Source organism: Hoplias malabaricus, chromosome 1 (assembly GCF_029633855.1).
Source record: "Hoplias malabaricus isolate fHopMal1 chromosome 1, fHopMal1.hap1, whole genome shotgun sequence".
Lineage (NCBI taxonomy): Eukaryota > Metazoa > Chordata > Actinopteri > Characiformes > Erythrinidae > Hoplias > Hoplias malabaricus.
The window spans coordinates 10,764,081-10,836,169 of NC_089800.1; the positions used below are offsets into that span (position 1 = coordinate 10,764,081).

The window sequence follows — 72,089 nt, forward strand, 5'->3', positions numbered from 1 at the left end:
ATACATATTAGCAATAGCTACACCTTCACCCTAACAAAATTTTAAATGTAATGCTTTATAAAATCCAAGTTATTGTCTTTGGGAAGTTAAAGTGGTCTGTGGACATGTTTAAACCTATGCAAAGTCCTGCAGAAATCCTTCTGATCCAATTCTGAATGGCTAGGCCTGGGGTCATTTGCGTCTGTACGCAAAATGTGCGCAAGGGAGGCCACATTAGGCTCTCCAGGTTTGACTATGCAAATACTGCACTCACTGAAACAATTACTGATAAAACTGAAGGTTGTCAAACCTGCAACCCGTCTCGGTGTTTCTCACTGTTTATCATGGGGAATGAATAAATACACGGTGACTTAATTCTAGTTTTTTGTTTGAGTTTGAAACAGATGGTCTCAACTCAACTCAAGCTGAGACAATTGTCTTAATTACTTACTAACCCCAGCTCAGAAAGATCACTGGCTAAGAATAAATCAAATTTAAATTAAATTGTTTTAGCTGCGTATTTTTGATTATCTGGTTTGTTGCTGATGGCACAGTGGTGCAGCAGGTAGTGTCGCAGTCACCTGGAGGTTGTGGGTTCGAGTCCTGCTCCGGGTGACTGTCTGTGAGGAGTGTGGTGTGTTCTCCCTGTGTCCGCGTGGGTTTCCTCCCACAGTCCAAAAACACAGGTTGGTAGGTGGATTGGCAACTCAAACGTGTGAGTGTGTGTGTGAAGGACTAGCGCCCTCTTCAGGGTGTGTTCCCGCCTTGTGCCCAGTAATTTCAGGTAGGAACTGGGTAAGCAGTTACAGATAATGAATGAATGGTTTGTTGCTAATTTGCTAAAATTTGAGTGCTAAGCAATAAAATCCCATAGAGCTGCAGTAAGTGGACTTTGGGAGGTGATTTGAAGGTCAAACTCACTGATGCCTAAACTCTAAAGATCATTTGATATATGGAAAATAGGAAGGACGATCACCTGTTAAACAGATCACCTTCTGGAAAAGCAAATCAGCATGTCATTAAAAAGAAGTCTTCCTTCTCTCTACCCCGCTTAACAAGCCTTATCTTTCACACATGTGTATATGCATATATTGCAGACCTCTAAACGCAAAAGCATATTTATATTGCACAACCTGAATGGCATCTTTAACATTTCTATTTGCCATTTATACATTTGCACCTATAATAGTCAGAGCCCTCCTAATCGAAATAAAAATTCCGTATACAAACGTTTATATATTTTTATATATAATTTCTTTGAAAAATTAAGTTATGTAAAAAATAAAGGTTCTGGTCATTTCTTCCTCCCCCTTCGCTGCAGTACCAGACTTTTCTGTGAAGTCTTGGTAAACTTGATATTGAAATATATATATATATATTTTTTTTTTTGAGGGAGGGTTTGATGTTATTCAGCCATAAGAACATTACTGAGGTCACAGAAACTACTCCAATTCAGAAATCAACTGTGGATGCAATATTCCCTTGACTTCATAATACCTGCAGAGACTAAATGAATTAAATAATGTTCTACTCTCCCATTTTTGATTCAAACGATGAGAAGTGCTGAGTAGTAAAACATCATATTATCACAATAACTGGACTTTGGGAGGTGATTTGGAGACTGAACTCTTTTCCAAACTCTTAAGATCATGGGGCATTGATAAGCACGGAAGAAAAAAAAAACCCTGCTGATATATCACGCCCTAATCATCACCTATTTACAGTTACCTTTTTGAAAACATCTTTAGGAAATTCTGCACTTTTATTTCTGTAACTGCATTTTATTTCTTTTCTTTTATTGTATCATTTTAAATTGTTTTAATCATTTTTAATCATTTAATCATTTTACTCCTTTTATGTAATTGTTTTATTGGACTATGATTTTATTCTGGCTTTTATTTTAATTTGTTTGTTTTTTTTCTTTAAAGCACTTTGAATTGCTTCTGTATGAAAAGTGCTCTATAAATAAACTTGCCTTGCCTTTGTGCTGCAGTAGCCTTATGCTTCTGTTAGGATTTCACACAATATATTGGAATATTTTTGTGAGGACTATCTGCATCAGGTAGTTTACTTCACTTATCCAGACATTCTTGTAATCTGCTTAAGAGAACAGATATAAAATAGCCAAAGGACTGTAGACATCATCAAACTCTTCTTCCGAAATAAAGGAGATTAAAAGGTTATTTTATTCATTTCATTCTTTCATTCATTCATTATCTATAACCCTTATGAAGTTCAGGGATAAGAGCCTACCTGGAACCACTGGGCACAAGGTTTCCGAAGCACCCGGAGGAAACCCACGTAGACACAGGGAGAACACACCACGCTCCTCACAGACAGTCACCCGGAGGAAACCCACACAAACACAGGGAGAACACACCACACTCCTCACACACAGTCACCCGGAGGAAACCCACACAAACACAGAGAGAACACACCACACTCCTCACTGACAGTCACCCGGAGGAAACCCACACACAGAGAGAACACACCACACTCCTCACAGACAGTCACCCGGAGCGGGAATCGAACCCACAACCTCCAGGTCCCTGGAGCGACACTACCTGCTGCGCCACTGTGCCGCCCTCAATCATTTCATTCATTCATGATCTGTAACCCCTTTTCTAATTCAGGGTCACGGTGGGTCCGGAGCCTTCCTAGATACACTGGGTGCAAGGCGGGAACACAACCAAGAGGGGGTGCCAGTCCTTTACAGGGCGACACACACTCACACATTCACTCACACCTACAGACACTTTGGAGATGCCAATCCACCTACCAATGTCTGTTTTTGGACCATGGGAGGAAACCAGAGCACCCGGAGGAAACCCACATGGACACAGGGAGAACACGGAGGAAACCCACATGGACACAGGGAGAACACACCAACTCCTCACAGTCACCCAGAGTGGGACTTGAACTCACAACCTGCGGTGTGACTGCGACACTACCTGCTCCACCACCGTGCCGCCCAGGTTATTTCATGCCTTTGCAGTAATGACAGCTTCTACTCTTTTGATAATAATAATAATAACAATAGTTTATATAGTGCCTTTCTATTACCCAAGATTGCTTTAAATTATATCAAATTTTAGGAAGATTTTACACTAGGCCTTATATGCCATATGAGGATAATTAATCTATATTCATATATTATTTCTATTAATTTGGTAAGTTTAACATATTAAAAAACATACAAGTTTCATAGATTTTGCATGACATGATTTATGCTTTGTTTTTTCATTATCTTAAATTAATTAACAGTAAGTGTATATAAAAAATGTGCATATTTTGTTAAAAATAAATATGCTTGAAGTCCTAATTAAATAATGAATCAATCAACTACTACTATGTATATATTTAATGTAGCTCTTAATGACACATGACAGTGGGAGCCTCTGCACTGTATATCACTGCTGATAAGGACAGAATTGGTGCAGGAACCCTTAACCCGAGCATTCACCCGTTCCTTATCGCTTTTCTTGGCACTTCTGCTTGCCTCTGGTCCAACCGGAAGGCGGCGGCAGTGTCGACCCACATCACCCCACTTCCTAGCATCACCCCACCGTCGAGCAGCCACTCACAGCTCCGCTGCCTGCTCCAGTGCCCGAGTTCTCAAACTCCGCCCTCACAAACAAGCCCCGCCCCTGACTCCGCCCGTTGTCACAGGCGCCGTTTGTGGCTCCGCCCTAGCGCCTGTTCAGCGCGGTGGAGGGGGCGGACATTCAAGGCGTAGATATACACACACACACATAGACAGGAGAGAGAGAGTTGTAAATATTAACAGATAAAGATAGATTTGATAACACATTTGTATTGAAAGTAAAATTAAAATATATACGGGATTTGATCATTTGAGTGATAAACTTCCATCGACAAAACCACTGCTATCTGAATTAAACAGAGCGATAAAACAACAACCAAGTTTATCATTCATCACCAAAGTGGTTTTGCATGTGGGTTAAAAAGCTTATGTTCATTCATCACCAAGGCGAAACGTGCCATAAAAAACAACACTAACCAAAATCTTGGGTATGTGTAAGGGAACACTTAGAAGGTGGTATGAAAATCACAATTTCCTTTTTTAAAAATAAAATCTCAGTATATTTCTTTGGAAATACTGTCAGTCCATTGCTATGACAACAGCTAAAATGTGTGATTGGTTAAGAATATTCGAATGGGACATAATCCTTGCAAAATAGTTTCCATTGGACACAAATTGCACATGTGATTCTGTGTTTTCTTGGTGAATGGATATTGTAGTGGATTTTATTGGTTTTAACATGTAGCCTGTAAATAATTCTATAAAAAATTGGAAGGGTACAGTGGTTTGTCTACCCAAAAAGAAGACCATAGTCTAAGAACACAGCGTGGAACATTTTTTAAACATGAGTAAATATGTGAAAGACTGATTAAATGAAAGTGTGTGAATCTGTGTTATGAAAAAAGTTTGAGTGATTAAGTGAGTAAACATGTGACTTAGGCGGACCTGTGCTTAGGCACGGTGGTGTAGTCACACAGCTCCAGGGACCTGGAGGTTGTGGGTTCGAGTCCCACTCCATGTGACTGTCTGTGAGGAGTACGGTGTGTTCTGCCTGTGTCTGCGTGGGTTTCCTCCGGGTGACTGTCTGTGAGGAGTGTGGTGTGTTCTGCCTGTGTCTGCGTGGGTTTCCTCCGGGTGACTGTCTGTGAGGAGTGTGGTGTGTTCTGCCTGTGTCTGCGTGGGTTTCCTCCGGGTGACTGTCTGTGAGGAGTGTGGTGTGTTCTGCCTGTGTCTGCGTGGGTTTCCTCCGGGTGACTGTCTGTGAGGAGATGGTGTGTTCTGCCTGTGTCTGCGTAGGTTTCCTCCGGGTGACTGTCTGTGAGGAGTGTGGTGTGTTCTCCCTGTGTCTGCGTGGGTTTCCTCCGGGTGACTGTCTGTGAGGAGTGTGGTGTGTTCTGCCTGTGTCTGCGTGGGTTTCCTCCGGGTGACAGTCTGTGAGGAGTGTGGTGTGTTCTGCCTGTGTCTGCGTGGGTTTCCTCCGGGTGACTGTCTGTGAGGAGATGGTGTGTTCTGCCTGTGTCTGCGTAGGTTTCCTCCGGGTGACTGTCTGTGAGGAGTGTGGTGTGTTCTGCCTGTGTCTGCGTGGGTTTCCTCCGGGTGACTGTCTGTGAGGAGTGTGGTGTGTTCTGCCTGTGTCTGCGTGGGTTTCCTCCGGGTGACTGTCTGTGAGGAGATGGTGTGTTCTGCCTGTGTCTGCGTAGGTTTCCTCCGGGTGACTGTCTGTGAGGAGTGTGGTGTGTTCTGCCTGTGTCTGCGTGGGTTTCCTCCGGGTGACTGTCTGTGAGGAGTGTGGTGTGTTCTGCCTGTGTCTGCGTGGGTTTCCTCCGGGTGACTGTCTGTGAGGAGATGGTGTGTTCTGCCTGTGTCTGCGTAGGTTTCCTCCGGGTGACTGTCTGTGAGGAGTGTGGTGTGTTCTGCCTGTGTCTGCGTGGGTTTCCTCCGGGTGACTGTCTGTGAGGAGTGTGGTGTGTTCTGCCTGTGTCTGCGTGGGTTTACTCCGGGTGACTGTCTGTGAGGAGATGGTGTGTTCTCCCTGTGTCTGCATGGGTTCCCTCTGGGTGCTCCGGTTTCCTCCCACAGTCCCCACACCAGGGTGTGTTCCTGCCTTGTGCCCAGTGATTCCGGGTAGGCTCCGGATCCACCTCGACCCTGAATTGGATAAGTGGTTTCAGACAATGAATGAATGAATATGTGACTTAATTAATTGAGTTATTGAGTGAGTGATCAAATTAGTGAGTGTGTGAGAGATTGGAGTCTGTGTGTCCTGTTTTACCTTATTTCAAATCTCTGTTTGACTGAATGTGCAGGTCCTCATTGCTGCTGCTTGAAGAATAGCAGGATACTAACTTCACTGCTAGCTGCTGTTGATATCGACCATAGCAGCACATACTTCTGCTCTGTTATGTTAGTTGGTGCTGCCCCTCACAGCTGCTGGTGTCAGCTGAGGGAGCACATCCTTATTGCTGCTGGCTGGTGGTTAACTGCCTGCTCACTCTGCTGCTGATGTCAACCCAGCTGGTTCTTTGTACCATCTTTGTAAGCACTTAGGTTTTTGAAAAACACAATGTAACTACAATTACAGGGTCAGTCAAAAGTCACAGGGCATCCATTGGAAAAAAACTTGCCCTTGATCCAATATGGTGACTTTCAAGATGGCAGCCATGTTTTAGACATAGCCTATTTTTTTTTCTCTCTTGCTCTCGTGGGAGGTGGTTGCATTTTCTCCCTCTCCGCTCATCCTTCCTGCTTAGCTTCTCTGGTCTTGTCGTGTCTACCCTCGGAGTCTCTCTTAACACTGCTCTTCGAATTAAAAATTAAAAATGGAATTGATCAGCTGGTCTCTCAACGCCATTGACACCATCTTCTCAAGGAGAAGCTTGGGCACGGGGGGGCCCACCTGCCCTGATGGAACAACGCCGGCTGGATATGCCATGGATGGATGGGAGAGGTGGCGCATGGTGTGTCTAGTGCCTCTTTCCATTGAGGACATTGAAGATGTATACCTATTTGGATCGTGGGCTTTCTGCTGATTGGTTTAGGTGTTGCCCTGGTTTATTGGAAAATGAAAAGAGTTGAGTCAGTTGTAAACAGCCCAAGGAAACTGACCAACATGATTGATGGGATGGGCAGAGCCGTTGGCACACAGACTGTGACTGTGCGTAGAAGCTTGGATTTCATCAAGGAGCAACTAACGCCTTTGAGCTCCAAGATTGAACGTTTGGAAGACCAGTGCAGGTCTCTGATTCTAACAAGCTGAATTTTATCTGTTTTGGCTGCCCCAGCCAACTCCTCCGGAGGAACGGTCATCATGGAGATCTGCTGCACCCCTCCCCTGTCTGAACTGTGGGGCTCAAGGACACGTGACTGCTACTACATTTCTGGACATTTTTCACGAACTGAACCTGCCCCCCCCCCCACTTTCCCCCCTTGAATAGGCACCCTACTGCTTTTTGTCCACGTGAATTAAACTATCTGTGTGTATTGCTTGTGTGCTTCCCCAATGTAATCCAGCTGTTTCTTCTAACTGTATGTTGGTGCGGGCACCTGTTTACGTCGCGTCTGTTGCGCACACCTAACCCCTGTTATGTGAGTGGGCAGACAGAAAAATCATTTCACTGCAATGTTGTACTTGTATAACTTTGTATGTGACAATAAATTGAATGTAATCTAATCTAATCTAAAAGAGAGGCCTATACAATAATCATTTATTATTGAATGAGTCAACTCAGTTATGACCATAAAAGGCTAAAAAAGTGCAGTACACAGCTAAATTTAGAAATACACAGAGAAATGCTTTGAATGTTGCGTTTTTATAATGTATGTTTAGTACAGATATAAATGCTTGGTAACCTGACAAAATATGCAAACAAAAAAGGATGCTGAAAGCCCTGATTGCCATAATCAAGACAGGGGAATGATTGATTAAGATGAGGTTTTAGTGACAAACATGACTTCATATTTTGTGTAAAGTAAAAGAAACATGTATAAAGCAAAATTTAAGATAGTATAGTAATATTTGTTGTAACACCCAATGCTTTGGACTGACTGGATGAAATTGTACACAGGTTTATGAGTGACTCGCACCTGCTCTGCAATGGACTGGTAAACCTCTACACAAGATAGATGTTCAGATATGACTGTGATCGATGTAGAACATGTCAGTAAATTCAGTGCTAGATGCGATGTATCCTACAACTTGTAAACACAAAGCTAACGTTGGCTTTCTAGTAAGCCAAATTTCCACCTTATAAATATGCTGTCAGTTAATAAGAACAAGGAGCTTCATTGACATGTTGCCATGAAAGGGCACAGTGACCTGTCTGCGTGACAGATGCTGCTTATAGCGATGCCCGTTTTTTTGGACAAGCTTCACACACAGATTCATAAAAATCCTAGTTTCTGAATGAATCTGAAATGACTTCACTGCTGTACCCAAATATTGTCCTGGTAGTCCAATATGGGTTCAGACCTGCTTTGAATATTCGCCCGGTCAATCATTTGCTGTGAGTGTACTGAGGTAGCCTTTTGCATATTTTGGTCAGTATACCAAGGTTCACTTTGACGTTTGACCTGTTTATGGTCGGATGTTGCCTTCTAATAGATCAGTTACTCAATGCTGATCCTGGAGCAGTTCTTAACAGTACCTAGCATAGAAAACTTTCCTGCATTCATTTAAACTTTAAGAAAGACAAGTTAAATAGCCAATGAATACAATCAGATAAATTTGTGTGGTTCTTGAGATTCCAGGAACAGGATTGTAAAATATTGGTCTAAGATTTAATTACCTATTTTATTTTTTTCTTGCACAGCAGCACAGGCTTCCTGTAGACTGAGCCAGTCTTATGCTGTTGGTAAACTCAATTTCCCAACCAATCTGCACACCATGCTTCACCAATGAGTCCTTAGGCAAAAATGCTACACTTTCCTAACCATGTAACATCAATAAATAATAAAGTTCAAAGTGTAAATTCCTGTCGTTTTGTATGACATAAAAATGTCAGATTTAATTGTTATAAACCATGAACCTCAGAGAATGAATGTTTGGAACGGCATATTAGAACGGCTTTGGATGTAAATATATATATATAAACATTTATAAATATGTAATGGAATTGTCTACATTGCCATTGGCCTTGATTTAATATTAATTTCTTCTTCTTGTATTGATTTTTTGGTATGGCATTGGCAAATATGTACATGAAAAATACACATGAATAAATTTTCATACACAGAAATGCAGCTCACAGTATTTGCAAATAAATATGTGAATAAAACACGCATAAAATTGAAATACTAGCAATAAAATATGAACTAAATAAACATAAAATTGAGGTGAATATCAATTATAGTGATTAATATAACAGTAAATGTGCTTCATGAACAATAAAACTGGAGGGTGGGGGATACTATACACGTGCATGTATTTCCCGCCCGTTTTCCGACCAGCCCCGCCTCCAGCGTCAGGATTGGCCTATAAGGAGGTCGATCACTCGCCGGTAGCAAATCCTCAATCTTTCCTCGACGACTACACATTCAGGGCGGGCACCACCAGCCAATCATCTTGCAGGAAGACGGGCCTTGTCCGAAAACGGGTAAGAATTAAATAATAACCTGTTCGTTGTCCCCGCATCCTCGGCGAATAAAGCCTTTATCGCGTGGGTCCCTCAGAAAACACAGATAAAAGCGGCTCTTTAGGCGGGGCCGTGGGGCTCGGAGCTCCGCCCAGAAACACAAAAATCCCGCGGAGCCTGAGCGGTTATCGGTGGCGTGCAGCAGCAGCGCAGCGGGCGCATGACTCAGCGGCGGAGGCGCAGGGAGACGCGGAGAGAACGCAGCGGCCATCCGGTACAACGGAGCGTCTCTGAAAACACCGAGCAGCCTGAGTGTACAGCGGCACAACACACACAGCTCAGACATGGAGCTCACGGTGAGTAACTAACCACCATTTTGATGGCAGCGCACCACCCAGTTGCTGACACACAGTTAATATTGTCCAATAGAACGAGACGCACTGGAGCAGCTGCACATGAGCCTAAGTTCATCAAGCCCCATTCAAGACACTGTCTAGAGTGGGGGGGTATAAAGCTCCCATCAGGCTGTGTAACGTGGAACGGTATTTTCAGAAGTGATGGAGCTCCATTTAATAGGCATTTGTGATTTTAATCACATCATTAGTGTTCTCGTGGCTGAATGCAGTCTAATTCTCACAGCCATATTCCAACATCTGGTCTTGAGCATTCACAGAAGTGCAATGGATGTTATGACCCAAAGGCTTAGGATTTGCAATAGAAAATAAATAATAATGATGACTCACATTTTATGTGTCTCATTGTTTTACTTTTGATGCTAAAAAAGCCAAGGGTTTGATGCAGTTCTGATTATGAGAAGCAGAACTTGGAAAAGACCACTCTGCAGGGTTCAAGAAACTTCTGCACTTCAGCCAGCAGTTGTCCTTTTTTTTTTGTTGAAGGCAACTCAGTTAAACTGAAATGCGAAGTGAAAGAAGCTTGGAAATAGATCCCTAGGCACTGCCCAGTTGTTGGCCATGTATGGTCATAAGAGTACCCAGTGTCCACACATCCTTTGTGGATGAATGAAACCAGCTTAAGATGGAAATATCTGCAAAGCTCTCCTCTGGTTGTTGCTGTTGTCATAAAGATAGGTTTAGAAGAGTTGTGTGCCTGTGCTCAAATATCAAACATTTTTTGAGTGATATTTATTACGAAAATGTAGCTGTCCTTATATTTCAGTTGCGTAAGTGCACTTTTTATGTTTAATTGTTTAAGACTTTCTATTAGACCAGCTCTGAGTCATTAAATTTATACCTGAGGTTTAACGTCTTAATCAAGGCGTCTCGCATAGTGCACTAAAGAACACATTTCCAGCAGTGTGTCCCGCAATACCTGCTCAGTCAAGAGTGTTCATCGAAGCTCACAGATACTTCAGACGCACAACAAAGCCTTTTTTATTGTTGTGGCTTCACCAAGTGTGGATCAGGCCCAGAACCTGATGTGATTCTGGAGATGCTCATTAATATCAGAATCATATAGTTTTATATAAAAATATAATTTAACTAATATTTAGATTTGACTGTGCTTGAGGAGAAAAAATTGGACTGGTAATCAGTGGTGGTGGATACACACACACACACACACACAGAGAGAGAGAGAGAGAGGTGATGCCCAAGGTGCACTTAAGTTTGGACGTTAGGTGCATTGTGAGGGAGAAAAAAGCAGTGTTCCTTCAAAAAGAGAAAACATATATCAATATATATATGTAGAACTGTGTGACCTCTCACACAGATACAGGGACAGATGAGAGGAGAAAGTGAGTGAGTGAGAGAATGAGACTGAGACAGAGAAGAGACAGTGACCTGTAAAATGAGAAAGGACACATTGGTGTTTTCAATGCAGAGTGTTTGTCTTTCTTATCTTATTTTCTGCTGATCAAGGATATTGAAAACCATTTTGCCGAGTTCATTAGAAACATTACTCCAGTATTGAATGAAGGATAGGATACTATTGAATAAAGGTACTTATGGTAGTGATAATGGAAATTATGCCTTTGTGGATTAAATATTTAGGCCCATTTACATCATGCGGCAAAAAGAAAAAAAATGCATGTTGAAATTTTGCATTTGTAATATAAGATGTATGTAATACATTGTGATATATATCTTATACAACATATGGAAGTGTTATAGAGCAGTACTTGCACAGGATGAACCTGCTGAGTATTCCTTCTCCTGTAAATTTGCTATATTGGAGATACATTTTATTGGACTCAATTATTTCTCTCATTTTTCTGTGACCTAGAAAGACAAAGAGAATCAAGCCAGCGTTAGCCAATGTATTTAAAATATTTTCTATCTTGTCCTTTTCAGAATTATTACTATGCTGCTGACAAGTGGATAAACGCCGCAGTGGATAAGCTATTCGGAGAGAGAGGTTTGCGTCTTCAATATTCTTTCCACACTGCCATAAGGTGGGGTTCAGTATAGAATGTGTGAGTGTGCATCACCCTGCAAAGGGCTGGCACCTCCTCCAATATGTGTTCCTGCCTTACGTCCAGTGATTCTGGGTTGGTTCCAGACCTGGCGCGACCCGGAACTGTATAAGCATTAACAGACAATGAATGAATGAATGAATGAATGAATGAACGAATGAATGAATGAGTTCACTAGATTCATTCCCTGAAACAGTGGTCTTCACACTGGCCCTCAGGACCCACTAGATGGTGCAAACGTTTTTCTGCCACTTAACTACCCACAAATAACAGCAGAAATGTGGCAGTTTGAGAACCACAGCCCTAGAGACATTAGCAAGGTCCATGTGAACTCCATTAGACGTATAAAGATAAAAGACAAGCAGACTCCCTCAATGCAAATTAGGATTCAGTATAAAAGCTCTTTGTTAAGCCTGAATTGCTGTTAAGTCAAAGGCGGCACTGTAACGTAACTTTGTGCACCAGAGCTAAGTGTGTCAAAGTTTATCCGCAGTCAGCCGTAACCTGCTAACACTATTTAATCCGTACTAATAACGCAAATCCTTGTTGAATGCTACTTATGTGCTTTAGGTCCTAGCATTTTTAATAGGCACAGACATGAATTCATATATTTTCTCATGAATCTGTGCACAGGATTAAACATTTGAAAGATTTCTCCCCCTCCTTCTCCCCAGTCACAGCAGTACTGGCTTTGTGTTGTGTACAATGAGACAACATGGCTTCAGGAATACAAATGTCCCAGGGGTTACTCGAGGGTTTTCAGTTAACCATGAGTTTTCAGACTGGACCAGAAGTTGAAAGCTACCATGCACTTTACGAACAAGACTAGTTTAGCTAGACCACCAGTGTCTCTGAAGTGTCTCTGGCATTCCAACAATGGGAAGGTAGGTGCAGAATAAATTCTCTCCTACCCGAAATCACAGGGCACAAGGCGGGAACACACCTTGGAGGTGGCTATACAAACACACACACAATTAGTTCTTATGCACTAACAAAACAGTACTGCCACTTTTAAGAGCATTATTTTAATAATATGTATTTTCTGTTAGATCCAAGAGTGCGAGGATGGCTGCTCCTGGACTCCTGCACACCTACTCTGCTCCTTACCTTCCTCTACCTCTTCATAGTCTACGTGGGACCAAAGTATATGAAAAACAGGCCGGCCTATTCACTGAAGAACGTTCTGCTACTGTACAACTTCTCAGTCACAGTGCTGTCATTCTACATGCTGGTGGAGGTAGGACCAGGACCAAGTGGGTCTTTTCATCCTAGAGGATCTTAGTCCAGCCCACATTAGTTTCCTCACAACACTCTTCCACTTTTCTAGTGTATCTTCAGTGAATATTATTTATTATTTGAGCTAGTATCAATTATTTTCTAATTACTAATTGCTATTTAATAATTACTATGAACCATTGGACAAATAATGTAAAGTATTCAGTGACTACTATGATATAATACTATTCAGTATTTCTTGATTATTATATTATTAATATACATTATTCCTACTATGAATTACTTGGTAACTATTTCCTAGAGAAACAGAGTATGGAAATACAGAAAATGAAGGAGATAAATAGAAGGAATGGGATGTTGTGCATAAAACTATTGATGCCTGAAAGGTCAGACACTGGTCAGAGAGATAGACAGTGTGACAGTGGAGGTCACAGCATGACTTCTGTCCTGTGAGATGTGAGAGGATTAGAGAAGATGAAGAGAAACAGAGGTTGTGAAAGCAAAGAATGGGGAAAAACCACAGTGTATAGGACAAAAAGAAAAAAGAAGAGTGAGAAGAATTTCTATCTCCTGTCATTCTCTTTTACCAGTGAGAGAAGATCATAACAAAGAGAGCGATAGAGAGATAAAGTGAATGCCTGTCTTCTTAATGAATAATGTACTACACATAAAACTATAAGGACAGGAGACTGGGAGATTAGTGTCTGTGTGTGTATCTGTTTTAAAAAAAACTTCTACTTTTACCAGTTCGGTTACCTTTATGAGAGCTTGTCTCGTTGTTTTCCTTCCTCTGTGTGTGTGTGTGTGTGTGTGTGTGTGTGTTAAAGCTAATTTCATCAACATGGTCAGCGGGCTACCGCCTGAAATGTCAGAGCCTTTTTGAAGCAGGGGATGGTGATGTCAGGGTGAGTGAGAAACACTACACTTCCCATAATTCAGCAAGTTATGTACACTAAAGCTTTTTGACTAAAATGGATACCTACTCAGTTAGCTAAGCTATTGAACTTTAGTACACTAGAAACACTAAAGTAGGGTGACCAGACGTCCTCTTTTACCCGGACATGTCCTCTTTTTTAGACTTAAAAAAATGTCTGGGCGGAATTTCACAAACATCCGGTATTTTGTTTTTCTAGAGCTTACATAGAACTTCGAGAAGCATTTCGTTCACAAACTAGTCCCGCCCTCCCCTACTCCGATTGGTTCGCTTGAGTGAGAAGGGGGCATGGTGAAGTAGCCTAAAATCTTCTGATTGGACGGTCTGACTGTAAAGCTACCGTTATTGGTTGATAAACATTTAATTGGTCAGTCTGCACGTCAGTAGTCCTTGTTTACGTCAGGCAAAGCTCATGTACCTACCCTCATCTCGAGCAGCTATGCCGAAATGTAAATGTAAGTTCTCGGATGAATTAAAAAAGAAATCTCATGTTTTCCCATGTGTAGCAAATAAAGGTATAAAGCTCATCCAACCCCCCCCCCCCCCCCCCCGAAACGTGTCCTCTTTTTCATCATCTATCACCATTTATTTTTAAATCAATGAGGTGTTGTAGGACAGCTCAGTTTGAGTCTGTGTTGTCAGTACAGGAACTATTGCAGAAACCTCAACATAGTGTGGTCATATTTCATTAAGCTGAAGCCAAATAATATTCATGTTTTTCTTCAGCTCTGCAGATTAGCTTTATCTGTCTTAAAAACCAAAAACACACGTCTGCATAATGTGTGTTCCCCAGAAAGTCGGACAAATCCAGGCCACTAGGGGACCGTGTATTTTTAGCCGTTTCAAAACATGGAAAAAAAATGATTGAAAAAAATTGCTTAACGCTACCTTGGGTTATCCACTGAAAAATCCTTCAGTAGTTTTTGTTATATCTCAGTTTTTGAAAGTGATGTTTTTGTGTATTTGAGAGGGTTGAATAAGATGAAGCACTTGCTATTTCAGAGATCACCAATGGTAGCAGCTCAGTACAGTCTCAGGCAGTGAGTGGTATGTACTGAATGTGAATGTGATGATAAACAGTTTGAAAAGCTGCTTAATAATGCTTGGGCACCCTGTTATATTTATATATTTCAGTCAAAAATAAACATATTTCTACTACACTGTGTAATGCCAGGGTGCTCATACACCGGGCCTGAAGGGCCACAGGCTTGGTTTAGTGTTTCTCCAGCTTTGATTCACTCATTACCATGCATGCTAAAGCAGGAGGAAACACTAAACTGTGCCGTGCCGTGTTCCTCCTGGAAATAAGTTTGAGAGCCCTGCATGTGAGCATGGGGGACTCCAGCATGAGACATTTCATTGCTATGACTTATTTGTGCTTTGTGGTTCAGCTCCAGCATATCTTTTTAGCAATTAGCCTACATGACACTCAAGTGCATTTTCAGAAGAGTGTGTGCCATGCTATAGACCATTCACAAATAGTTTTTTAAATTATAATGTTTCCTGTTTTTATTAACTCTTAAAATGCATCACAGCTGTATGGGCTGACTTAAAACATAGTACGCACAACAATAGGGTATTTTACCCGGACATGTCCTCTATTTTAGACTTAAAAAATGTCCGGGCGGAATTTCACAAACGTCCGGGATTTTGTTTTTCTAGAGCTAACATAGAACTTCGAGAAGCGTTTCGTTCACAAACTAGTCCCGCCCTCCCCTACTCCGATTGGTTCGCTTGAGTGAGAAGGGGGCGTGGTGAAGTAGCCTAAATTCTTCTGATTGGACGGTCTGACTGTAGCGCTACAGTTATTGGTCGATAACCTTCTCTGTAAACATTTAATTGGTCAGTCTGCACGTCAGTAGTCCTTGTTTACGTCAGGCAAAGCTCGTGTACCTACCCTAAGCATACAACGGCAGTGAGGGGCAAGAGCTTGGCTTATTGTTTGCTTGAAAAATATGAGCCCATTTTTAATTAGATGCCAGCGACACATTCCAAAATGTTGGGTCTGGTAACAACAAAGTGGTGAATATGTGTAATGCTTAAAAACATTAATTGGCAACATGAATAGTTTTAAATAGAGCACCTCAGAGGTTTTAAGGTTTAAAGATGGGGAGCTTCCATGGTATTTGGGAGCAGAATACACACCAGAATGTACCTGGGTGAACCTGGGACTCAATTACGTAAGACGTTTTCCATATTAAAAGGTGCAACATTGAGAGAAAATGTACCATTTTGTTACGTTGCATATTGGAGGTCACATGCTCATTCATATATGTCCACTTTGTATATATCTCTTACTTGAGCAGGTGGCAAAAGTGTTGTGGTGGTACTACTTCTCCAAGCTCATCGAGTTTCTAGACACCATCTTCTTTGTTCTGAGGAAAAAGAACAATCAGATCACCTTCCTGCATGTGTATCATCATGCCTCCATGTTTAATATTTGGTGGTGCGTCCTTAACTGGATCCCATGCGGACAAAGTAAGTAACCTAAAAAGGAACATGGTAAATATTAGCATTCCCCTCCAGTCTTTAAATAACTCTCTATAATCCCATCGATTCTCACCAACATTATATATTTAGAAGATAATTCCAAGAATGAAATTACCTAATGCTTTACATGTGGCCCAGCTATGACTTCACACCCTAGCGTGTGTTCACACTAGCAGGCGACACAGCTACAAGTGACCAGTCTGAGAAGTATGAGATGAGTAGCTGCCACACGGCAATACAACGATAAGTGACAAATCCAGTTGAGAATTTCTTCACTTTATGCATACGATTTATGGCATGGTCAAGTGGCTCCAACAAGTTCTTCCCAGCTCCTGCTCTCTGAAATTTTTGTTCATTTCTGCATTTGGTTACTACTCTCCATAGTGTGGTGGTAAACATGGTTGAGAATCTCATAACCATTCTCTTATTTTCCCATTTTATATGATGCATCTTTGCACATATACAGTGACAGTTTGAAGAAAACTGGAAGCATGCAAGAAAGTAGCCAATATTGTTAGTCTCTGGTGAGCCTTGAGACTGGACATCGTACATACCCACACACGACACATTTATGTTCTTAGACATGTCGCCTTCTAGTGTGAAAGCTGGGTCAGCTTTCATTCAGGATTGTGCAGAAATATGGATATGGAGTCCCCACTTTTTTCCCCAGTTGCCTGCAGCTGGAAAGCCATTTCACTGCCTGTTGACAGGACTAGTCCTGTAGGGTTTATGGGAAAAATACTGCCAATCTGGATCTACAAAGCTGTCCTTCACATTGTGTGAACATTACATCATGATGAATGGACCAATAGAAATGCTGCAAAATTACTAGGAATTCAGTCTTTTTACATTGATTTCTGGTGAAAATTATTTTTTTCCCCTTCTCCTGCAAAGTTACTGTTTGTGGAGATACAGGTTTTTTATTGGAAAGTAAACACTATACAGCACTGAAATTGTAACAAGGTTTAAAAATTTAAATAAACCTTAATTTTCACTAGAAAAAATAAATAAAAAATCACATTATTGTGGCTGTTTTTGTGAGGAGCTGCAAACTGTTAATTGACTTTGGCTCTAACATATTCCCTTAGTCCATTTTTATATGTGAGACTTGCATTTTATAGGGCCATTATTTAGCATGTTTCTTGATTTCATAAATCTTTAAAGTACATCATCAGTCATAAGGCTACATGACACCCACACAATCATTTGATGACATTAAAATTACATAAACCTCAATAAACATCTATAAAAGCTTATTCCTAACATTGCGTGTTTCTCTGGTGAATCTGACTCTGGCAGTTTTATGGCAACTAATTCTTTTTGGCAGTAACTTCATGTCAGTTGTTATAAAAATCCTATATAGGTGTCATGTAGTTTTATGAAAGCTTACATTAGATTAATTCCCTTTAAATATTGTCCAGCACATGCATGTTACTGTGTGCATGTTGTGTTAATAAACACAAAGTATTTAATCACATTTTTCATATCTGCAGTGCATGGTCTGGGCAAATGTGAATTGTATGAAAATCTAATTTTAGAAAAATCAAAGGACATTTGGATCACAGGATTTTCTTTAACTGCAGCGTTGCACACTTTTCCCAGTTCATCCGACTCATCAGATATTTATTGAGCTGAATAAGAAGAGTCTGAGTACAGCTCACATTGAGCGGTGCGATGCTGTGGCCCTGTATAATGCTTAAAGGTGAGATGAGGTGACTGATGTACTGACTGATGTTTGTACAGGTTTCTTTGGGCCCATGTTGAACAGCTTCATCCATGTGCTGATGTATTCCTACTATGGCCTGTCCACAATCCCCTCCATGCACAAATACTTGTGGTGGAAACGCTACCTCACGCAAGCCCAGCTGGTCAGTAAGGAAATGATACCTACTCGTACTTAAATTTACTTAATTATTAACATTTTTTTCTCACTTTATCAGAGCAGGGGAAATGTTAAAATTTGTAAACTTAAGACTGTAGTGCAGTGATTGGACAATAATGGAAAAACGCAAACAAAATCCTTTGATTGCAGTGTGCTACCCGTATTTGATTGTGGGAAGACTCTGAAACGTTCTTATCCATTCAGTTGGATTTACTGGCAGTTATTTCTCTGCATCCCTGCTTGTCCAGTTGGTGTACTCTGCCATGAAATATTCACATTGTACAACAGACAGCTAGTTGTTTAAAAGGTGCAATCCCATGTATGTCATTTTCCATGAGCTGCTTCAGTTTTGAAAGGATTTGAGATTTCGTACCGACAGCGACGATAGAAGATATTTGACTGTGTTCTCTTGGTTCTTTCATTGCTTTCAGGTCCAGTTTATTTTAACAATCACTCACACCCTCAGTGCAGCTGTATTCCCCTGTGGATTCCCTCTGGGCTGCCTGATGTTTCAGTCTAGTTACATGGTTACACTTGTCCTCTTGTTTGTCAACTTCTATATGAAGGTAAGTAGCACCAGTCAGATAATAGTGGGTGTTGCATAAAGGTTGACATTACATTTATATCGCATTGCTTTCACACGTTGGTGATTAACACAGTATGCCAGAGAAGTATAGAACATCTCTAATTTACCAACAAAATTTCAACCTTAACTTTGTCTTACATTTGTTATTTAATGAATGCCCTTTTTTGCAGACATACACAAAAAAGCCAGTCAGGGAAGGCAAAGCTGGAGAGATGGAAAGAAACCACACAAACGGCATCTCAGCCAAACTCAACGGCGCCAAACATAAGCTACAGTAATGACAGGACAGGATGATTCAAGAGTCATTTTTTCAATCTGATTATGGTGAGACACTAATCTGATAGCAGGGATAATCCGCTGTAATTATACTGTAATTGTTTTTGTATAGAGTACTTTTTTTTTTTTTTTTAGTCTCCCTTTTTGTATCATGTTTTGTTTTTTTGTTCCGTACATCGATAGTAAATCAAGGTTCTGGACATTTAAATGCATCTTACTGAGAAATATATAGAACTATAGCTATAAATTATGTGAAAAATAGGCAACTTATCAACAATTACCATTCAAAAATACATGGTCCTACTTTATATTGTGTCTGTAATAACTATACATTACAATGAAGTCAACCGTGTTATAGCTGCAGATTTATTCACCATGTTAGTTACATAGTCATTAAAGACACAATAAAGTGAGGCTAAGATCTGTTTTCAAATTCAAAACAACTCAAAGTTTACCTCAATTTTCAGAATCATATTTGGAAAATAGTTTAGTAATCCCAGTTGTCATCACAGTAATCCCTGACTGACCACCACTGTAGTATTGAGAAAGTCAAATGCCTTAGAGCTGACTTCTTTCTGCAGCAAATATAAAAGTAATATGAATAAAGACGGACTGTTTGGTAAAACCAGACATTCATAAGCATGTCACAATGCAGTCATAAAAGCAGTGCCTTGCGGAAGTGTTCAGAAACTTTAGGTATTACTTTGTATTTCACCATGTTACAAGTGAAGTTTGATTTATTCCTTCTAACTGAACATGGACAGAAAGAAACAAGTCACTCAGAAACTGAAATTCATATTTTGTATCATTTCAGTTAACCTAAATATTCTGAAAATATTTCATATACAACGTATGCGAATTCAGTAGAGTGAATTGTTTATTCCTGGTGAGTGGTATTTTTATCACAAAGTTTTTCAGGTTATAAAGGTCTTAAACCTTTACTGACCACTCTAAGTACATTAGATATTATAGCACATTTTAGTGGCTACAGTAGCTTCAGTTCACACTTAATAACGATTAAATTCAACAAAGCCTCCATTTGATTTAGTTCCTAAGAAAGTGATTTTATCTATAGAATGTTTGTTGGAATACATTTTGTACATTTTTTTGCTTTTTAATCTTTCTAACTAAAATAACCTGGCTTTCACTAGCTGCAAGTTAAAGGATGATAAAGGCAGCAGAAAATAAAATAATATTCTTTAAGGTGAGCTGATGAGAATCACACAATTAAATGTATACCCAGGGACCTTGTGCACTGGCATTCACATTCAGGATTTAAAGGAATAACCTAGCATTTTTCAACTGCCCTTTTACTTCTGTTACCTGTGTTGAGGCAAAGGGCTATATGTTCTTTTTTTCTTTCCAAGTTTAAGTAAACACATCCAGAGTCTTTCCTATGCGAACTGACCCTATAACACAAAAGCAACAGAAAGCGATTGGGGTGAAAAATGCAAGAGAATTCCTTTAAAATCAAAATAGTATGCTAGTTTTTACAAACGAGGCCCTGCTGTTTGCTTATACCTCATGGCTGATTTCCTCCACCTTGTATAAGCTGTTAGAATGCTGTGCAAAATAAGATGGAGGAAAACAGGACAATCCACAGACGTCTGAATGACACTTAGAAATGTAGCGCTGATCCTGGATCACATTTCTTCTGAGCTTTTTTAAAAACATTTTTATATTTTTCATATTGTACCTGTACTTCTACACAGCATTTCACTTCAGTTGACATTTGCAATCAAACGTTTTCACAGTAACATCCGTCTTACTCTGTGTAGTCATCTTTCTACATAGATATTGCACAGCACAACAATATATTTTCAGCTCAGCTTGCACCCAGTGTCCACTTTTAAGTGGAGAATATGTGCTGCGCTTGTTCTATGCTACTTTGAAAGACAATTGCTAGAACTCTAGCTAACTCTAGACTACAGTCCAAACGTTTGTGGACACTCCCTGTAAATAGTCAAAACAGCTACTTTCGAGAGAGACTGCATATGTGTCCACAGTTTCAAGTGTGCAGACACCTCATTCATTTCTTCTGAAATCAACTATTTACCTTTTGTCAGGTTGCAGTAACAGCCCTCTGTAAAGGCTTAATGCTCAACATTTAAACATGGTTATGAAGAGTTGATGGCCTTTAGCCATGAGAGCATTATATTGTTGGATCATGAGTTCAATATCACAAATGCCACCCTAAATTTATCCTCAATGTTTTGGATGATACTGCTGCATCACTCAAAGGCTCTATACCCTTTTCTGCAATGATACTATGAGAATCCCATTTTATGGACAAAGCTTTTCTAACAAGAGCTCTGTGTGTAAACTTTTGGACATATAGAATACCATTTCAAATCACTAGAACCTGAGCTAAATGTATTTTATGACTCTGCCTTTAACCCGTGTCTGCCATTCCCCCTACATTTGAACACAGTCCTCACTCTGGCCTTCTCTTCTGTATCATTCAGGGCAAACGGGGCTCTAGTTTAGTGATTAGTTTCTAAATGGCTCATACATTAAAAGTTGTATGAAAGCCATCTTAATAGTTTTGCTCTACATTCGAAAAGACACAGACTTGAATCTGAAACTAATCGACCAGTACATGCCTGTGCTCGAGTTTGGCAATATTCTGTGGGAGATCCAGTTAGTGTTGCCTCATTGTATGAATTTGTTTTTATGTTCTTCCGGACAATAAACATCACCATTACTTGCAAAAGTATCACTTCCATGTGTGATGTTTACCTTATATACCTTCTTATGTGCCTAAAACTTGTGGACCACTGTTGCTGACAAATTCCAGCATCCTAGAGAAGCTATGCTCATGAAAAACGTCTTAATAAATCATTTTAACTGCCTTAACTCAAATTCATATTACTGGTTATTCCCTAAAGTGTAGTTACAAAGCAGCTTCATTGTAAGAGGAAGACCATGTAACGATTTTGTCTGCGTAAATTGCACGTTCTTAGTGGTTTGATATGAAACAAATCACCAAACAAATCATGCTTAATGGTAAAGTTTTGTTCAAGTGCAATAAAGTAATAACCTCCCCTCTGCAATGCTCAACATGCTTTTAATATAGCATTTCAAAGTAGGTCTCCCAATTTATGTTTAAAGCAAAGAAAACTGTGCAACATGCAAATAAGTATGTGCATAGTAAAAGTGCAGATTCTAGGTAGATTCTTCAGGTGCTGGAACCGTGCTTTGATTCCCTTCAGTCTTTGCAAGGGATGGTTGGGCATCTGAAAACTTAAAAATAAGAACACATTACACTTTAAACTGTGGCTAGCTGTTTAGTTCATGTTTTAAAAGGTAAAGTGAGAAAAGAAGCCATCTACAGATTTTAAAAAGAAATTCCAATTTCTCAAAAACATTTAAACTCCAGAACTGTTCAGTTCACCATATATAGATAAGATAAGGTTTTCTGATAAGGTTTTCTGAATACACAACCACCTTCAAAACTTAAATGGTCAAGGAAGAGGTTAGGGTTTATATCACCCTCCAAAGTTTCACCTTACACACATTGCATTATTTAATGCAGCTCAGTTCTAATAAATGTTACTGGTGCAGACAAATTAAGTCTTAGGAGTCTTGCCCAAGGAGTCTCCTGAGCAAGGAACTGAAACCCATTCTTCTGAGTAGAAGGCAACATTATTACTCAATACTCTAAATAAATAAAAGTTGGTTGATGTAAACTGCTCTAAATTTGTTTACATGTGTAAACTAAAATGTTTAGAGAGTTTCTAACAGCTGCTGAGACATTTACAGTGTACTCTACCTCTGTAGCTGCTACTTCAGTGCTTTTAACTTGGCTCTGTGGAGCCTGAATATTCTTTTTCAGAATATCTAGGGAATCCAACCTGGGAAAATAAAGAAATAAAACATTTAAAACTAAATTTGCATTACGGTAGCTGGAGGTTATAGTCACTCAATTCAACCATATCTGACTACAGGTGTGTAGTGTTGGCTACCTCATCTGCTGTTTATCACAGAAAGCTTTCACAGAATCACATTCAGATTGCCAGAATCTCTGAAATAAGTCGAGAAACAGAAAAACAAAAACAAGATTTTGGGAAAGTGTCATTTTGTCAGGTCTTTTTAATTTTAAATTATTCCATCAATCACAACAAATCAAAATTCAAAAATAAAAGTGGAGAATACTGTGTCTGAGACAAAACATACCACAGTTTCCTGCTCAATGTTTTTAAGGGAAAGGCAATTCTGCGCCAGCTGCTGCACTACAGTGTCCTGGAAGTTTTCCAAATGGACGAGCCTGCACGAAAGAAAACAAAGAATAAGTGATACAAAATATTCAGCAAGTCTCAGTGAACAACCAATTACATGCATTCAGAAACAGAATTGAAGTCTTAGAGAACCTGACAGACAAAGCCCACAATTCTGAATACTAGTAAACAAACAGAAAATAGTTATTTTGGATTTTTAGTTTCAAAATCACCCATTTTGTTTTAATTATTTAATCACTTGGGGGTGGATAATGGTAAATTTGGACACAGTACTAGGACATTAAAATTGTACTAACATGTAAGGTTTCGCATGCAATATTCTTTGATTTTAAAATGTTTCTATGAAGCAAATTCATGCAAAAAAGTATATATATATATATAAAAAATATGAGAAAGGAACTGTCATCTTCAGATTACCACAGACCAAACTGCCATAGGCTGTATATTTACATCATATAAGATTAAACAGATCCAAATAAACAATATATTTCAGTAAATACTTGATGGAATTAGGCAAGAAGTTAGTCCTGTTCAGTATGTGTCACTGATTTACAAAAAACTATATTATTGCATATTCAACACAGAACACCTTTGTCACCATCACCACATCCGCTGTCTCGGCAACAGGGCCAGCAAAGAAACCCAGGCCACCGCATCCTCCTGGGGCAAACTCACTCAAATATCAGTGCCATATTATGCAGTAGACAGGAAACTATATCCTTGGGGCTCTGATTTCTAGTATTTTACAGTCTTTAAACTAAAGTGCTATAAAGGTTTCTTTGAGCAAACGTTTGTTCAAGAGATGTGTGAATGGGAAGAACCTTTAAAAAAGGTTTAAAAACCTTCACTTGACGTAAAGGCTCTTTATCAATTTAAACATTTTTAGCAAAAAAATGGTTCTTTAAGGAACCAAAAGTGGTTCTTCTATGGCATTGGTCAAAGAACCACTTATAGCACCTTTAAGAGTGAAGGAGTACTGATTTAAGATGAAACAGCAGGTCACAGAACAGACAAACGGCATGTTTCTCTATACATTTTAAACACATTTTCACCTTTGATTGTGTGCATTTCTTAGCAGAGATGTCACGGTTTTCTGGCAGTCGGTTAAAGATCTTAGTGACTTAGCTTCAATCTTCTTATAGCTGGACTGGAAAGAGTAGTGAAGAGTGAATAGGTAAGTGTCATGTGGTAACATTTTATAAGTGTGCATGCATTTTTAGGATGTTTAATTACAGAGAAATGTTCTCGCAGCTGCGCTTTAAACATATTAAAGGCAGCAGTGACTCCAGACTCATTCTCAGATTCTTCATCCTCCATCAAGGCTTGGGACATTGATTCTACAGAGAGGAGGAAAGAGAAAAATTCTAATATACTCCAACCAATTGTGTTCACCGTTTTATTATACCACAGAACTGATTGGCTGTCGTACATTTAAATACAAGAGTTTTAAAAAAAAGGCACACAACATATTTGTACCTTAAAATTACAGCTTCAAAAGTCACTGATGCTCCACTGAGCTGTAACAGGGAGAATAGAGCCCCTGTGCTTGCTACTCTGGGTTCAACACTGCAGAAACAGAACTACGTAAATTTGAGAAGGGTAGGAAATCTAATCTCTTGCCGCTACTGAAAATGATGAACTGCACTAATGGTAGCCCAAAAAGCAAAAACCCAAATTTTACCAAGTGTTACTTTAAATTTACAAGTTTCTTTATAAACGTCTGGCTTTAATGTTTAATTCAAACACATGTACGTCTACAGACAAACTAGGATGCTTAGTCTTGTGCATAAGGCCTTGATATTTGCTGCACCTTAAATACATTAGTTTATACCTACACTAGATTTAGTAGGGAAACTATGCAGGTCTAGATTAGAAAGGTATAGTTTGTCTCCCTCTAGTGGATACTTGAGTTTCCAGTGTTGAGGACCACCACAGTGCAGATATCTGAATGACAGCTTCTCAGCCATGCAATGACACTGATGTGGTGGTGATGTGTTAGTATGCAGGCACATGGTGGAAACACTGCCCACTCCAATGCTAACTATTATATACCAAGCTTGGTCCGTCAGACACAGAGACGTATGTTCCTGCACAGATGTGTTAGTCATCCGCAAACTCTTGGTTGCTGACCATTCAGTACAGCAACGACATTCAGGAACTCCAGCAGTACTGCACTGTCTGTTACTCATTCCAGTGAAACACACCAGTACCATGTCGGTGTCACTGTAGTGCAAAGAAACAGCCGTCACTTGACTAAATGCTCACTGCGTAGTGGTTCTGATCTATTGAAAAATACAGTGAAAAGGGAATTGGGTAGGTAAATCTAAATTAGATACTGTCCAATTGTAGAAATACAATGATCATTGGAGCTAATCAATTGGTAGCAGTTGCAAATTAAGGTGGCTTTAATTTTATGGCTGATGTGTATATGCGTGCACACACCCGCTGGTAGCCATTTCCTTGGAGGTGGTGGAGGTCCGTCACCTGACTTATGTTCCACAAAAATAAATAAAAAATAATCAATAAATCATCCACGATCACTCATCTAGAAATCTGAATCTAATCAGCTATTAAAGTGATTATTTTTTATAGCTAGAGAGAATATTTCACTAACCCACCACGTTATATAAACCCCCATAGAGCTCAACATAAAATAAATAAATAAAATACCGCTATAAAAACAGCAGGTTCTTCGTCTAATAAAACTGGCTCCTCTAGGTCTGTTTTGCCCTGAAAACCTGCAAAGTGAAGAGTGGGTGATAAAGGGGAACAATATACACTTGTTATAACAGTTTGAATATGGTTCCCAGAGCTGACTAAATAAAATGGTTTGAAAACTATTTGAAACATTTAATAAAGACTGTCGAAATATTTTAGAAATCAGGAATAAGTTACACACCTCCTACCCCAATATGTCCACTGACCTGAATCCACAGTGATTCCTTCGGAGGGGTATGATGTGTCCAGTTCCTGCTCCATGACTTTGCTCTGAGGCAATGATGTACAATCAGTCTTATACTTTTCTAAAGTTCTGTGCTTGGGGGTCGATTCCTTGGGGGAATTATACAATAATAAATATTAACTAGAAGTGCCATGAACATGGTTTATCTTCCTTAACTTTATAGGCCACTGTACTTGCACATAGAAGAATTTGTTCTCCACATTTAACTCAATCCATGCAGTGAAACATTTACACACACTAGTGAACACTAGGGGGCAGTGAGCACACATGCCCGGAGCGGTAGGCAGCCCTAGCCACGGCACCCAGGGAGCAGTTGGGGGTTAGGTGCCTTGCTCAAGAGCACTTCAGTCATGACCTGCCAGCGTTTGACTGAATCGGCAACCTTCCGGTTACAAGCCCAGTTCCCTAACCACCAGGCCACGGCTGCACAAGACTGTACTGATTGACACGGTGTCTGGCCAATAAAAGCTTCCGCAATAAGTGGACCGTCAGTGATGCTTTAGTTACAAATGTTTTGCAGGCTGGCAAAACATTGCTTTATAGTATGTGCTACTAGTTGAGGAAAATGCCATAACCTACAACCAAGGCAAGAGAGTGATGGCGGGGCTTAGTGGTTTGCAATCAAAGATAACTCACTACCTTGAAGCACTCCTCTTCACTACTGGGTGATGAACATGGAAGAACTACGGAAAGAAGATATGAGGAAACTAGTCATTGTACAGAACAGTGATTAAACCTATCACACAAACCCAAGGAAACATATTTTGGTTCTAAAAATACAAATACGCACACACCCTTGAGTTTACTTTTCACTCTTGGTCTCTTCCTGGTGTAGTCATAGCGAGGTGTTTCTTTGGAGGAATGACTCTCACTAAATGGCACCTGACTGTCCCTCTCAGGGAGAAATGTCAGTTTCCTCTGTATTTTTTTAAATAATAAAAATAAATAAACAAATAAATAAAGCCCATGGTCAAGATACTTTGATACATTAGTCAATCTGCATTGCTTTTAAATAGGCAGATTAAAACTCACCTTTTGTATAGATTTCTTCTCGTGCTCAGTAGAAGGGAGGGACTTAGAGCTAGCAGAGCTGACAAAGAATTGTATTCCCAGAAAAGCAGATTAAAAATAAGAATTTCACAATAGTTCCTAAACCAAATTGGCCACAAGTCAGTCAATAGTTTGATGGAAACGTTTGTTCTAGAGATGTCCAGTTAAATGCATCTAAAGCAGTGGTCAATCCTGGTCCTGGTGGACCTCTGCACAGCAGGTTGAAGTTTTCTCCTCACGCCATCAGCCACTTCAACCCACTACGATCAGGACTGCACTGCACCTCAAGTTATGATTAAAATGGGGGGTGCGGGGGGGGGGGAGTAAGGGCTAAGACTATTCAGTTGTGCATATCTATACTGTCTGAAGATGCCAGTAATATCAAAAATGACTACATTTATTTTGGGATCTTATTTGTTTTACAAAAAGGTCAGCAATGTGTTTTCATTCGAGTCTCCTTACCCATTCGAAGAGAGAGTTACACCAAAGATAGTAGCTTTAGCCCGTGCTACCTGCAAAGGAAATCAATTACCAACTTTAACAGTGAAGATATACTCATGCAGCAAAGCAACATATGCAAATGTCCTTTGAGAAGACCTCAACTGAAAGGTGTGCAAGAGGAACAGTTAATACATACGCAGGTCCCCTCCCACCATAAAGCTGCTCCACTTCAAATTGGACTTGTGGTTTCTGACTGCACCGAGACACTAGAACAAGTGAGTTCAGGCACTGATGTTTGATGATTTGTTTTGGATTTTAAGCCACAATAACTTATCCCAAAAATATTGGATGGCACCCCAGAGAGTAGTTCTACTGTATCAAGTCGAAGTACTGTGGGCATTGGGCTTTATAACTTAAATTCGTCGGATCACTGTACTCGATACGGCATGACTTGTTTTCTTACAGACAGGAATTTACATGCTTTTGGTTTGCACATTACATGAATAGTCAGCCACAGTGTCCCAAAACACATTAATTTCACTAGGTGGAACTCCCCAATGAGTGTCCGGTAACCACAAACACACTTGAAGTAATGTGAAGGCATGTGCAAGGCACTTTCTACCAAAAATGGATGCCTGGAAATTATAGAAGTTTTCTGATTTGAAGAGAAAAGGCATGAAAATGTGTACAGTGTATTCCCCAGACTGTATTGGAGGTAAACATTTTTTCAGTGAAACCATCTGCTCAATAATCCTCCCTCATGTAGTGTGAACCTGCCATAAACCGCAACATCTCCCTATTCACTCAGAACAATGCACTCTCATCCTACCAGATTCAGCTTCCCAGTAGTGCTGTTCACATTGGTTAGAAAAGAAGCTGAAGTTGGCAGAAAGGCATACGTTTGCCTGGACCCTCCCAGAGTTTAGGCATTATGTGATAGAGAGAGTTTTAGCAGATGGGTGGACTGTTTTGAGGTCTTTCGCTTACTGAACCCTACTGACCTGGTTCCTCCATAAAGCAGTCATGAACGTAATAGTCTCTGGCTTCCTGCCATGCGACTTTCCTGACACTTCAGTGAGAAACGTGTGGTTCAGAATTTCTGACACGATCACCTGAAGCAGTCATATATACATCCACTCACATAACTGAAACACTGCTCTTCACAAAAGGACTAATTTCTCTGTCAAGTGTGTGTGCGCACAACTGAGATTAATAGCACAAGAATCTAAGTCACATCTACTCAGCTTGGTTAACAGGACTGGAAAAAAAAAAACAATATAAAGAGATGCCCCTTTTATATCCGTTAACATAGTTACCTGAGCATTTATTCTAGAATACACACTGAGGTACGTATGGGAATATGTGCTGGGATGTTCAAAATGTTTTACCCAATTTTCAGCTGAAGTCATTGGGGTTCTATATTTCTTTCCCAAAACACTGAACAGAATGACCACATGCATATTCAACTTACCTCAGTGTCAGACTCGTTTTTAAGACAAAAAGTGTCTTCTCTTTGAGTTACTCTTTGTCTGCACAAACCAAGATACAGCTTCATTGGTGATATTTTACAGAAGAGACACTGGGGGGTGTAATCTGGAGGACAGAAGCTTACATTGGTGATGGTAGCTTTCCTGGTCCACTTTCAAAGAAAAAGGAAACCTGGGGAAGAGAAGATTGAAAAGCAAAAAAAATAATAATAATCATCAAAAACTTAGCCCGTGTATATAACACAATTTTAAAATAATGTCACAAAATAATACCTTACATGAGGTTTCCTGCTAGTGTCTATGACAGGAGGACTGAGGGGGGAAAAGAAAGGGGGGGTTGTCAATCAAAGCTAATTGATTGGTGGTATACAAGTCCTAAAAATACAAATTACGTCAAAAATGAGATTTCTAAGGCTTTTAAACTGTTGTTTTGATAGGTAATGTAAAATAAATACCTGGAAAAAGTTTGCACATCATCAGCTAGATAAGTTGAAATTCCTAGGAGACCACAATCCACAAGAAATTTCATGCAATAATGTTTTTAAAAAATAATAAAAAAAAATAGTTTTTTGTATGACACTAGCAAGGCTCCACACACCTGAGTCTTCCTCAGCTGCTGCAGTCGGCTGCAAATGAAAACATTTCAGAAATAAATTCTCACTCCATTACATACTTTAAAAAGGTATATTCAGGTACATTATGCATTTGGCTTTAGCCTAATTCATAAAAATTAGGTGGGAAAATAGGAGGACATTAATAATTCCTTGTTGCATGCCAACAATCAAAGTCAATGGGGGAGAACAAAGTTTAAATAGCATGAGACAAGAGTTTAACCAAACGGATGGATTTCATTTAATATTTTGGTATCAGTCCTTTATAGTTACTGAGAGTTTACATGACACCAACTACATATTTACATTTTTACTTATCCAGACTCAAAGGCCATCAGGTGACATCATAATTTGAGAATTAAGCCTGTGGACGCAGATGTTCCACTGAACACACATGGCTTTTATCATTTCACTGCAAAATAAAATAATTTCTCCCCTCCTGCTATCAGTGATACGCCACTACTATGATACTATACTATGCACTCAGAACTTGACATGCTCCTATGACAATGTGATGTAAACACGTTGCAGAATCAATGTCCACATTTGTAAAGATGAAAGCAATCAAACCTTTGGGGCTGCTGGTAACTGCAGATCCTCTTTACCAAAGACTTTCTCTGCTACAGTCTGGATGTCATGTTTTGAGTCGAAAACAATCTGGACAAATTTGCCCATTATATTCCCATGAAAGACAGGAACTGACATATTAACAGTCAAAAGCTTCTGACCATCGTTTTCTAATGAGAGAAGGAAAAAAATGAGGATTAAAATTTAAATAAGATTTGCAGCAGTATGCGCTGATTTAAAATAAAAAACACACAAGTCATAAACATTACTACCACCTCCTTGACACTGACCATATAGTTGCACTTTGTAGTTCTATTTTGTTGACTGTAACCTAGCGTTTTCTCTGCATACTTTGTTTGCTCCCTTTCACCATGTGCCTTGGATGATCAAGACCACCACAGAGCAGGTTAATTGGGCAATATTGTGGTCTATCCAAAAAGAGAAAAAAAACAAACCCAAACCTGTGCCAAGTGTTTGTTTTGATCATATTGATCATTGAAGACCAGGGAGAGAGCAACAGATAGATTTAATACATACACACAGACAGTTGAAACTTACCCTGAAGACTGTATTTGGAGATGTATTCTTTAGGCAGATGAATAAGTTCCCATAGAGTTCCCTATAGAAAGAATAATAAAATAAAATTAAATAAATAACTATTACAATATTTATAAACATCCTTAATTTACAAGAACGAACAGGCAATGAACACTAATATTAACAAATGACTTTAAAACAAATTGTTACATACAAATAAGTTTTTGCTACTATGTGTAGGTGTCCCAATATAGCGTACATTATTTTTCACATTTGTTTCCTGTTTGCTGCAGTACCAGTTTATATTCTACTGGAAAAGTTCTAAAGTAGATGCTGTAGTGTGTGAGAATTTGACTGCTTTCAGCCAGGAGGGCTGAAGTATTGTGGTCTTCCATACCATCCATATAACGTGGGGATCGGACAATGATCTTCCAGTCCCAAGCCTGCTTCTGTAACTATTAGGAACACCCCCACCCACTCACCCTCAGAGGGGAACATACCTCAGGGTCATCCACAAACAAGCTGATGCATAACGTCCCTACATTGAAGTCCACCCAGAAGTCCATCAGGAGCTCATCTTGAGGTTTAAACAACTAAAACAATGTAAAATGCAAGTCTTAGCATATACAGTTATATAAATAATACATAACAGAACTTGTGATTTTATTATTTAGAATATGCATCTTGTGTATATATTGCAGGTGCTCAAGCTGTGAGTGACAAAGCAGACACTAAACTGACATTTGTTTTCTAATTCAGACTTACCTCAGTGAACTCCAGAAAAGCTCTGATGCAAGGAATTGAAAACACTCTGTTAAGAGGGGGGACAAAGTCAAAATCACCGTAGATGATATTTGATTATGTTGGGTAATGAACGCATGATTTTACCAAATTACCTTCTAGATACTCCAAAATAGCTGTTGAGCTCATTTAGAAATATCCTACAGTCCTTTATGTGACAAGGAAACAGCAGAAACATCAAGTCATTCAAACTGCATTTTAATAACATTCTGCTTTAGAGCTGCTCAAACCTACCGTTTCAAACTCCTTTACTCTTATTGTTTTGAAAGTTGATGCAAAGCTTCTGTGGCTAAACCACTTGCCAGCTAAATCCTCTCTCTGCTTCTTTGGAGTCATTCGACAGAGCGCCTCAGAAATGGCCACCTGCATTTCATAATCTAAGCCAAATCAGATTAAACAGTGTGCTGTGTTTTCATACTTGTGTTACACAACTGAAATAAGCTGTGACATTACAATTGCAATTAAAAATAGCGGGAACAAAAGTCATTTTATTGCCATTTTTACAGTATGCCATAAGCATCACAAGTAGTTCAAAGAGCAATTAATTGAAGTTACACAACTGACTTACCACCGACATCCACTATCACCTTAGCAAACTCCTCTCTGAAAGAATTCAGCAAGACAACAGTGTTACACAAAAGCCTTTAAGGCTTTAAAGCGCTTTATAGCGGACCCTATTCCACTAGGTGGCAGCATTTAGATTTTTTGTTCCTCTGTATTCAGGTCTTAAATTAAATGGACCTTTTCCTTTTGATGAAATAGAGCCCCATAATCAATTCAGCCACGTCAAATATCCATCAACCATTGGCAAAGAAGGTATAATAAAAGTATGCTATGCTTACTTTTCTCTAAAGTTACACCACATTTGTTCTCCATAACGAGTTTAAATAGCTTTGTGTCAGTACCCAAATATCTTTGCTTGTTCTTTAACCATGCAAGCACGTTCTTCTCATTCTATATTTAATTGTACATGTTGCACTGTGGAAGGAGTTGCTTTAATCTCATTGTACATGTGCATAGTGACAAAGGCATTCATTCATTCATGTTCAGTGGAAGCACCAGTTCTAACACATACTAAAGCACCTGTTAAACTTAACAATAACCAATATTACTGTTAATATGACCATACTCAACGCACATTGACAATCAAATAGACAATAGAATCAAATAAAATGACTTACAACAGAAAGTTATGATCATCGGATTGACAGATTTGTTTCCGAGACTCTTTGGGAGCTGTGTCCAACATTGAGTTGATGGTTTTAACTGCCTGTTAGAACAAGTGAGTACATTGTCACGGTAGTGTACAGGTGTGTGTTCTCTAAAAAGTACAGACAATGTAAGTGTATCCTCAGAAGCCCACTTGTGTCCCTTAAAACGTAATCTACGTATTCTTTTCCTGATTGAAATGTGAATATTTCTGAGTAACAAAACATTTGGTTAGGGTTAGTAATGTCAAAATTGGGTGCATAAATTTAGTGCAACATAATACACAGCTGGGATGTAATATGGTACAAACAGGTTTCCTATTTACAAAAGGTAATAAAAACTCCTAAGACCATGAGAGTGAGCGTGTAAAACAAAAGCTTTAATACATTTTAGAGAAATTAATCTACTAGAATGTTCTAGTCTCTCGTACCTCTAGACGCAGATCAAATTTCACTTCTTGGTCAATCACAACAGCTCCAAATCTCAGCACCAGCAGTTCCAAAATCTTACTGTTGCCTGACACATACACAGCATGTCAACACTACAGATATTTACTCCACAAAATACTGAAACTGAAATCTCAATATGTGTCCCACCTTCAATGTCACTCTTGCAAAGACTCTGAAAGAGAGAAGAAAAAAATAAAAATTCAGTAGCGGTGTGGGACGGAGCTTGTCTGGGAACAAGACGACTTGTGAAATGAAGTAGCGCAGAGGTATCTGGAATAACGGCAAAATAATTGAGAAATTATTTTTTATTCTACACCAAAACAGGGATTACTTTACCATGGATGCTTCATAGAAGGCTTCAATGAGCTGAACCGGTGCCTTGGATGGTTTCTGCTGCATCTTTATGTATTCTGAAACGTTTTCAAACCAATTCAGCATGTGTGATTCAAGAAAAGAAAAAGCCAGTTCATTTTAACAACTCAAATTTAGTGGGATTACAACACTCTGCACTTAACGGTTCCCCCTATACCATTACCTTAGTGTGAAATGAATCACTTAAATTGTATAACTATCCCAAGACATGGACAATATTACAGTAGTCTATTGTATTCTGAATTTAAAAAATTCAGGAATTTAAAGATTATTATTAAAGAGGGAGGTATGCCATCTGTGTACTTTAACACATCAGTTGTGCTCAATTCTAAGTACACAGTAATACAACCCAGAATCTTTATGGATTAGTCATTTTCTGACAACTCAGCACCAAAATGAAAACCAGTCTGGTTTTATGCAAAAGATAAAGGCGTTTAAAAAGGATAAAAGGCTTAGTCCAAAGTGCCATCAAGTATGAAAAGAATTATGAACACTGGATCCAGAGGTGAACTTTTAACCCCAGTGAGGCTGTCTAGACCTCAAAGCACAAACCTCTTGAACAAGACATGTAAAGCTTACAAAAATGTAGCCGAGATTTTCCAAAACTTATGCATATAAAATTACACACACAAAGTAAATATTAAATAGACATGACAACCTAAACAAACTGACTGAAAAGGTGTAGGCTGGTTACTCTTTTACAGTCCTTTAACTTTTGTTTTTAGACAAATATTTTGTGGTTGCAGTTTAAGAAAATAAAAATAGCGAAAAAAAATATATAGTATGGCAATAAATATTTAGCACTCTTAAACACTAATAACCTTGAAACATTCATGTTGGGAATCAGACTTAAAGAAAATGCCGAGGTAAATGGAAGCTGATCTCAAGAATGCTTGGCAATGGTTAGATGTAAAATCAGGGGGCTGATGACACTTATCTTTATCACAATGCCTTGATGGACAAGTTGGTTGATGCAGTCGTTGTCTTTGGAGGCAAGTTGTTCAATCGCCTGCAGTATGAGTGTAACATTTTTGAATTCATTTTTCTGCAGTTCCTGTGGAGGATAAACATGAGAATCTGTCCCAATGAGTCCTACAATGTGTAACAAAGTTTACAAAAATATAATAATAAAAAAAATCCTAATTTAGTTTATAGAAATTGTTCTGAAACAAAGACCTGTTTTTTCCCCTCCTGAGCTGAGCAGGGCAGCAACAAAGCTTAAATACACTATCAACTCCATCAGGGGGAGAGAGGAGAAAGCTGTAACATGCAGGACTTAACCCACCACTTGTTTAGCCAGGTAAATCAAGCCTCATAGCCCAGAGATATTCTTGGACAGCCCTCAATTCCTATCCTTTGCGGAATATATACCCCTAGCTGATGCCAGATTTTAGTAAATAGGTCACAAGTCGTCTGAGCAACATACAAAAATAAGCATTTATGATCTTTAATATAAGCTGGGGTTAGCCTAGCTCAATTTTAACCCGCTTTCCAGTCGGGCCGAGTCTGTGCTTGTTGACTCTTGGCTGCAGACTCTAGTGCAGTCGCCAGCCCGTGGAAAGTAGTGTAATGTGTGAGGTACTCCGATTTTTTTTGCCTCCAAATCACGGTTCAGACTAGTCGCAGCCTATCAAACGTCTGATCTTTTTCGACCCGACTTGATGTAGTCGTGTAACGTAAATTCTTCAACTCAAATTGGAACGCGCCTCGTCAACAGCCAATGAGAACAGAGCACAGAAAGTAACACAGGCGCGTGCAGTGGACCTCTTCAGTGGAAGACAGATTAAAGAGTAAAACGACAAGATATCACATAGTGCTGGATTCACATGTCCCCAAATAACGAATATTACCTGTGAGAGAAACCACCGTGAGCCACAAAACACGGCGTTATTTATTCCAACGTTCCAGTCTCCGTAAAAATGAAAAAAAAACCCAGTCTGTTTATAATCTGAAGTTGAAAGTTTAGGATATTTTTCAGAATGGGAGATGGAGACAGCGCCACTGTGGCAACGGATGGAATTAGTTTCTCTAGGATATTATTTGGTCGTCTCCAAAACCTTATTTTCCTTTGAAACACTTCTACACTCAATTTCATTCATATTGTAGTTAGCACACCAAAAAGCCGAATATGTTTTGTAATATATTCTGCTTTTTTTCCTACTAAAAGTGTCTGAGTTCTAGCCAGACTTCCTGAAGAGATGGGGCTAATTGGGAAAAGGGTGGGAACAAAATTAATTTAAACATTGCTTTTCCTGCAGACAGCAATTTTTATGTCGATATTATATTTGTTCCCCCTTTAAATATCTCATAGATGACCTGTGAAGTATTAATAATCTAAAGGCATTTGATGCTTTCCTAACGGGATCTAACAGGGTGCATCTGACCGACGATCGGGTTTAATTCCAATATTTGTGACGGACTCGTTTCAGCGGGGCCACGTTGTGTTTTCTCTCAGTATCTAAACAGAGCCCATATTTTCACTCAGATTCCTTAAGAACAGAAATATATAAGCATGCATTTATTGCTGGGCGCCTAATGTGACCAAATATATGAGATAAATGGCCTGGCAGCAAGACTCAGATAAAGCTCGGCGTCTGATCTGATATACCTTGCTCACGACTTCATCCAGGTGATCGACTAGAAATGCAGACTTCTCCTGAACAATCACCGTAACGACCCCGAGCACGTTATTACCCGAGAAGGCGTCCTCGAGTCCACGTGCAAACTGCGTAAACAAACAAGCGAGGTGAAATGAGTTTGACTCGAACTGAATGAGATCTTTAGCGTGTTAACCTAATTATCCTCGTCTCGTACGCTGACAAACGTAAACAGTTTCAGCCTGCTCGATTTGTTGTGACAACAAACTTACGTTCATAATTTCCTAGTAAATAAAATAAGGAAGTAAACGCTGAGGTGAAAAAGAGACACACACACACGGATCCTCACTCCACACTTTATACGCTTTCACCGTATAAAACTGTTCTGGTCCGTTTTGATTTGAACACCAGCTCGAGCTCCGCCTGCGCGCTTAACCAAGGCTGATGACTTTATAACGAACACCTGCTCGAGCCTCGCGCTGTGGAGTCTCCGAACCGTTGAAATCAAGCTAACGATTTCTTACACATCTTCGACTCTGTTTGACTCGTTTAAACGTTTTAGAATAATTAATAATAATAACAGTGTTACTAATATGTTTAAATTGACTATTATATTTAAGATTATTATCATATTTTTAATCACCATTATGTTTGTCCAACGAAAAGCACAATAGAGTATATAACCAAAGAAATAGATGAATAAACATTTAACGAAGGAACAAATCCGTTGACGAATAAACTAAAATTATAAATTAAATCTGATATTTTAATGTAGTTTTATGTTCAGTTATTGTCCTTCTCGTAATCGTGTACATCTCACGAGTGAAGAAACGTTCATGGAAAAATGTGAACATGAATTGACTGGGATTCACTGCGTTTTTATGGAAGAGATAACGACTCCGAGGATATTATGATCTTTATCAGAGGAGTCTGAAATAAACCAGCATTTCAGAGTACACCATCTTATACTTTCAGCTACTAACACCTAAACAACCCTCGTAGGACAAAGGGCCCTACATATACTTACCAAAAAAACCATCTCAATTTTTTACAGTAAAGAAAACTATAACGTTTCCCAGAAGATGCAAGAACTGTGTTTACCACGCGAAGAAACACTTAATCATGTACATGTTCACGACAGAATCACTAGCTAAAAAAGGCTCTAAAAAGACTGATTAAATAAGCAAACATTTATTTAGTCTATATTCTTAAGCATTATTATAAAACATTATATTCTTTAATTTGAAAATGGTGTATCAACTTCAGATAAAATCTAAAAAAAAAGCCATTTAAACCAGTTTAAAATCTCAAGATATTATACTACTCTAAAACTGGTTCTCAGGTAAAAGGCAGTAGCTATAGAATCAAGGACAAGATAGCATGTGAATGTTCATTCATTCATTGTCTGTAAGAGCTCATCCAGTTCAGGGTCGCGGTGGGGTCGGAGCCTACCCGGAATCACTGGCGCAAGGCGGGAACACAACCTGGAGGGGGCGCCAGTCCTTCGCAGGGTGCATGTGAATGTATTTATGGTAAATCAAAAGTGTTGTAATATTTCTGTATAGCACCAAAATATTTCCATTAAACCTATCAATCCTTTTCCACTACAACATAACAATTAAAAAATAAATAAAATAAACCTGTCTCTTGGAAACACTGGGTTGGCACCCTGAAGGTTTTGTAGATATCATACCAAACTCCACTGTTGAAACCCACTGCCATTGTCTTCACTCCAGGCTTTTTATTTCATTTTTCATTTTTCAATTTGTTAAAGGAAAGACACTGGGAAAGTGAACATTGTGGATCTTTCTATTTTAGTAATGGATATTAAGACCACTTTTTTAAAAACGGTGTATATTTTTGTTTAACAAAATGAATAATTGTAAAGTAATCTTAAATGTGTACACAGTTAAAAAAAAAAAAGTAAAACAATACAAATGCACCCTTAAAGTCGTCTTATGGCCCAACCTCTGTGTATCTTAAAGTTACACTACATTTAGTTTCTGAGTTGGAAAGCTGCATAAAAAGAGTCCTGTGTATGATGTCACATGTACAGTACCGTTCTTCTGACAATATAACATACGTTTCTGTTGAAATGTAAAAGTTTCCCTACAGGTGTGTTTTACTATATGGATAGAGAGCAGGTGATCTGAGAGAGAAGTGCTTGTGTTTACAGTGTGAGGTGTGTTATGTTTAGTGTCAGCACTGCTGAATGCTAAAAGGCATTGACTTTCCACTTCACAGCTGATGACCTCCACCAGACCCTTCTTCAGGTCTTTAGTGTGGACCACGTCAGCAACACTTTTAATTCATTTTTTTAAAACTACAACTAGCATTGCCTCAAAGCAGATTTATAGAAATACAGGAACAGTGTGGCAGAGGTGGGGTGAAAGACACTGAATTTTTAAATAATACTTGTCCCCTGACTACTGTATTAGACACACCTAGAGAATCTTCTAGTACCTTATAGATGCACCTGTTGCTGCACAGTGATTTTAGTCATTCTACGGTACTTTATTGCTGGTCACATGACACTGGATGCTTTTGGTTGGATATTTCGAATGGTGGACTCTTCTCTAATACACACTTCAGCATCACAATTACACATTAAACTCCACCAGCATGTCTGTGTCTGTGCAGTGCTGAGAATGATCCAACACCCGAATAACACTTGCCCTGTGTGTGACCATTGAAGAAAAGTGTGAAAAAGGGCTACCAAAGTATGCAGAGCAAAAGATGGCAGACAATCTTCGTTACAATGTGGCAAAAGGAATGGTTGCTTTTGGATAGAAGTGTGAAGATTACAAAAACAAAACCTGTGACTACTATTAGAAACCTCTCAGTGTTAGAAGTTGAGAATATGCTGAGAATAGCTTCTACACACAAGTCTTGCTGGGACTTTCTCACAAGTGTTTCTGCTGACACAAGTTTCTATCCCGGGATTCTCAACAGTCAGCTCTGATCTCGGTCAGTGATAGTATTTTCAAACTGCAAACATCAGGATAAATTCTTGGATTGGCTTGGATTAATGCTGATTCATTCATCAACTTTCAGTTAAAGATTAAATACAGGATGTGTTCACGTATTTCATGAAAAAAAACAACAACTGGAGCTTAATTTGTAGAAAATTATTATTTTCAAACCACAAAATCAATATTAATTCATTGTCTGTAACTGATTATCAAGTTCAATGTCACGGTGGATCCGGAGTCTACCCAGAATCACTGGAAGCAAGGCGGGAACTCACCCTGGAACCAGTCTATCGCAAGGCAACACACACACACACACAGAATACACCAAACTCACCACAGTCAAACAGAGCTCGAACTCACAACCCCAGGACCCTGGACCACACTGCAGTGACACTGAGGACTTTAAAAACTCTAGCAACACTGCTGTGTCTGATCCAATCTTACCAGCACACCACCACCACATCAGTGTCACTGCAGCACTGAGAATGGTCCACCACCACCATGTAGGGGTCTTGTCAGGGTCGTGACCATTGAAGAACAAGGTGAAAAGGAGCTGTAGAAAGAACGTATGTAGGGAAACAGATTTACTACAGACTGTAAATGTAGAACAAAGTGCTCCTGTATGGCCAATGGAGCTGAGAGAATGGACAATGGGTGTATACGAGGTATTCCTAATCCAGTGATCGTTTGGTATATATTGTGAAGACATTAAATTCTTTCTTTGTACTTTTGTCAGTTAAATAAATGTTTAAGAGAATCAACAAATCCTATTCTTGCTTTTGCTGTATAACCTTCATAAAAACTGGGTTTGTGTCTTTTTTCTTTAACTTACAAACTGTCATTTATGATTATGATTCAATGCTTATTATTGTTTTCCACTTATCATTTTTTCATGAATCTAATAATATGTGGCTTAATTGCCATTATCAAGACCCACAGTTTGTGTCTCAGTGGCAATCGAATCTTCCTTTGCGCCCCCCCCTCTCTCTCTCTCTCCCTCTCTCTCTCTCTCTCTCTCTCTCTCTCTCTTTCCTTGGTGTAGTCTACACCCACAGCAGCTCTTACCTGAGATCATTCAGACACCGCCCAGGTTTCAGAGCACACCTGAGTCACTCCGCACATCTCCACGCCATGCGTTTACGAGACTAGGAGACAGCGACAGGACAAAATTATGTGGACAGCTTTCTCTGAATCCATTTCTTATCGGTGCCTGTATCGTTTGATGACGACTATGTTTCGGAGCTGAAGCCGTTTGCGCTGGACTCGGACACGCGCTTCACGCGAATTCTGCTCAGTTCAAATTTTGCGCAAAATGTCCAAAGCGGCGGATCAGTTTGACAACGCGGACTGTGTGTGCTCGTTTGGAATGAAGCTCACGTGGGACATCAACGATCCCAAACTACCCCAGGTAAACAATCCGTTTCCTCGCATAGCCTACCTGCTGACAGCTATATTAAGTTAGTACGTGTTTACACGTGTTTACACGTACTCCCGCATACCGCGTCCACACAGTACACAAACAGCGTACATTTTAATGCGCAGTACTGTGTCTGCAGAGGACGTGTATTTATTTATGAAATGACTTTTACTAATAAAAAGTATAAGTCTAATAATACGCTTTTTTTCTGAATATTTAACAGCATATTCTATTCACACATTACACACCGTTCCTGACTCCATTTACCTCCTGCTATTGGAGTTTAATGCACATGCACGTCTTTCTAAATGATCCAAACAAAATGGAGTAACTCGATTAATATATTTAATAGGACGTTGAAAAAAATAATGGTTTATTGCCCTGTATTTCTTAGCACAAATAACTCAGATAACACGTCCAGTCCTACTGAATCTGTCCTACAGGGAGATGAAGTTTATAGGAAACATTAGTTTGATGTTTTGGATAAAAATAATAAACACCCAAAACATCATGTTGTGTTTGATCACATCCTTGGAGTTTTAACAATCAAAACAAAACAAAACAAGAACCAATAAACCAAACAAAAATAAGATACAACAAATAAAGGAAGCAGTTAATGTTGAATGATGCATACACAGCTGTAGTTTTAATATGAAACAAGTAGGTTCAGATGTAGCATTCAGAATGGAGATTTTCCACTGAAAGTGAAGTGTCTAGTCAAACTTGTCAGACCCTTAAACCCTGTTCGGATAGTGGCCCACAGTTTGAAAAACTCATCCATAGTATCAGGAAGTTAATTTCAAAATATGAATAAAAAACAACACAGTACATTACTTTTTAAAAACGTGGCCAATGAATATGTCTCCGATTACACGTCCAGATTTTGTATTAAAATCTCTGTTAAAAAATCTGTTAGAAGTCAAAGACAAGCTTGATACAAAAATCCTGTTAAATTTATTATAAACAAAAACAGTTTAGTAACTTAAACACTATTTACTGCCATATTAATAAACGACCAAATAGTGCTTAAACCAGTAAACAAGGAACGTCTCTGGACGTTCAAAATAGGTCTAAAAGTAGTCTGTCCGTCAAGGACATATTTTAAACGTCAATGGACGTCCAAATTCCATCTTAATAAGTTAGTTAAGTCGTGACCAATCGATAACGTCAGTGGACGTCCAAAATGCGTTTTATACAAGTAATTTATTTCGGGACCAATTAATAACGTCAATGGACGTACAAAATACGTCTAATAGTCGTCTTTTCAATGTCTGTGTTTGGACGTCTTTTCGACTTTCATTTTCAACCTTAAGAGAACGTTGATTAGACGGCAGTCATTACGTTATTTCAACGTTGAATCAACGGCTAAATGTTTACTGGGCAGGCCTCTGCTCTTAAAAATAAAGATTTCATAATAGCTATTTGGCATTTAGCTCTTAGAAGAAACTTTTTTAAGTTTAAAAGCATCAACTTCAAACTTCTACTGGAACCCTATAACTAATCTAGGAACCATTTTGGAAGATTTACAGCATTGTATACGCACCCACAATGTAGAATTTAAATCCAGAGTGCTCAAACATATTCCAGATTTATATAAACACACACTTTACTCAAACACTATACACAGTCAGAAAAAAGTATAGCCCACACTTTTGTGTCCCATGGTAAAAATATATATTAATAAAAAGGGTACTGTACAGATACATTGTTTTCATCCATGTACAAATATACAATTGCACCATCGAATGTAAAACTAAGATTGTATGGTCTACTTACAACTACAAGTTTCACTTTCACATCTCAAGCTGTACAGTTGTACCTGTTCATAACAACTATTTCAAATACATATAAAAGAAACAGCCATTGAAGACAATTATAGTGGTATATTGCAGAGTTAAGATCCCTAAGACATTCCCCTTAAGGATACCACCTTTAAATATCACCTTTTATTTCTGAATCTTGATGAGCTGAGAGAGCACAAGGCCTTGAGTGCAAATAGATGGACACAAACACCTGGAGTGGAAAGTGTTTTGGCAATACATAATTAAAAGTAGACATCTGAGCTTATTAAAACCATTTATTTTGCTTATTAACACATTTTTAAGTTGACCTGACATTTCATAAAAGAGTACAAAAATTTATTCAAATATGTATTTTCATAATCTCTCAGATACCCAAACAAAAGAAAGTTATTTCTTCTATTGTTATTATTATTTATTTATTTATTTATTATTTATTTTTTGAAGAGCACAGGTACCTCATAAACAATCAAACCAAAGGCCAGAGAATCAATAAACAAATAAATCATCCAAGATATAACAGACTATATCAAGGTTGCGCATGTTCGCTCAAGGAACCATCCTAAAGTGTTAAAACACGTGTAAAAAGGTGTTTGTACGCCTCTCTTCTCAGGACCTCAAGCAGTATGACGCTTTTCAGGAGTGGACGGACGGCTACGTGCGCTACATCTACAGCTCTGAGGATAAGAACGCGCAGCGGCACCTCAGCGGCTGGGCCATGCGCAACACCAACAACCACAACTGCCAGATCTTGAAGAAATCCTGCCTGGGCGTTGTATTGTGCGCCCGGGGCTGCACCCTCAGCGACGGAACAAAACTCCAGCTGCGCCCCGCCATCTGCGATAAAGCCCGCCAGAAACAGCAGAGTGAGTCCTGCACAACAGCTCCGGTACATTTATCCCTTCACCTGTGAGAAAGAAGCGGCAGGCATTCATCCCATTGACCAAACGTAAATAAAAAAATAAAAAAATACGCGATATGAAAGACACTGAGCCTTTGATATGTCTCAAATAAATAAAATCATGTCAGATATGAGAATAAGGCAAAAAAGAATGGAGCCGCGTTATTTCCAAAGCCTAATAATTATTAACAAATATTGAATATGGTAAAAAAAAAAAATTATAATAATAAATATAAAATAAACGTACTTAAATTATTTTACAAATATAATGTGCAATTGTCCTTCTTAAGGAGATGGCAATGGTCATTTTAACACACATATGACTAAGTATTTAAAAAAAAATAGCCACCAAAATGTACCCGGTGTAAAGAGACTGAGGTCGGAAGAGTTAACCATAAACTGACCTTGAGATTCACATCTAATGTGCAAATCTTCAGTTTTGTGTCGTGAATATCACATTCATATCTAAGTGTGAGTGAATTTAGGCGAGTCAATAAGAAAGGCATATTCCGAGAAAGGTATGAATTGTAAAAGAAAAAAAGATTTATTGTGATTTTACAAACTCTCACACGCAGGCTAATCTTAATGAGATGATATTCGGCACTGCTCTCAACACGCATTTAAAGTGAATAGATGATAGTGACAGATATGAAGGTGGTATAAACACGGGTCAGATTTTGCTAAACGCTTAGTAAACAAATCTTTTTCATTATCTGATAGTGGCCTGGAACTCTGCAGTTTGCATTGCCCTTTTAATACGCCTCACAAAATGGCGACCGGAATAAAGAACAGGGTTCGTTGTGTTTCTCCCACTGACGATATATAGATAAAAAAGAAAAAAAGATTTATTTAAAACATAAAACTGTTAAGTCTAATCGATTAAATAAATAAAAACAATTTAAGACTCTATTTTAGAGTTAAATATTAAACCCATCGATGCTCAGAAAACATCTTTGTTACAGTAAATTACTTACACCCAGGATCTACAGACAACAATTCTCCCTGTAAACCTTAGCTTAATCCATGGATCGGAATAAACATTGATGATTTACACTGAGAGTGAAGACTTTTATTCAAAACGCGCTGAAGATTTTTTTTAATCCCTCACAGAAAAGCTGTGTCCAAACTGCAGCTCAGCGCTGGAGCTCGTGCCGTGTCGAGGACACAGTGGATATCCGGTCACCAACTTCTGGAGAGTGGACGGAAAGGCCATCTTTTTCCAGGTGTGTGTCCATTTTTAAAACGATGTGCAGAAGAAGTGGTTTATAACGACGGATGCCATTTTTTATATGTATGTTTGAAAAATGTAAAATCAAACATATTTACCTCCATCACTAATCACAGCAGATTTTGCTACAAAACAACAACTCTAATAAGGCATGCTGGGGATTAATATTTTTCTTTATATTTATACGTTTATAATTAATAATAAATATTTTTTAAAGGGCATAACCGTTTATGATTGACCACGTGACCTCTTTGTCACGCGCACGTTTTCAGCGCGTGCACGCGTTCATGCCAATATGCTTTAATTGCTATAAACCTAATAAATGTCGACCAAACTGTTTCCCAACCTTCCAAATCTCACTTTAACTCCTGAGTGCATCACTTATAAATTGACTTAATGTATGTCTTTAAACTTATTTGCCCAGAGTGTGTAGTTAGTCAAGCTCTTTGAATGTATATTACTACATTGTTCAATAATGCATATACAACATAGCTGTATAAAAATGGATCATTAAGTGAATGTTGGATGTTTAATGCTGTGTAAACACATTTTTCAGGCTAAAGGAGTGCATGACCATCCCAGACCAGAAAGCAAGTCAGAGACAGAGGCGAGGAGGAGTGCAGTAAAGAGGCGGATGTCCTCCCCACACTTTACTCAGAAAAGAAGACTCATAGAGCAAGAGGTACACTCCTTTAATGCATTGCTTGTATAATGTCATGAACTAAAGCCAGTTTTGTTGGCATGAGGTCACCAAATAATTTGGTTAAAAGTTTAATATTAGAATCTCTCTCTCTCTCTCTCTCTCTCTCTCTCTCTCTCTCTCTCTCTCTCTCTCTCTCTCTCTATATATATATATATATATATATATATATATATATATATATACATACATACATACATACATACATACTGGAATAAGCCCTTGATTCAGAGAGCAGAGCTCAAACTGGAAAGTCTGGTCTGTTTCTTTATTCAATGTCAACCCGCCACCATCAACAAATGCATCACACAAATATTTACTGTAAACATGTTTTTGATGCTGACTGTGCTGTGACCAATTGCTTTACTTACATGAAGTAAAAATGCAAAACTGCAAACAACATCAGCACAGAAACAGCTTTAAATGATTAAACAATAAAATAATAAATTGGTTAATAATAAATATTTAGGGTCAGTTATTAAAGGAATGAATTAATGAACCATACATAGCCAATTGAATCCTTACACCAAATGTAGTTGATTAACATAGACACGTTAAGCTCTTGGAATATACACTCCTTTACTCCTCTGTTGCTAATATTCTATTTGATTTTAGATGACATAAACTTAATTACTTTATAATTACATTAGTTTCATGGCTTATAAAGATAATATTATTTGAAGAAAATATGTATTGGCAAATTGGCTTTGTTTTGAAGTAAAGATTTGATATTTTCAGACCATTAAACCTTTATGGACTTGTTGTCAGGTTGTTTGAAAATAATCCTCTACCTGTATCTCTTTCTGAAGAGCCGACATGACCTAATGAACCTTGTTCTGCTTCTCTTCAGCCCGGCCGCTACCATGACATGCCTTTTCCGAACATCCACCAGTTGACCATGGAGGCGCCAGACCGCTTCAGTATCATCGCCGAGTCTAACTTCCCCATCCAGACGCAGCACTACCCCCCATTCCAGAACCCAGAGAGTCCTTACAAGTTCCCCTATGATGCCCATGGTACTGCCACCATGACTGACTCTCCAAGTCCTTTGCAGAAACCAGCCAACCACCGTCTGTATGTGACCCGGCCACCATGCGGATACGATTTTGCTGTGCCAGGCTACCTGGGCTCCGGCCCTTACCCCCCAGCACTGTATAAGGACCCTGGCAGTCCTCAGAGTGAGGTTGATATCAACAAAAATAACCCTGGCCTAAGTGGGACACCTCAGCTTCCGCACCAAGACAGGTCCTATCCGGACGCTGGTGCCAAGCATCATAGCTGGAAGCAGATCCTGGGCAAAGGGCCATATGCGGAAAGAGCGGAATACCCACAGCTACCGGCCAACCCCAACCACTATTACAACAGTGAGTATCCATGCAGGTACACAGGACCTGCCCCTTCTACCCCGACAGCCCTCCAGACCATCATAACCACCACCACGAAAGTGTCCTATCAGCCCTGCCCCAAGCCCTCTGTGGTGAAATATGGGGAAAACATTTATGATGTGAAGGGTCTGTCTAACTGTAACTCTCTTCTTGAGGAGTCCTCCCCCACATCGTACTCTGACCTGAAGATTCCAGAGGATTCAGGAGTGATCAAAACAGCCCTGTCCTACCAGGACGCGCTCCCTGCCAAAATCGAAAGGGCAGAGAACTTCGAAGGCTATCGCTACAGCAGCTACAGCTCCAACAGCTATCCAGAGAGGGTGACGCATCCATACAGGTATGAGGGTGGAGAATATTGACTGTACTGAAAACTGTTAGCTCCAGACTAATCATCAAGAAAAAATTGGGGGACCACAGGATGGGAAAGTTTTATTGAAAGGAGCCAAAGCTTATTTTCCTGATCATATCTCAATGGGCCAAAGAACATCAATGGAATAAACAATAATTTGCTTATTTCCTTCAGTTCTGTAAATATGTGTAGTTATTTATAAGCAGTATTTGAGCTGTTGAATTGTTTTAGTAAAAAAAAAAATGTATATACATTACCGTAGACACCCGATCCGTATCTGATGAAACTGAACAAGACATTTCAGGACATTTCTGAATTTTGTGTTGTGTTAAAGCCAAAGCTCTTGTAATTGTTGCCTGTGTAAAAAATGCTTTTTATTTGTTTGTAAATTAAGAGTGAATGTCTGAATCATGAACCTGTTGATGTTTATTTTTAATGGTCTCTTCTAAACTAAACTGACAGCAAATGAAGTGTGACACAAGTCATTTAAAATGGATGCCCAGTATTTACATATTTGATCTGTAATAAAAGCCTTAATAATGTTACAAATAGTGGTTGTCTGGAGACTATGAGCCTCGAGTGTAATTAATAAATAGCATATAATCAAACATTGTGACATTATCAATACATGGTAAAGGAAGCATTAAAGAAAAAAAAAACTCTTAAGGGCTAGACGCCTTTTAGCTGCCAAAGTAGAGGAGCTCTCTGTTTATTCAGCACACGCCAGAGGGAAGTGAAAAGCAGATCACCTACAAGCATATAATGAAGGGTTTTGTGTTTGAGCGCTTTTAAGGCCTCAGAGAATTAGAGTGACACATTTCACTGGCATGAACAATCGAGTAGGGGATGTCCTTCTGTCAGGAGGGATCAAGGATAATCACAAACAATTAACCAGGCAGTTTGTCAACGGACTGCTTTTAATCTCCATCTTCAGAAGCGCCTCGAGCCATAGACCTCCGCTGCTCTGGCGTGTGCATGTGTGTGGGTGCACAAAAAGACAAATAGCAATATAGAGAGGAAAAAGGATAGGAAGGTCACAGAAAGGATGAAAGGATAATACATGTGTGTGCGTGGAGGGATAGAGAGGAAGAGAATGATAGAGATAGAGAGAGATGCCAGTAATACACGCTGCTGACAGTATCTCTTCACACAACCTTCAAACTGAGAATTGGAGACAAGGTGCCACGGCATCATGGAGCCACACAAACACGCAAAGGTACCCGTTTCTTTCATGTCCTCTGATAGAAATGTTTTCATGTATTGTCCAGAAAAAACAAATGTTCTAGAAACGTGTTATGAGCAAACCACAAAGTCCATCGTGTCTGAATATATGTCCTCGCCTCCATTACATGATGCATGAGGCTTGTTGTTTGTATAGATGTGATTTATTACTGTTAAACATTGCTTTTATCAGGAAAGAATAATACATTTGAAATGCAGCACATCAAACTTTCAGGGTTATTTTAAAACATATAATTTATTAAAGAAATAATACACTAGGAAAGAGTTGAGGACTACAACACACGTTAAGTGCTTCATTTGTTATTAGCTTTAATGAGTCTTTTAACTTGGCCTTTAGCTGCATGCTCCTAAAAGCTGTTATCATCAAATACATTTTTTTGCTCTGTTTTCAGATTAACTACAATATTGTGTGTGAAATACTGTTTCTGTTACCTCTGTTACAAGGTGCTAGTGAACACTGAGGGATAAACATGAAGGATTGGTACATAATCTGTAGAAAAGTATTTCACATGTCTCTACAGTCATGTCTCCAAGGGTTATTTTTGATAAAAAAATCATTAACAACTACAACAAAATAGCATTTGAAGACACTTATAAATGTCTTCATACGATGTTGTTTGCTCACTTACAAAGAGTTCAATTCCAGTTTCACAGATACACGATGCATTTCCACTGAAATATATTCCATTTACATTTTTTAAGAAAGAAAAAATATCTAAGCTCCTCCAAAACACAGAATAATGTTGTCTTTGAATGTTTGGGCCCCTTTGGCCAAATTATTACAATTGTTATTATTTGCTTTTAAATTGAGAAGCAGTATATAGAACATAATAAAATAGAACATAATAAAATAAAAATAATTAAAAACACATTTTTCCTTCTTTTTTCTGAAGGCCACTGCTTGTTAAAGATTAAGGCATGATTTTTTAAAATAATATTTAAGTCAGGAGACTGTGAAGGCCTTTCTAAAACCAGTGAAGGTAGTCCCACCATGCTTTATGATTTTGATCATTATCCTTTATTATTATTATTCTTGCTTCCGGGATTTGCTGGCAATTTATGGAATCTGTTCTTGCCTTTGCCTGTTTAATACTGGAAATGCCACCGGCTGTAAGACAAACACAAATTATGACAGATCCACCCCATGCTTTACAGATGGCAAGGTGTTATTTTAATGAAATGCTGTTACTTTGGTCCTTCCAAAATTATTATTACTGATTGGCTAGAGTTCTGTTTTGACTTTGTCAGTTCAGAACCCTTGTTTCCAAAACTCATCTGTTGTGTAGATGTTCGGTACTTTATTTCAAATGTTACGTTTTCTGAAGAGGTCACAGGTAGGAATTCCCCCCTGTGACTTTCAGTTTAGATTATGTTTGTGCAAGCAATGCTGCAGAGTGAAAAGTGGCACCACCACTCGTGTATTTCGGCAAGTTCTTGGCATTCTTATGAGGGTTTGGACTCGCCTTTCTTACCTGTGCATAATCACTTCTTTTCGAGATCTATCCTAATCGTTCTGATGTTATTTTTTAGTTTTAGAATTTTTTAAATATTTATTTATAAAGTGAATGCAGTTAGCCTTTTTAATCGAGTCTTTTTTCTACATCACAATTATACTTGCTTCTTTGTATCTTTAAATGGAAAAAAAGAAAGTTTATTTAATGCATCCTGGTTTAACTAAGTCATGCATGAACATTTATTTTATAGCCTATGTCTCAGTGTATATCAGATGTAACCAGTGTCATAGCCAGAAGCTGACCATTGCGTGGGCTTTGGCAAGAGTTGATGGGAAGAATATTTGTCGACCAGGGGGATCTTAATCTAAAGCCAGGGAGAGTGTTTACATGCCTTTGAACTCGAATGTGGGCAGTGGTTCTGCTGTATCCTGTAGTAAGCAATGCTAACTATGATGATTATTAAGAATACTATAAAAATGTTAGTGGTATTACTACAAATATGTCATGGTATAAATCCAGGTAATGCAAAACCCAGTGTTACCCTCATGTGCTCATATGCCCATTGACACTGGACTACACTGTCCCATATCAAACCATCACACTGTGTCTTGCGCTAGTGGCAGCACTTGTGTTATTTCAGTGTGATTAATGCTGGTCCATATCTAAGTCACCCCTATATTCCTTCTGTCACCCCCATGATGAGCTTCATACTTCAAGAGCTCTTGTTTACAAACAAGCTCAAAGGCAGGTGCCTGATAATGCAACCTTAGAACACTTCAAAGCCACACTCCCTGGTGCCACCTTGTCCCTGAATGCCCACGGATGTACCAGGTCCTGGCGCATGGATGGACTCCTCTGGAAATCTGTTCCTACCTGTTTTTTATCCATGCTTTACAGCGGAAGGCACTGATTGAAATACTACACACAACAATCCAGATACGGCCTTGGAATTATATTCATCAGGAAACAAACTATAATACATTAAACCAACAAATTGGCTTGTTATTAATTAGAACTGACAGTGATGTTTCCTCAAAGCAAAAATGCAAGTGAAAGGTGGCATCTAGTTACACACACAGCATGAACACACTCATTCTACACTCTACACTCATTGTGCATTTTATCAGCTCCACTGACCACACAGAAACTTTGTAGTTCTACAATTATAGACTGTAGTCCACCTGTTCCTCTGCATACTTTCCCCAATTTTACCCTGTTCTTCACTGGTCAGGACCCCCACAGAGCAGGTATGATTTGATTGGTGAACCATTATCAGTGCTGCAGTGACACAGACATGGTGGTGTGTAAGTGTGTGTTGCGCTGGTATGAGAGGATCAGACACAGCAGGGCTGCTAGAGTTTTTAAAGCCCTCAGTGTCTCTGCCGGACTGAGAATAGTCCACTAACAACAACAACAACAACAACAAAAAACATCCAGCAGACAGGGTCCTGTGTCCACTGATGAAGAGCAAGAGGACAAACAACACAAACTGTGCATCAACAGGTGAGCGACTGTTTCTGACTTTATGTCTACAAGCTGGACCAACGAGGTAGGAGTGTCTAACAGAGTGGACAGTGAGTCGACACAATGTTTAAATGCTCTAGGCACACTGCTGTGTCTGATCCACTCAAATCTCAATAACAGAGCACTGTTAATAGAACAGGATCTCTAGTGGCATGTGAGCATAAAATCAACCTGCCCTGTGCCTACTGTCAACTAGAGGGTTACTACACCTCCCAACAGTAGGCTGTGAAGCGGAGGAACTACAGTTTCTGAAATGATGAAACTCTGATACCTTTGAAATACGTTGGGGCAACATTTTTGATATACACTCTTAAAAATAAAGGTGCTACAAAAGGTTCTTTGAGCAATGCCATAGAAGAGCCACATTTGATTCCGTCAATAACCATTCTTGCTAATACATTTAAATGGGAAAGGAAGATCAAGTGATGGTTTTTCAAACTTTAAAAATGTTTTTTATGGAACCAAAAATAGGTAAAAAATCACTTTGTAGCAGCTTTATTTTTTAAGAATGTAGAACTAGTAATCCCACATCAGTTCCTGATTTACTAATGTTGCTATGGTTGAAGTTCATCCAATCCAAAAATGCAATGTCCCCACATGTAGAAAAAATCATTCCCAGAATAGTTTTGTACACACTTACAGTGGAAAAAGCAGGAAAAAAAAGATTTTTAAAAATATTTATCTCTGTTTTACAGCAGTGTAGCGCTGTAGAATACATATTCTACTAGATCTCTTAATTAAAGAAAATATAAGTAACTATAGTCAGTGGAAGTAACTTTGAATGATGATGTCGATTATTACGTGTACACACAAGTCATAATATATAAAATGCTCCCTTTTATTTTAAAACATGAAGATAAATTTTCTCATAAAAACTCTATTACACACACACCCACACACACATTTTTTTCTCTGTTGTTCTCCTTTCATTCTGCTCCTTGTTCTGCCTCTGGAGCTCTAACAGAGAATGGAAGAGTGGAGCGCAGGTGGTGTGTGCTCTAACAGACACTGATGAGGCTCTTCATCGCTGTCATTAACTCCGCTCCACCAGTCTGGACATGAGTTCACTACTCAGACAATGAGTGCACTGAGAGGAGGCCTCTTTTTTCATCTCCCCCCCCCATCTTTCTGTTATACAACGTAAAGTCCTTCCAGCCCCATTCCCACCCCCAAACACACACACACACACACACACACACACACAAACACAAACACACTCAGTTTGACCCATCCTGGTCCTGCCTGTACATTTTGAAAATCCTTTGATTTACAAGTGCACACAACATGGAGGGAGTGCTCTTTGCTTCTCAAGCAAGTCCTCTGAAGATTCAGGTTCAGAAGATTTAGAACCACCTTAACCTTATAAAAAGTTTCATGCCCTTGTTTATTTCTAAAGTATAACTTGGGTATAAGACCAACTCACATATCTACATGGTGTTTCCAGAATATTGGCTGCAGATTGGATGAAAGAACATTTAATAAGAACATTTACTAAATTATATTTGCTGCCATTTATTGTTACTGACTTTTAAATATATTTTGAAATAAGCCTCAGCAATTAGAAAAGTGCAAATAACAGCAGCACTACCACAGCCCAAGCTTATCTCCTTGAACTCTAAAATGGAGATGATAGCATCCCTTACTTTGATCATTCGTTTACGTGCAAAATGTAGATACAGTGAAGTTAGTCAGAAGAATCCAGGCCTTTAATGATCACAGACGGTTTAGAAATAGAAATTTACATTTATGGAACAGTGTAGCATACCAGACTGAGACAGCTCAATTTTTTTAGCCATTTACAAACAATGGTGCTTCACATTCCTAACACATTAGGCTAATTTTATTACACAAACAGTCTGGAGTGCAAGCAAATAATGAGGAACATTTATAAATTTATAAAAAGTTTTTGGGCGGCACAGTGGCGCAGCAGGTAGGTGTCGCAGTCACACAGCTCCAGGGACCTGGAGGTTGTGGGTTCGATTCCCGCTCCGGGTGACTGTCTGTGAGGAGTTGGTGTATTGTCCGTGTGGGTTTGCTCCGGTTTCCTCCCACAGTCCAAAAACACACGTTGGTAGGTGGATTGGCTACTCAAAAGTGTCCGTGTGTGTGTTGCCTTGTGAAGGACTGGCGCCCCCTCCAGGGTGTATCCCCGCCTTGTGCCCAATGATTCCAGGTAGGCTCTGGACCCACCGCGACCCTGACTTGGATAAGCGGTTACCGATCATGAATGAATAAAAAGTGTTTTTTTTTTTTTTTTAAAAAAAAAAAGCCTTTAAGTTCACAAAGTCAGGAATTGTTCGTTTTTCCTGATTTGCTTGTCAAAATATTTTGTGTTCACTTTCTTTTTCTTGCATGGAAAAGAATACAATACAGGTGAGAAAGTATAATGTCCTCATATGTTTAGAAATAGCCTGGTCTACATAATCATTCATTCATTGTCTGTAACCATTTATCCAGTTCATTGCCGCGGTGGGTCTGGAGCCTACACGGAATCACAGGGCGTAAGGCAGGAACACCCCCTGGAAGGGTCACTATTCCTTCGCAGGGTGACACCCACTCACACATTCGCTCACACCTATGGACACTTTTGAGTCGCCAATCCACCTAACAATGGGTGTTTTAAGACCATGGGAGGAAACTGGAGCACCCGGAGGAAACCCACGGGAGAACACACCAAACTCCTCACAGACAGTCACCCGGAGCAGGACTCATACCCCAGGACCCTGGAGCTGTGTGACAGTGACACTACCTGCTGCACAACCATGCTGTCCCTCTACATAATCAATAAAAGATTATTTCAGAACCGTAAAATATTATTCATATCAAACCAAAGAAATTATCACAAAAAATATTCTGCATTGAGTTATTGTTAAAAAAATCACTAAAGATTGTACCCTACTCAGTATTTTGAAGAAGAAGTACTTTTTAGAGTTTGTCTTACTTTGCATCAGTACTTAGAAAAGAACATGTTTTTCTGGAAGGAATGTGAATAGGGCAAATACCATGTAATCATTTTTTGTTTTTTAGTGGCTAGTTTGAGTAAAGTAGTTGCAAGCATACATAAATATTAGATGTGTGTTTTTCCGCTATCCTGCAAGTACATGAATCAGAGAGTTGAACGTCAAAGGGACGCAATGTTTCTAACTGCAGCTTCTTAAAAGAAAAGGAAGACCAAAGGGAAGGCCAAAAGTTTAGCTGTCTGTTATGATTAGATAGCAGCCTTACTTTCTAAAACCTCTCCCTTGTACTGATTTTCAACCAATATAACAGGTGCACAGACCCTTGTGAAAAGTCTTTAGACCTGCCAAAGTATCATTTATCTTCACTGTGAACATGAGAGACGACAAGGTGACATCCATATCTGTAACCTGCAGTCCTCAGACTACAGTAAAGTCACACAGGAAAGCTGTCTCCTCTGATAGATGCTGTTGTTTTGGCCTTTGAAACGAACCATAACCGGAATCCCAGCAATGCAGCTCGGTTAAGGCTGTTCAGCATTTCTAGCAACAGGTTTTAACCTTCTTTCCTATGTTTAGTGGCCTAGAAGTCAAGGAATGTGCCTGAAATGCTAGGGATTCCAGCAAACGATCTAGTGAAACTGATACAGAATACACTGTGTTAACAAAGCATTTCATCCCTCACATTATAGCACCATTATTAATGAACACTGTCGACAGCACTGTCCCTCAGCCATGTGCTATTAACAAGGAACTAGCATAACAACTACTATGGCATCATGTTAAAAGCATTGGTATATTCAATTATTCATTAATTGTGTGTAAATGGTTATCTAATCCAGATATCCAGATGTGGGTCCACATTAGAGCCTACCTGGAGTCACTGGGAACAAGGCAGGAATGCACCCTGGATGGGGTACCAGTCCATCACAGGGCATTACACACTCAGGCATATACTCACACACTCACGCCTGTGGAGACACAGTGAGAACACACCAAACCCCTTGCACACAGTCAAGGTTTTCTGTGAGGAATATATTTTATTTCCTGTTTTTTAATTTCTATAAAATTCAGAAGATGTTTCCTCACCATTTGCTAGGTTTCCAGTCTTTTTTGCATGCTGGAAACAGTTCCTATGTGTTTGTATATATATATGTATATACACAAACACATAGGAACATATATATATATATATATATATAAAGCCTTATGGTAAAAAAATCAAAAGACAAAGGGTCTCAGTCCAATAAGCTAGGTCCTCTCTCTCTGCTCACGGCAGAGAAGCAACATCTGGAGGTTTTTAGACAAAAGAGAGACCTCCAAACATTTAAAAGAATGAACAGATATGAGACAAGTTAAATGTCAACAACATAAAAATGTGGAGCTTCTGAACGTAAACAAAACAGAGGATAACACTTCCCTAGATTCATTGACGTAGCCTTTCAAGATTGGAAAATGATTTTACTATGAAATGTGTAACATATAAAACAACAATGGCCAACATATCATAACATCCCCCACAGAATGCATCCAGTTTTGCATTCAGATAGATTTCTACAACGGAGAGCATAAAAAGATCCTAACTCTGGCTCATTTTGTGAATTGAATGAAATGAAGGAAAGCATGTTAAGAAGGTGCACATGAGCATATAGTTACCATAAACAATGCAAATCATCAGCTATAGGAGTATAATGCAGAATGATTTTGGCCTAAGGAACAATGTAACTACAATCTCTGGAGAGAATAAGTTCTGTCTACTTAGCCATATATCTATGGCAAAATCAAAACATTTTTTAATTAGGGTCTCCTGTGTTTTATGAGATTACCAAGGGTCACAATTATTTAAAACTGGGTTTGACTGGGAAGAGCAACAGCATTTAATTCTCTACTAAACTATTATTATTTTATATTTTGTATTATTTGGCTGGTGAATCATTCTCAGTGCTGCAGTGGAACTGACGTGTTGGTGGTGTGTTAGTGTGTGTTGCGCTGGTACAAGTGAATCAACACTGCATTTTAAAAATATAACATTATATAAAAAACATAAAACATAAAAAAAGCCACATCCCTACACAATGCATAAAGATTAGTTCATGCTGTAATTACATCAGATTACTGTAAGACACTTGTCAGGATGTTTGAGCAGAAACCTAAATAAAATTACAAAAAGCAAAGAGTTTATTTAGATCAGTTCTTAACTAGTTACCATCCATCCATTATCTGTAACCGCTTATCCAACTTAGGGTCGCGGGGGGTCCAGAGCCTACCTGGAATCATCGGGCGCAAGGCGGGAATACACCCTGGAGGGGACGCCAGTCCTTCACAGGGCAACACAGACACACACACACACTCACACCTACGGACACTTTCGAGTTGCCAATCCACCTGCAACGTGTGTTTTTGGTCTGTGGGAGGAAACCGGAGCACCCGGAGGAAACCCACGCGGACACGTTACCAGTTAAACTTCATACTGAAAATAAAATCATTCTATCCTATTGACATATAAAACCCTGCCCTAAGTATTTCCTATTATGTACAATCACATCCACTTAGATAGAAGGATGCTGGATTTCTACTAGATACAAGAATTGAAACGGCTTCAGCTGGGAAAGAGTTTTATCAGATAAAGCCCCTCAATTCTGGAATAATGTAGTAGTTGTATACAGGCACCTGTAACTGCTTCACTGTTTAAGGTGTAATGAAAACGTCAAATATGCCAGTGCTAGTGTAATTGTGTGAATGTTGCGGCAGCGTTTAAAGTGGAACTGAATCTTCAAAAGAACTCAACTTAGCACTTGGGAGTAACTATGTCATTTTTAAGGTGGAATTGAACAGTAAGGTAATTTTACTGGTGTGTTTGGGGATGTTCATACGAGTACACGAAGGGGAGATGAGGGGGCCTTTGTTAATTTGCGGGGCCCTACACAGTGTGTGTAGTGAGCATATAGGTCGGTCTGGTTCTGGTGGCATCTGTCATTTCGATTCACTAATACTTGGATATATAATGGGACAGGGCCTTTACTGGTCATACAGGCTACAGTGCTGATCAGGCAGATTTAAACTCAAGATCATTTCTTTGTAATTTGTTAGGTTCTGGTTCCTTCCTCCTTCCTCAGTCTAGTTTTTCCTTTCCACTGGATAATCCACATGGGGTTATGCATTTTATGTTTTAATTTTGAATGTCTATAAATCATCTTTGGGACACCATCAGATTGTAAAAAGCAACATACAAATATATTTTAATTAGTTGGCTTAAGTGTGGAGTTAAAAGAGCCTGAGTCTGATTTATCCAAGTGATACATTATCTACTGTGAATCACCTGATGAATTTCAGAGTCTTCTAAATGTCCCAAATCCCTCTTGAATAAATTTATCAGGAGGGAAGCCTCTTATTTATTTTGTGCATCAGTTACATTAACTCTCGCATTCAAACAGTAATACAATAGTCACTATATGCCCTATTTTTAAAATGGTGCTTAATACAAACTAATTTTTCTAGAGGACATTTAAAAAAAAATCTATAAATGTGGAATTATAAAGTGTACATATGCACATATGAATTAAATAATTATTTAAACCTGTACCTGTCATTATATTTAGCAATAAATTAGTTATAAGTTATACATTTATTATTTTGCATCTTGTGGAATTGTGGATGTGTGGAATTGACATTTTACCACCCAGAGCAAGTAAATTAGTTATTTAAGTGCATCCATATTTTGTGTCATTAAGTTACATCTAAGTAAGATTAGGTTATATGAATGCTAATAATAACACCTACCTGAAAAAAACATGGAGCTGTATATCCAGATGGACTCCAACTTCCAGAGTACCAAGTGTTGGTAACCCAGCCAGTAATTTTCTTAAGGATAGAAGAATAAAAACATGGTCACTACTGGTGGCAATAATATCACTGTCCCTGCACCTGTAAAAGAGCAAATTACCACATGACCCCATATAATTTTTTTCCTGTCCCAAGGCTATAGCTCAACATCTGTTCGTTTTGAATCATTCTGCAGCGAAATTGTTGATGGTTTTCAACAGGATTAAAACCAGACCATTTAATTTACAATAAAAAGATATGCCCAATTTAATAGCATTAAATCATCCTTAATCATTTTCTCTGGCATCAGGTGCAAAAGTACCAACACACACACACACACACACACACACACACACACAAATTTCATTGCCAGCTACAAAAGGACCATTAAGTATCTGAATATACTGTGAGGAAGAAAGGGCAGGCGGCTGTGGGGTGTTTGATTTAGGACAAAGCCCTCTCCACGCTCTGCTACAGACATCAGGGCTGGCACTGTCAAAACACACATATTCATACTCATCCTCACCAAACCTGCCACCACAAACACACACACACAAATACACACTTACACACATACACACAGTCAAGCATGATGTATGATAGCTTTTAACTATCATACCCCAAAGACACACACACACACACACAATCCTCACTTCCTGTGCATAGAGAGGATTAGCACCTGCACACTGAGACCCATCCATGTTACAGCTCAACTCGTCTGAATGGCCGACACCTATAAGATGGGCCTCCTGCTACAGGAGGAGATTGTCTGAAAGACCTGTGTCAGGGGGGTCATGGCTCAGATATGTTTTCTCTTGCTACACAAAAGAACATGAGGCTTGATCTCCATCTCACTGTCACAGAGCCACAAATGATAGCTTAAGGGATCTAGCGGAAGTGTCACAAAAAAAAGTAATTATCCTCACACCTCACTCATATAGATGGGACATTACAGCTCCACTTGTGCGTATGAGATTTTCATCTGAAGCGGTGCAATTATAGATGCAAGGCATGTTATTAATAGCTTTGCATCAATTACACCATATGTCCTTGTTTTACAGTAAATACCAATTTTGTGTATGCCATGAAATCTTTTTGTGAAATTTAAGATTTTTTGTCCTAGAACTGTCCAAGTCAAAACCCATATAAAAATGTTTATAAAGTAGTTTTAAGAGAATTGGTATACAGGAAAGTCCATTAAAGATTTATTTTTTTCAAATGATATTTGGTTTTCAAAAATTATGTCATAGCCACTAAAATATGAAATAATTATGTTTAAAACGACATTTCATTTTAGCCGACTCTGTTTACAGTACAAACGATGGTACATCAATTATATTCCAAATATAATCATAGTCACATATATTCCAAATGTCATAGGACACACCCTGAGGTGCAATGTGGGAAAATGGGAGCTCTCGTCAAGCATTTACTTCTAATATGTTAATGGCAGTAATACGATGATGTGATATAAGGGAGTATTAACTGATCCACTTGCCTAATTCTTTATAGTTAAACCACACAAAATCTAAACATGAAATAATGAAATATAGCCTAATAAATAAAGGCCAGGGATGTTTATGACAAATGTTGCTTTTACAAGTCAAACATAGTACAAAATATAAAACGTGTCTGTTAATATACCATATATATATATATATAGAATATATATATACAGAATGATTTGTGGCAAATGAAACCCAAGTCACACATTTCTCAGGCTCAGGTGGTGTACTTTTAGGAGCTTAAAGATTAGCTGTTAGCCTGGGTGTTAACAAGCTAATTTGCTAGCTTGCAGAGCTATAGTTCAGTGAAGCATGAAGACAGGTTAGAATCACATTACATAGTGACAAGTGATTTGAATGAGATAATGTAAAATCAACACAATGCTTTCATAAAGTATTCTACACAGTGCTTGTGTTGGCAAAAAGCTGTTGTAATTGCTAATACCTTTCTAAGCATCTACCGAGACTAAGACTAAACATTGCTACACAGACTAAGTGTTAAAAACTTTATAGATATTTCACTGAAAGGAAAAAACTAAAACTGAACTACATAATGTAAGCATACACTATATATGTGTGGGAATGTAAATGAGTGCCCTTCATGACTTTCACATGTACCTGAATAAATATCAGGCGATCAGCTGTCCTGTCTGCTCCATTTCACCTGAGCACAGCAGGTATCTGACCTGTTGGTCCGCTGATGGTTATCAGTTGTTTCACTATGATCCATAATTACCAGGAAAAATGATGCATAAATGTATTCCGTGACCACGCCCTATGTAGTGTATATATCAGGCCATGGTCACAGAATATGACAGAGTATGGACATGTTATAACAGCTATAATGCGCTTTATGCATCTTCTCTGAGAGTAAATTTTTTGTGCACACCCACATGATGGGCTATCACTGAACCACAGCCACTTCCTCTACTGTGAATAGAAGCACTGAATAAGAAAGAAAGAGGAGAAAAACATAACCACACACCCACTCACAAACACTCACATGATGAGTAGCAATAAAACTATGCCTCGCCTTGACTTTCCCAATAGCCAGAGACTCCAGAGTTTTCCAGCTAAATGTCTCAACTACCCGAACTGCAACAGATTCCAAGGTACTCCTTGATGCAAAGTCGATTTAAAATGATGTAAGCTGACAAAATTAGGGCTTCCTACACATGAAAACAAATAAAAAATGAATCTAAAAATGCATAAAAAAAATATGTATGGGATATAAACAAATGAGGGAAATGACTAATATCATATCATGAACAATTAATCAATGAAATCAATCAATCAAAATCTGTGGGATTTATGTATCAAAAACAAAACAAAACAAAACAGGTGCATAATACTTGAGAAATTGCACTTCAGGACTATATTACTAATTTTATTATTACAGAAGCCAAATGGCATATTTGTACTATTAATCATTTCTTTAATAATGACTGATATTTTACTCATTCGTCTATTTACATTAACACTTGGTGTAATTCCCCGTTAGGTACATTATTTGTGTAGTTTTGATTCACCAAGTTCAGCTGCATGCCACTGATGGGATTTGCATTTGATAGTGTTTTCCTCTGAATTCATTTTCATATGTTTGCTTAAGGGTTAAGACTAATCACAGGTCAGTCCCAAACCATGCCTCATGCCGAATGGAGGCACAGGGCAGGCCATCTCACACTTGAGAGTCTCTGAAGATACTGAGTGTCATTATGTCATTATGTGTGTCATTTCTGTCTTCAGAACAATGGTACGGATCAGAAAATGACATTTTTTCTTGCACGTCTCAGTGTACTCATTCACATTGCTTATCAGTCTGAGATCTCAGTGGCGTCTTTTTTCATTCCATTCATGGCTTTAAAAATTTTTACTAGGATTTGTTCATATGCCAGAGATGCTAAAATATATATATATAAAAAAAACTGTGCAGAAGTCAAAGACTTTAATTTATTTCATTTTCAGTCAAATATACAATTACAAGCAATTAATTTTTTCAGATATTTATAAATTATTTATTAATTCTGACAGAAGATAAGCAACATTTTTTTAAATTTTAATTTAAAGATAAAATTAAATGATATAGAGAAATTGAGATTCCTAATAACTGAGATGCAAGACCCAGTATACCACCAAACAGTAAAAACATTAACTTTTTGAAGAAAAAGCAAGCTCTATTCTTGTTTCAGATCTGAAAAATATTTAGATAGTTTTGTCTGTTTTTCTACTGTGAGAATATAACTGTACACAACAGTATGGGTGTGCAAGGAATAGATACACACACACACACACAAATCAATGTGTCCTGATGTCCTGAGAATAACAGAAAAGCTGCCCCAGAGTCCAGATATCAAAATCATTGAGTACATGAGGAAATCCTTGCATTGTGAGAAACAATTGCTTGATGTTGTGGAATTATCTCCCTGGGAATTCTTTGAAAAACAGAACATTTTTCCTAAAAGCGCAGGTGCAGTTAAAGCTAATTATTTTACTACATAAATACTAACAGCCCTAATCATGTCAAGGTAGTTGAGTCTATTTGTTCTGAAGTATTTACAGTAGCTATAGTACTCATATCATGGCAGTGTGACTCACTTGTTTAGGTTAGCCATGTTTAGACTAGGACAATATCCACACAGAGATTTTCTTATTTCAACAAAGATTTATACCAACAATTAATTAGCATGACCGACAAATATGGAAATATGTAATTGTGTTTCTGTCTACATTCCTTTATCTTAACTGCGAGATAATCTCAAGTGTTATCATGATATCTTGGAGTCATATTCTGTGATGTTTAGCACGTATTAATTCTACTAGTTTTTGCACGATAGTTCTATATTAAAACCCACTAACAACAAGAAGCAAGACGCCACAAACTCAAAGATTTCAGAGTTCAGCTCAATGGCTAATGAACTGTAGAAATCCTTCTTTACCTTGGCCATAGTTGTCTGAAAACAACACCAAAACTGCCTAAGGTATGCAAAAAATGATGTTTGACACAATTATATACATCAGTGTGGCTCACGGTTTTAGAAATTCACCATGAGGTCCAAAGATTCTTGAACCCCTTTTATATATCACACAGCGTTTTAACTTTGCACAAAAAAACTGTGCTGAAAAACATGAAATGAAATGGGCCATTACTGAGCAGCGGCACATAAGGATGTTTCACCATGCCCAAAAATATATATAAATCTTTCAGGCTTTGGGCTGTGGAGCCACATGCGCTATTTCTGAGGTGTGCTGGATAAGGATAATCATAATCAAAACACGAATTATTATATCATGTGGGAAATACTGATTTTTAATGATGTTAATGTAACTTTAACATCCAGAAACATTCTTTGCTTTAAATTAATTTATCAAAATATATTATTACTAAAGCTCTTCACATTTATGTTGATTTATTAATTATTTATGAGGTAAATAACAGGGTTTATTTATGAATTTGCAGGACCATTATTAACCCACCCCTCTTTGCAGGCCCAAAAATAAAATATTAGAAATTAATTATAGCAGAAAATGGCTAGAAAATGACTTCTACATGTTATGTCATGTGAAGTGTCTTTATAATACAAATGACTATAGACTTCTCTGGACACTTGACACAAGCTACATTCTTCTGGGATAAGGCCACACATTTTATGAGCCCCACTTTCTCTTATATATCTCCTTGTGTGTGCTAAATCACTGTAACTGGATTAGCTGTTGCTACAACAACTTTCCTCTTTGCTTAGTGAGGTGATGATTCTTACATGACCTTTTGTGGGAGCTGAACCTTACTGGGACATTACCCAGGTAAAATGAGAAGGTTTGCAGGTGTGTTATGTGTGTATGTGTGTGTCCAAGTGTGTGTCTGTGATGTCTTCCCCCAGACACTTCCCTTGCTTCCTTAAACTTCAAACTTTTTCTAAGAACCACCCCCCACAACTCCTTTGGTTCTCAGCACCTCTTCCATCCATTAAACAAGCAGCTTCCTGGTTCAGGGAGAGAGCAGAGCACATTAGCTCTGTTTTGTCTGTGTGCTAATACGAAGTGCTAACGGATCTATGCTAAGCACCGACCCGTACTCTTTCTCTCTTCTGCTTGATCCCAGAGTACGGGATTCACGTTTGAAGCTTTTTTCTCGTTGCCCTTATACTCCATTAAATATACCTGTGCTATATTTTGGTTGTTTCCTTCGCACAGTCCCAAAGGACAGAGGGACAAAAGAACAATAGATGAGTTGACAGAGAAACGGTCTTCACGCACGTGTGCATGTTGTCTGTTGTGAAAGTGCTTTCTTCTGAAAAGCTTCAGAACATGTCAGTGTCATTCTGTACTTGAGCAAGAACTGGAACGGTTTTCAAAGGAAGACCATGGGGTTAGGGTGAGGTTAGGGTTAAAGTTAGGTTAGTCATGGAAAGATTCTGATGTATGCTTTCTGTGGCAAATATGTGTAGAGCACAAAGAAACTATACTTTAGAAGTGTTTGAAGAATGTAATTCAGTGAAATTCAGTAGTACAACTTGTTTTTAATACAGTATATGTCCAGATGTGGTAAAGTTATATTCTGCAAATAGGCAAAACAAATTACTTTCTAGCTTAGCATGACCTAGAATGGCTACATAGACTTATAAGACATTTCAGGGCCTGAACATGTGGTATATACTAGCTCAAGGAGTGAGTTGTGGACATATTTTGCTTACTTTGTTGGTGGCAGACATAGCACATGACAAAACTAATAAAACACTTACAACATTTACAACATTACAAATACATTTACAACATTTAGCAGACGCTAGTTTCCAGAGTGACTCACAAAAGTGCTTACATTTTAAAAAGAGCTTAAAACATAAGTATATACATTTTTACCATTCAAATCAAGTATGACCAGCAACTTTCATTTGACCATGAAACATCCTGACTACAAAGAGCTGAAAAGTTGTCAGGTTAGCAAAGTTAACGGCAAAATGACAAACATTTTCTGTTGAAGATATATGTTTGTATTCAAATTAATTAACACTGTCAATGAAACCATTGGAAGTCTATTCTTTTTCCAGAAAAGTTGGGCCATTATATAATAAAATGCAATAAATTCATGAATCAGTGACATGTTCATAATGTTGCACATTTATTTAATGGATGAAGATGTCACTGATTCATGAATCTATTGCATTTTATTATATAATGGCCCAACTTTTCTGGACATGAAGTTTATAAACAACATCTTCACTTGATTTCTGGGACTCCTTTTATTCATGATGTCAAAAATGTCCTCCTTTTACAAGAGTGGCCTGCTAAGACACGGCAAAAACAAAAACCTACATCCCACTAAGGATCAAAAGTACTGACCTTTTAAAGAAAACAAACTGCTCTGAATGTCAGATTTCTGCCCTTCAGCTTGAGAGCATGTACACACCAAAGCATTCAGTTAATCTTCAGTTAATTCTCACAGAGGTGCTGAAAGGTAGTGTGTGTGGTAGAGTAGGTGTGTGTTTGAGAGAGGTGGTAAGACTATGTACATTGCTGTCTGCTGGATTGTTTGAATATGAGCTTATAGCTGGTGGATCGGAAGGAGTGAAGCAGCCAGCGTTGATGATGCATCCTCTTAGAGACGCCGGCACTAGCGAGGGCTTGTGAGTAAAGAGGGCCTAGTGCCGCCAAGTAATCCCCATATCAGCAGCAGCCGTGATCTCATAACGGCAAAGACCCAGCCCTCCTCTCATCACCCCTTAACCCTCTCATGGCTGTGGCCCAACAAAATCACACTCACAGTATGTCAGCAGGCTGTACCTACTGCTAATTCAGAATGCTGCCTTCGGTTAGAATTTCTTATACTTATGTCTATTTCAGACTGATCCCTTTATGAAAATAGTGGTCTGGGATTCACTTCAAAGAATGCTGGTGTAGACCAAAGCATGTATGAATTCTTTCTGCTCCTGGTACTGTGTGTTGTGCAGCATGGTTGTTCATATGGTCAGATTACTCCATTTCAAGTTCTGTAATATTGGGAAAGTAGACAGATTGTAATAGAGGAACTTGGATTGAGATGAATGCACATCTTGTGCCATTATGGTTAAAACAAATGTTCAAGTGAGAACAGCTTCTAGTTTGCAGGTTCCAGGACACGAACGTGCCAAGCCACCAACCACAGTTCATTACTGTTTGAGTGTCAAAAGCCTGTCAGTGGGACATGGCAATAATAAATGTATGAATTTATTGCCAATTACAATCCCTTCACTGCCCAAAACAGTAACTAAATAAGCCTACCATTAACCACAGTAATAAAATGAGCAGGTCTATGAAACAATATATATATTTAACACAAATGTAGTCAATCAGTCGATACAAGTTCAGTGTCCTAAAAGAAGTGGAACGTTGTCTGTACTTTTTGTAATCTCTCCATTTCCCATTACCAGGTACATAAATTCGTAGCGCCAAAGCAAATCTCTTGAAAAAACTTGGAACATCAGAAATATTGCTGTGGATTGGGTAAAAACAAAACTGTGTATATTTGATTATAACTTAAAATAAATACCCTTGGGACAGAGTTGCAATTTCACTGCATAGTGTCACTGTTCAATAAATTCGTGTTTAAAAACAGCAGTTTTTCTTCACATTGTTTTTTTAAATAAATGAACCAATAGAAAAGCTCCAAATTATTTTACATTAACTTCTGATGAAAGTAAAGAAGGTTTTTTCCATCTCCTGTAAAGTTACTATTTTGTGAGGTACATGTTTTTCATTGTACAGTGACAATAGGCATATTTGTGTGTGTGTGTGTGTGTGTGTGTGTGTGTGTGTGTGCTTGTCTAGAAAATGAGCAGTATCAGTAATTGCCACTATTGGGAAACCAAAATGTTAAATATTTATTTATTTATTTATTTATTATAAAATTTTATTATACTTACAATTTTCCTCCAAAAGTCATTGACTGGAGTCTCAGAATTTTCATGTATTTAAGGAGTCTAAATCTGAATATTGCTACACACAAACACATACTGCATTGAATGGACAGGATAATACTCGAAATTTCAATGTCGATGCAAACCAGTAAGATTTTGCAAATGGCAGTTTTTCAAGTATTTTTGCGCTTATAGGAGTCCAGTTTGTGTATCTATATGGTTTGAGGGTCACTATATATTAGTGTTAATATGTATAGTAGGTGTATTTTTATGTGACATGTAGGCCTACGGGAATGTTAGCTTTTAGCATGCTGCTGAATGACCAATTCCAAATATTGTGTGACATTTGGAAAATACACACATGGGCATGATGATGATAAAAAACGTTAGCACACTGCACATTTATAGGCAGTTATTTGTACAGGAGCCAGGAAGCATTGGAAGTGGTCAAATATATTCTCATGTTTTGACTGCTAAGGTCATACTTAAGCTATAGGGGGAAAATCAAAGAGCACCGATAAACATTTGACTGTGATTTCAGATCTGTGATTGCAGGGCATGATGCCCCCATGAGCAAGGATGAGTCAATACGCTTCTCTCTTTATAGTTCCACTCCATTGCAGCTCTTGCAAGGTCACTACCTGTAAGATTGATGCAAGCACTATGATCTGCTTTCTGGATGATTTGTGCCAGTGCTCCTTATGTGTTTGCCATAAAACCCTAACCCTGAGCCTGTTTAGTTGGGAAAGTCATGACTTGAAGTTTTGGATGTAGCCTAAAAATGTCTCTGAGGTACAAGAAATAAATCAACACCAGCATTGACTGTAGACCGCCACAAACACAACAATAAACATAGAACCAGTGTCCAACAAAGAGGACTGAAAGAATTCAGACAGGAGCAAAGAGGGATGAACAATTGCCCCATGTCTCTTAAAAGTCAGACACTGACCAACACTAGCCTTTATTTATTTGAACAACATTTATTTGAACAAAACAAAACAACCATTGAGTACAAACTATTCATTTTTCAAATTTAACTCTAAATTTAATTCTCCTTCTTGTTTTTTTTTTTTTTTTTTTTTTAAATAAATTGTTATGAGAGTGTGTGGAGTGTGTGAGACAGAATATGTGTGAGATGCGCTGATGTACTTGCAACTGCATAGGAAGCAGGCCCTCTACAACTTTTTCTGAGGATAAAGTTGTTAATGTGAATTTATGGAATATATTTATGGAGATAAATGTTATTAAATAAATTAGTAACACTTTCTATGAAGCCTGTATTTTTAAGCCTTTATTAGTTCAGTTATAACGTTCTGTAATGTAGGAATAATGCTTTGTAAGCATACTTATAAACTCCAATAATGCCTCATAAGTTATTCTAATGAGCTATAATTGATTATATTGTAACTTATAAAAATATACTTATACAATTGTCCCAATAAATTATCAAGCATTTTAAACAGATAATGACAAGTTCATAATTATAAAGCATCTATAACACATTAAGGATTTTAAACACGGTATAAATGTTTAAAATGCCATCATTGAGTACTTCCAGTAAAGTTATTCCCCATTTTCTTTTATAATAAATAATAATGTAAACCATCAATCATTTTACTTGAAGCACTTAATGCTATATTAAACATGTATAATCTATTTATAATTGTTAATAGATATTGTAGGCATTTAATAATTATGCAAAGGTCATTATACATTAATTTAAAATGCTTTAGAATGAATAGTGACACTAGTGTAAAACCTAACATTTAATGTGTTATAACTCATTATTAAGCATTATTAGAGCTTGTAAGTATGCTTACAAAGTATTATTACCAAGTTACAAATAGTTATAGCCACATTTAAAAAACTTCATAAATACAAGCTCCTTAGAAAGAGTTACGAATATATTATACTAAATTTATAAGGAACAAAAACAATATTGGTCTTCTAACAACTAGCACTATTAAGCTCTTGTTTTTCCATGTTATATCGTGAGTGATTGACTGATTTTAATCAGGGCGGAGAGTCCATTAATTACAACAATTATTGTTCCAAACAGTAAAGTAAAAAAAAGAGACTAATATGGAAACTAATGTCTTAAGATTACATTTTTAAGGCATATTATTGCCATAGACATTAACGTTAACAGACGTTGGCCTTATGGACAGAAACATACAGAATGGTTTAACTCACTCAGTAGACAAATAAACCCTGTCAATTCTTTCCAGAAAACTATCTTCATGTAACAACTGTTCTGTGTAAGATACTATTCAGCTTGTTTCTGCTTTTCTTAAAATCATCATTCTATCACATCAGAGAGTTCTATCAGACAGATGTGTGCAGATGTTTAAATGACTTAACAGCCTGTTTTTCAGATCTGTGGGCAAACTCCCAGATGGAGAGTAGGGATAATGTTCAGGGGATGGCTTTCATCAGACATGTGACACACAAGCCAGTTCCTCCAGGTATGTAAACTGGTGAGGAAACTCAGGTAGGCTGACAGAGAGGACTTTTCTGCAGTCTTCAGTCTTCAGTCTCTCCCTCGCTCTCTCTCTCTCACACACACACACACACACACACACACACACAACTGACATGCTTAGGTGCCGCCTGATTAATCATCGTTGCTTACTACCAGTGTCTCACGTTTTGTCATCATCGTACAGAAAAAGGCACACAAACCTGGACATGTTCCAGACGAACTGCCAGCCAACCTGAAAATTGTGCCAAAACAGCCCACTGGCCTCTGTGTAACCCAAGTCAGGAAGAGCGTATGCAAAATACTGTCTGGACGTTTTGTTCCCAAGTATAGAAAAAAAGTTTAGCACATTGGTTCACAGTAAATGTGGTAAATTAAAAAAAACAAGATGGACGCTGGTTCTCGCTAGTTTATGTCTTGAGACTTTGTATACAGTTGCATTCTTTACAATCTCCAGACATCACTGATGCACAAAACATGCTCACTTGTTTAGATGATGAGTACGAGCTGATACTTTATCAAAGCTACCTGCATGAACAGGAGTTTTCTTGGTCTTCGCATTGGCACTAGGCCCAGAGGCCTCAAGAGGCGCCTACGTGCAGATCATACCTGGGCTGTGTGAACCGACAGTGGCTCAGCTCAGAGATAAAAGGCATTTTAAACAAGTCTAACCTGAACAGTTTGGCATCAGCGAATGCTGCGTTCAAAATAAACATTCACGACCATATCACTTCACGCACATTCTCTTCAGGGTGAGTAACGAGCTCAGTAGCGAATGGCGACTGCAAGTTATGATAAACTGGTTCACGCTTCGCGGAGAATTTTGAGGTGATGTGGAGGTTGTGGTCGTCACCCGGGAAATGACTGCACACTCTTTCTGGGTGTTTTCTCTTTGCTGAGACATTGACACAAACCAAGTCTTTCTTTGTATTATACTCAGATATGGAAATAAATAAATCTCAGAGTGTACTTACAGATCTAATTTTAACATTAACGCTTTAGCTTTTTTTGCATACATTTTGGACTACATCAGTGTGACATTTATTTTAAAGTGTTTCTATTATGCATATTGCATATATGCTCACGTTGTTGGACCCTGTCCAGTAAATGATTTTACAGGCCTTAATTTTTCATGAATGATCTCATCAATGAGATCTATTTCCATCAGAAACATGCAAGCGAATGCTTTGTTTTTATATGTTATTTAATTTTTGCCAGAAACTGGGAAGTACCCGTTTTGGATTTTTGACTTTTTTGTAGTTAGTCGGTATAATACAAATAAGCTATAATTATAGGGAACAATTGTGATTTTGGGGAAATTCAATTCTCTCTGGTTTGTTTAAGTTCAGGACCTTAACATCTTTTAAGGTGGAATGGTGTGCTTGAGAGGATGTATGTGGCTGAAGTTTGTAAGCTTTTATTCACTGTTTGAATTAACACAGAAGGTCATTTGTAACTTGAGATGTTTAGTTTTGTCGCATTTTCAGTAACGCAGTTAGCCTTCTCCAGAATCTGACATTTCCACCTTAAGTGATGCGAAAGAGCACAGATATGTAAATATTACTCACCTAGGGAGCAGGAATTGAGTAACATCCTCATATCAGGTTCTGATTTATAATGTTTGGAATTCTCTCTGTTGTCTAAAAAAACATCAAATGCCTCTGCTGTGAGCAGAGAGAGAAAGAGAGTGAGAGAGAATGCCTAGCATACGTGACGACCATTTGTTTTTTTTTTACTCCTTTAAAGACACTGGGGCTTTGTAAACACATTAAAGTGGTTTAAAAACAGAATGGCCAATTTTCATTGTGGGATTTTAGAACCCCACAAAACGCGACACTGAAATGGATAAAGTGGAAAAGATGATGATATTATTCACAACAGTGACCATTTTCCATGCTTGCAGTCTTCTTTAAGAAAACATGTCTTTAGCTAAAACTCTATAAGTGTTAGGTATTTTTATTTCATTACAAAACAGTTAAAGAGGTCAAAGTTGCTGAGTAATATAAGCCTGGTTGAGGTAACATTATAATGGCCTTGCAATTCTAAAACACTGCCCCTTGTGGTCTGAAACACATTTTTTTTGTCTCTAGAGTATAGCAGCAAAAATAAATTCAGCGAATATGCATAACATATAATGTATCTGTCTGACAAATGCATTCTGTGAAAGGATCCCAAACTAAACTAATCTTAGCTGGAACATTGTCTTACATGTAGTTTGTTTAGACTGCATGACTGGTTGTATACGTTCATTTTGTGATAACACAGGGTCATTTGTGTGGAAACTGGAACATAAAATATTCAAAGTCCATTCGGATAACGTCAGTAGGCCCTGTGTCTAAGCATGACTTCTCAAAAACAGGCTAATTCTGAGCATGCCCGATACTCCTGTCAGATAAGCCCAAAGAGGACACCTTTCCGTGAGAATCCTTATCAGAGTAGGAAGCAAGAGCCAAAAATGTACTGTCTTCTTAAAGAAGCATGAATCTGCTGGCTAAAGCACAGTCTCTCTGATAGCCATCTTATTGTCAGGATATTGTGCATCACTCCTGATAAGAGATCACCCAGCTGCCTCTCCTGCATCCCAGATTCCACTACTCACTCTCTCTCTCTCTCTCTTTCTCTCTCTCTCTCTCTCTCTCTCTCTCTCTCTCTCTCTCTCTCTCTCTCTCTCTCTCCCCCTCCTCCTTCTGTTTTTGATCATCACCAAGTGGCATTACAAGCAAAACAGCCATTAGCTGGAAGCCACATCTGAGACACAAAAAGGTGGGATGGGGGGGCTTTTTTCCCCATTTTGGGGTGGTGTACTGGGATGTCTTGAAAAGTGCTCATATTACACTGATATGGTGATTTATATATATGCAATGAGCAAAGTCATTTACCTGGAGAGAGCAAGAGAGATTCACTGATTATGTTCTGACACCTTTTATCGAGAGAGAGAGAGAGAGAGAGAGAGAGAGAGAGAGAGAGAGAGAGAGAGAGGCAAATAACAGGAGGTTTGTTGTGTAATGGATCCATCCCAGTGGCTCTGGACCATAGAGCTGCTTTGAGTTGAGACGAGACTCATCTGGTCATACTGTTCAATCCTTACCTATGAGGGCCATTAGGATCCCGACAGATAAGAAAAGCCTTGCACAAAGCGGTAGGCAGGGAATCTTAAACATTACCCAGATTATTCTTTATCAACCTATATTTGAACCAGAGTTAAAATCAGAA

At 38.5% G+C, this 72,089-nt stretch overlaps 3 protein-coding genes across 8 annotated transcripts; 2 read left to right on the forward strand and 1 right to left on the reverse strand.

The window, feature by feature from the left end:
* Window positions 1-8,833: 8,833 nt before the first annotated feature.
* On the forward strand, window positions 8,834-19,930 carry elovl2 (ELOVL fatty acid elongase 2). The gene is made up of 8 exons (XM_066646654.1): window positions 8,834-9,449; window positions 11,406-11,469; window positions 12,577-12,764; window positions 13,591-13,668; window positions 16,004-16,175; window positions 17,931-18,055; window positions 18,501-18,635; window positions 18,826-19,930. The coding sequence occupies exons 1-8, from the start codon at window positions 9,438-9,440 to the stop codon at window positions 18,931-18,933; spliced, it is 882 nt and encodes a 293-aa protein (XP_066502751.1). The 5' UTR covers window positions 8,834-9,437; the 3' UTR covers window positions 18,934-19,930.
* Window positions 19,931-19,941: 11 nt separating this feature from the next.
* Window positions 19,942-36,667, reverse strand: sycp2l (synaptonemal complex protein 2-like). Of its 6 annotated transcripts, none has more exons than XM_066646619.1 (33): window positions 36,525-36,667; window positions 36,264-36,380; window positions 34,593-34,709; window positions 33,620-33,700; window positions 33,431-33,455; window positions 33,265-33,350; window positions 32,807-32,895; window positions 32,194-32,228; window positions 31,860-32,002; window positions 31,721-31,773; window positions 31,590-31,635; window positions 31,325-31,417; window positions 30,846-30,906; window positions 30,291-30,457; window positions 29,708-29,735; window positions 29,565-29,607; window positions 29,388-29,421; window positions 29,235-29,281; window positions 29,094-29,151; window positions 28,624-28,734; window positions 27,644-27,693; window positions 27,164-27,221; window positions 26,926-27,049; window positions 26,771-26,814; window positions 26,094-26,220; window positions 25,840-25,907; window positions 25,612-25,657; window positions 24,403-24,506; window positions 24,222-24,316; window positions 23,108-23,198; window positions 22,897-22,955; window positions 22,704-22,785; window positions 19,942-22,167 (listed from the first exon to the last, which is right to left on the reverse strand). In XM_066646619.1, the coding sequence occupies exons 1-33, from the start codon at window positions 36,528-36,530 to the stop codon at window positions 22,012-22,014; spliced, it is 2,544 nt and encodes an 847-aa protein (XP_066502716.1). In that variant the 5' UTR covers window positions 36,531-36,667; the 3' UTR covers window positions 19,942-22,011. The 6 variants fall into 6 exon arrangements, 5 of the variants coding, with proteins under 5 accessions (XP_066502716.1, XP_066502709.1, XP_066502722.1 ...); XM_066646612.1 differs by having other exon boundaries at window positions 33,620-33,719; window positions 34,591-34,709; XM_066646625.1 differs by having other exon boundaries at window positions 19,942-22,174; window positions 33,620-33,719; window positions 34,591-34,709.
* Window positions 36,668-40,307: 3,640 nt separating this feature from the next.
* gcm2 (glial cells missing transcription factor 2) lies at window positions 40,308-47,586 on the forward strand. The gene is made up of 5 exons (XM_066679006.1): window positions 40,308-40,632; window positions 43,054-43,306; window positions 44,452-44,564; window positions 45,126-45,251; window positions 46,120-47,586. The coding sequence occupies exons 1-5, from the start codon at window positions 40,537-40,539 to the stop codon at window positions 47,011-47,013; spliced, it is 1,482 nt and encodes a 493-aa protein (XP_066535103.1). The 5' UTR covers window positions 40,308-40,536; the 3' UTR covers window positions 47,014-47,586.
* Window positions 47,587-72,089: the final 24,503 nt, after the last annotated feature.

Bases quoted from the DNA above. Each gene is read 5' to 3' on its own strand.
- elovl2 (XM_066646654.1), top strand. The intron at 11,470-12,576 runs GTTTGCGTCTTC...ATTTTCTGTTAG, and splicing joins TAAGCTATTCGGAGAGAGAG to ATCCAAGAGTGCGAGGATGG. The intron at 16,176-17,930 runs GTAAGTAACCTA...ATGTTTGTACAG, and splicing joins CTGGATCCCATGCGGACAAA to GTTTCTTTGGGCCCATGTTG.
- sycp2l (XM_066646612.1), bottom strand. The intron at 29,282-29,387 runs GTAAGGTATTAT...TCTCTTCCCCAG, and splicing joins ACACTAGCAGGAAACCTCAT to GTTTCCTTTTTCTTTGAAAG. The intron at 24,317-24,402 runs GTAATTAAACAT...TACTCTTTCCAG, and splicing joins AGCTGCGAGAACATTTCTCT to TCCAGCTATAAGAAGATTGA.
- gcm2 (XM_066679006.1), top strand. From the start codon at position 40,537: ATGTCCAAAGCGGCGGATCAGTTTGACAACGCGGACTGTGTGTGCTCG. The intron at 40,633-43,053 runs GTAAACAATCCG...CTCTCTTCTCAG, and splicing joins ACGATCCCAAACTACCCCAG to GACCTCAAGCAGTATGACGC. The intron at 43,307-44,451 runs GTGAGTCCTGCA...AATCCCTCACAG, and splicing joins AGCCCGCCAGAAACAGCAGA to AAAAGCTGTGTCCAAACTGC.